The 72,089-nt window shown below is 35.0% G+C and overlaps 1 non-coding gene across 1 annotated transcript; it reads left to right on the top strand.

The window, feature by feature from the left end:
• Positions 1 to 53,076: 53,076 nt before the first annotated feature.
• LOC118757934 (U6 spliceosomal RNA) lies at positions 53,077 to 53,185 on the top strand. Its single transcript, XR_004995440.1, has one exon. It is a non-coding gene; the product is annotated as a U6 spliceosomal RNA (small nuclear RNA).
• The last annotated feature ends 18,904 nt before the right edge of the window (positions 53,186 to 72,089 follow it).

Here is a 72,089-nt window from a genome sequence, read left to right as displayed (position 1 = left end):
ATTGAAAGTTCTAAAATATCTTCCCTTTAAGACAAGACTTGTTAATGCTTAGACTATTTTCTGGAGATGTAGAGTTTCCAGGATGTATAAAGGAGCTGACTTTAGAGAAAACTTGATATTTAAGATGGAGAATGACTGTGTTTAAGAATTGAAGAGAAAAAAAAGTAGGTGTCTGTGAGAGGACATTCTCAGAGTAGAAAGAAGGTAGAGTGATTAACTTTGATAGAATAAGAAAGTTTCCCACACGCAGTGTAGGACAGATTAAGGTTAGCTTTTTATGGGACGATGAGGGAAGACCAAAGCATTTATACCTCATGACTGCTCTTTATTTTATGAAGTAGGAAGCAAAGTTACTTGCTGAGAGTAAGAAAAAGTTAGGCAAAGTTTGTGAGGAAAGGTGACTTATTTTTTAAGCAGGAGTAGTGTCTCAGGGAGTGGAATATAGGGAAGTATTTTATGCTTTCTTGATTGTCCCTGGAACAGAACGACCTAGAAACCACAGGTTTAATAGACACTTAAAGCTCAATTATATGAAACAAGTTACCTCTCTTGCCACATAGCTAATGTTTATAATCATTGTAAAAAGCAAGATTGCAAATGCTAAAATAAGCATTAACTGTAAGAATCTGATGTTGATATAAATATATTTGAACTTAAAAATATGTAGGTGTTATAGTGCATCCATTTGATATGAAAAACACTTGGATGTGGATTTCACTGAGGTTACTGATATGGTAAATGCACTTTGTGCATGAATAGAAAGGTCAAAGGGCCTGAAAATATCATATTTTCAAAGTTAAACACTGTCTTAAAGAGGAAACAGAAGAAATACATTATTTTTCCCAGAGACACATTAAATTTTCAAACAAATCAGTCAATCAATTGATCATTATTGGTTGCTGAAAATGTGAAATAGCTGTGCTCTGAATTTGAAAGAAAGGAATTTGTTTAAAGTTTATGTTTAATTGACATAATAATTATGTACATTTATGTGAATACTGTGTGATATTTAGATTCGTGTATCCTTTGTAGAATTATCAAATAATGCTAATTAGCACATTCATGACCTTAAATATATATATTTATGATGAAAACAAGAACAGAAGAGAGCTTTTTAAATGCTTGCTTATTTTCACAAAATATGTAATATCCAATGAAGATCAACCAAGAGTAGATTTCTAATGCTGTTTTAAGCTAAATAAAGTTAAAGTCACTATCTTTAATTAGTTTTTAATATTTGTCTAAATAATAATAGTTATTCTGAAATCTGGATGAAAGAAAAAATAGAACATAGCTCACATAGTTATTAATATGTTACACGTGACCTCATTTTTGTACATGCAAGAAGCTACTGTCTCAAATACGTGACTTTAATTAAGAATTAATAATGAATTCTATGTTCATTTCTAACTTTAGGAAACATTTAGGTAATACTTTTACTTATGTTACATATAAATCATATCCTCATATGTTTATGATATAGTTGAAATCTTAGCATGCAGACATTTTAATGTTTATGTTCCACTCTATAAACTCTTAGACAACGTTGATTCTGCCCATTATATATTCACAAATTAATTTTTTGCATTACATAGTAGAAACTCAAAATTGAATTATATTTGATAATGCTTTTATTTTTATGGTTTTTTGCTTTTAACGATTGTAGCAGAAAATCCAATGATGTGTAAATGGCTCTTGGAGTGTCCTTAATATGCCACAAACTAACCAAAATAACAACCCAGATCTAAATTCAGAAAAAATAGTCAAGCAAATTCCATCATGATTTTCTCAATTTCTTTCCAAGAAATAAGCAGTTCTTTTTTTACTTTTCATGATCATGCCTTTAAAAGTTCGTTGAGCTAGAAAGCATTGTTTACAAGTAGTCCACTGAAATAAAGTGTTTGTGTTCTTAGATAGCAAGTAAAAAAGATAACAGAGATTATTTTAATGTAAATTTCCAGGTCTGGCTTTTCACAATGACTGACTCCATTAGATAATTACTGGTAGCAGCAGCTCATCTTGGTTTGGGCTGTGTGGAACAGAAATAAAAAGCTTCATTTCATGGCACCCCTTCAAAAGCATTACTTAAGAGTCATGATCAAGTCCTAATTATTGTGGGGTGAGTACTGAATTTCAAATCAAGTCAGAGTCTTTGATGACAAAGAAGCCTGCATTTCATGCCTGTGAGTTAATGAAGATAAAAATTCAACATTTATATGTTGACAGGGACTACAAAAGCTTTGTGAAAAATAATAGTCTTACTCTTGTTCCATAACAGCACTGCTTTTGTTATAGAGCCCCACAGAAGTTCAGAAGATTGAAAAGAATTAATGAATGATGGCCTTATATTAGTGGTTCCAAATGGCAAAGACGTCCATTTCATTAGGGTAGCTTGTCATGTTTTCCAGACATTCTTTACCCAGAAAACAAAGTCATTATGTGTACTGTAGAGTGGAATAGTACATGCCTGCAAATCAGTCATGGGTTAGTGCTTCCTACATAAAGGATGCAGATCCTGAAATTGTTAATCGGGAGAAGCAGATTATTCCACTGAACCTACTTCAAGACTGGAAACACTGAAAGAGTTAAGGAAAAGCCTTATTGTGGGGCCTTATTACTCACACATAAATGGAGTTAAGTAGTTAAGATTTTGTTTTGATGGAAGAATTTTCCACTCAGTAAATATTTGTAAGTTGCCTATTATGAGATACTGATATATCCCTGCAAGCACTCCAGAATGTTTGTGGAATGTGGAATTAAAAGATGAATTTATTGAAGGACATATATAATAATAATAAAATAATAATAATAATAATGTTTGAAATCCATACACATAAGGAGTCATCAAAAAACTTACAGAAAATGTGTACCATGAAACACTTATAGGTAGATTTCCAAACTAAACTTATGTTCTTATCACATTATCACAATTGTTCCCTGTTTTTTAAATGTTCCTGTCTTTCCTAAAGGAAATATATATGCTGAGAATTCCTGATTCAAAAATTATTCAGTCTAGCAAGGAAGGCGCAATGTACAAATAATCATGTAAACAATATTTTATCCTACATAAGTGACAAATTTAAATGCTATGTTTATCAAAAATTTAATGGCAAAATGAAAGTGAATATTTGTTTAGCAGCAGAATGTCCTGGTGTGTCAGGGAGATCCTAATTTTAAAATTCTGCATACTACCAACACTCTACCATTCCCAGTATCATTATTATCCAACAAGACCCATATCTTTGAGTATATTATGCATTGAGCCTTAACCCAGTATGTCATTTCTTTGTTAAGATAACATGTCTTCCTCTTCATCTGTTTTCATTCTTTCTATTAAAATTTAGCTCTGAATATGTGTTTTTCTTTCTTTTTTTCTTATTATTTATTATTTTTAATTCATTAATTACATTGTATTATGTGACACAGTTTCATAGGTACTTGGGTTCTCCCCACCCCTCCCCAAACCCTCCCACCATGGTGGATTCCTCCACCTTGTTGCATAACCACAGCTCAAGTTCAGTTGAGATTCCCCCATTGCAAGCGTATACCAAACATAGAGTCCAGCATCTTATTGTCCAGTCAAGTTCAACGGCTTCTTATGTATACCCTCTCTGGTCTGAAGACAGAGCCAGCAGAGTCAATTGAAAGCTCCAACATACCATCAGCAAAAACTTACATCATTATGGAATTAATTGACATAGTAATGAGTAACCAATATGGTAAAAGTAAATGCGAGTTCCTAGCCACCTTCTGTGACCACCTCACTTACATTTCAATTTTAGTTTATACACAACATATAACATTCATAACATAACATGTTATACATAACATCATATCATCTTAAATTAAGGCAAACATGTGGTATTTAACCTTTTGGGATTGGCTTATTTCCCTTAGCATTATGGTTTCCAGTTTTGCCCATTTGGCCACAAAGAACTGCATTTTGTTTTTTTAATAGCTGAGTAGTATTCCACGGAGTAGATGAGCCATAGCTTTCTTATCCAATCCTCTGTTGATGGGCATTTTGGTTGCTTCCATGTTTTTGCAATTACTGATTGTGCTGCTATGAACATAGGAGTGCATGTTGGTTTCTCATAAAACAATTGTTCTGGATATATTCCTAGGAGTGCTATTGCTGGATCATATGGTATGTTGAATTTGAGTTGTTTGAATGTTCTCCATACTGATTGCCATAGAGGCTGTACCAGCCTGCAGCCCCACCAGCAGTGGAGTAGGGTTCCCTTTTCCCTGCAACCTCGCCAACAAGTGTTGTTGGTGCTTTTATTCATGTGGGCCAGTCTTACTGGCGTTAGGTGGTACCTCATTGATGTTTTAATTTGGATTTCCCTTATTGCCAGGGAACTTGAGCATTTTTTCATATGTTTATTTGCCACTTGGGTTTGTTCCTTTGTGAAGTGTTTGCCCATTTCCCGTGCCCATTTCTTGAGTGGCTTGTTTGTTTTGACATTTTGGTTGTTTTGTAGCTCTTTGTATATTCTTGAGATCAGCCCTCTATCACCTATGTCGTGTGTGAAGATCTTCTCCCATTCTGTGGGTTGCCTTTTTACTTTGTTGATTGTTTCTCTAGCTGTACAGAAGCTTCTTAGTTTGATGAGGTCCCAGTTGTTTATTTTGGTCTCGATTTCTACTGCTTTTGGTGAATATGTGTTTTTCAAGAAGCCATCCATAATTGTGTACACTATGTGCATATCTTTCCCCATATTTTCATCAACATTTAAATGTAAATCTCTTGCTGCATGGCTATTACTTATGGTTGCTCCTTTCCCTGCAATAAAGTGCCACAAAGAAGGAGTGTCTTATTGGGACTGGTATCCAATAATATCTATGAGGTATATTCAGAATTTCAGCTGTACCAGTAACTAATTGAATGGGGGATGAATGTTTATCCTGTAGAGAGAAAGCATGCATAGTGGAAGACTGAAGTTGCTACCTCTAGAGGAGGGCCTCAGATCTGTTACTGAAAAACTGTGCTCCTACTCAACCAAATTTGCAGGCACAGAGATAACCATATATATAATCAAATTTTGAGAAAAATTACGGGAACTAGGTGACCACAAATTGATATTACGTAAAAAGTTAGAAATCACAGACCATCACATTTTTTTCATGGCAAGGATTAGCAAGAAAAGATATTTTCCATTCTCACAAAAGAAATAGAGTAACATCAGATGAAAGTATTTTGAGAAGTTAAAAATGGTAAGCCAGGCACTGGAAGATGAAAAATTAAGTAGAATATTAGATTTCAAATAAAAGAAATGAATAAAATATTTTATTTTATTTGAAATAAAAGATACAGAAAATCAGGAAGATCTTTCATCTCCTAGTTCACTCTTCAAAACACTGCAACAGGTATGATGCTTCCCATGTGCGTAGCAGAAGTCCAGCCTGTTTATCTGTCACCTACTGCCTTCCAGGCTATGCATTACCAGGACGCTGGAATCAAGACATGAGCCAGGATTCAAATCTAGACATTGAGGTATGGGATGTAAGTGCCATAAAATGTGATTTAGTTGCTACCAAAATTTTCACTCCTTCAACTTGTTTTTGAGAATATAGGTGTCTTCAAAATAAGGAATAGTTTCCTGTCGCTGTCCGACAGCGATGGACTTGATGCACGGAGCTGATAATAACACGCGTGGACTTCTAACTGATGGTCAATAGCCGAAGTTTATTAATGGCGTCAGACTTTATACACTGAGGTTCATATGGGATAAGGAAGAAAGTATCTAGCTTATCAACAAAACCCATCAGCTATTTCTATACTCTTGTTTGGAACTCCTTTTGTTTTGTATATTCTACCCATTGTTCTCATTCACATGTTGTCCACTCAACTGTTCTCATACAAATGATATCCAGTTATACAGAAGGTATAACAAGTTCGCTTGTTATCATACAAATACTATCCAATCAATTGTAATCCTGTACTGGCTGACCTTGTAGGGTCACAATGTCCTCCTACAAGTTCCACTGTTCAGAGCCAAGAAAGCTATGCTGCAAGCCTGAAACCAAAAGCTGGGAGTCACACCTCTGCTGCTTGATGCCAGTCTTACCTATCATAAATAACACTCCCCAGGATTCCTTAGGCAACATCAAAAGACCTTTTCTATCACCTGTCACTAATGTAGTCTATCGAGGAGCAGCACACCCTCTTCCACCTGGTCCTGCAGATACAGAATCGAAGGCAGAAATATTTTCCTCAACCGTCATTACACCTTCTCTATCCCAACCATTATTGGCCCAAAAGGGTCTATAATCTCATCACTTTTGTAATGAACATTAAAAATTAATTTTTTGAAAAGAAAATAGTGGGCCCTGTGTGGTAGCCAGGTGGATGAAGTCCTCATCTCGCAGGCTTCAGTATCCCATTGGGCATCTCTTTGTATCCCAGATGCTCCACTTCCAATCCAGCTCCATATTTGTGGCCTAGGAAAGCAGTTGAGGACAGCCCAAAGCCTTTTGACCACCCTGCATCCACATGGGAGACTCAGAAGAGGCTCCTGTCTCCTCACTTCAGATTGGCTCAGTTCTGGCCATTGCCATGATTTGGGAAGTGAATCAGTTGATGAAAGAGCTTTCTCTGTGTCTCTCCTTTTCTGTAACTATGACTTTCCATTAAAAAATAAATCTTTAAAACAATAAAAAATAGTGACAATGGTTATATTTCCTATGAAGAAGACAAAGACGGAAATAGGGATTTTTTTCAGAAACAAATACAGATGATTGTGTGTTGTATTTTATACTGAAGAGAATTTTATGTCCAGAAAAAAGAAGTAATATAGTGTAGGGAAAATATATCATGCTTCTCCTGATTATCAAATATCAAATATTTTCTTAATCTCTAAAAAATCTCTAAAAAATATCACCAATATAATACTATGTGATCTGGACCTCAGCATGTATTTCTTTTCTTTCTTTGACACATTACATAGCTACTGTTTGAAAGTAGAAGCAACCTATGAATTGTAACTGGTTAAAATGGTTATATAAACTGTTTCTATTCACAGCAACACCATTTGTAACTTTGCTTGTTTAGGTTGATTTTTGTGGAATCAGTAAAGATGGATACATATCATTTAAGCATTTTGATAGAACTATGTCTGACAGGTAAATATAATCGTATCTAACAATAAAGAATTTAACTTAGTTGAAATTTTTCTAAGGAATTCTGAAGACAGGAATAGATGTAAAATACAATAATTACCACCCTAGAGTATTTTAAAGAATTATATTTTGAAAATTAGTGTCAAATATTTCGTAAGTTAGTCCTAGTTTTGCCCATATAACTTTTTCAGAACTAGCAGAATTAATCCATTAACTCTTTGCGACTAAATTTCTCATATGCATATTCTTTCCAATTGTGACTTTGATACCTCTCTATGGATACGTCCATTTGAATGAGTTCTTGGGAGGAAAAAAAGTGTACATAGGAGTATGGAGACCTCAAAATATCTAATATTTTCCATAAGGCATGTTTCCTTTATCTAATATTTTTTCCTTTGCAAACATATTTAAGCTTTGGTAAATTTAGAATCCATGCGTTTTTTTCTCAAATAAAAAAATGGCATTAATTTGGTAATGACATTTTTCTGTTAGTATCAGTTGCATCATCAGAAATCAGTCCACCAATTTTAAGTATTTTCTCTTCCATCAATGATTTATAGGGAGAACAAGGCATTCATAGCAAATACAACATGACAGACCACAACCCATTACCACTTATTGGCCTTAGTCCACCATGTTAAGTAGAGGCTATTGTCTCTACATTTTTTTTTCTTTATTTTTTTTTTTTTAGTCAGTCACTGATTTACCATAGTTTGCCCTTATCCCGTTCTCCCCAGGAGCCAGGAGGGCATCATCACAGCCATTTTATCCTTAAATTCCAAGCTTCCTGTCAACAGCCTTTCATACAATATGGATAATGTATTTCATCAGTTCCATCTACAGAAGGTTAATCTGAGTAGTTAGCCCTATCCTAACTGGGCATACCGGTAATATGACCAATTGAGTGCTTGAATTGATTTCATCAGATATTGAAATTGCAAAAGGCATAAGACTATTCACTTTCCATAAAAATTGCACTGTATTTAATATATTAAAATTGACACACATTGAAATGCGTCTTACTTTATAGATTTTCTTTTGTAAAGGTGCCAATGGTAACTTTGGATGCTTAATTGTGAGGAGGAGAGTGGGTGAAAAAGAATAGCATACATTTGGCAGGCATGTTGAGTGATTTTTCAGTTCATTAAGCCTTAGAATTTGAGCTGTTCTAAATAAGAAAAATGTGTTCATTTTCTTCAATATGTATAGCATAATTATTTCAAATTACTTACTTGACTATTGGTTTTATATTTTAAGATTATGAATGGTGAATGAGTTAATGTTTTTGAATTTCCTTTCTAACCTTAGTATTCCTGTCCCATCACTTTTGTCCTGTAGCTGTATGCATGCTGTGTGAGATCAATAAGAGAATGCTGTGAGTGTTTGCATGTTTTTGTGTGTGCTTACACAGAATGAAAATATTTCCTGTCCATTCCCGTAAAAATATGAGTAGCAAAAATACTTTCCAAGGGCTTTAAAAAAAATAAATGCATTCTATTTAAGACCTTAAAATCATATTTCTTTGATAATATAATTCCTTCCTTTCAGTAGTTATTTTATGAATATACATTTATTATAGAAAAAATGCTACTTTATATACTTGCAATTTTTGAGAAGTAATCAAAGCAGCATTATCATTTTTAAAATTAGTTGGTATCTTTATATATTTAGTGACTATTTTCTCTTTCTCGTCAGCCAATACCTGATGCTACACAATGGCCAGGTCACATAAATAGAGTAAAGCCAAAAAAAAAAAAAAAAAAGAATACAGTATCTTGCTAAGCTGTCTGAAAATATTGTTCCCCAGGGAATTGTTCAGTTTCATTTGCTTGTCTCCTTTTTTTTTTTTTTTCCTTCAGTGAAAAGCTTCCTGGTAACTGTCTTTCAGTTATTATCTTTCATTCCTGAGCTTCCCTTTATTTCAGTTTTCCCCAGATGAATTACTGACATCTGCATGCTACATCACACTGTAGGTCTGTGGAGATCAGCAAAACGTGGCTTGATGTTTTTCCCACTGAATCGCCAGTGTTCAATGTAACAGGTACTTAGCTAGTATTTACTCAAAGCATGGGCATGCAATCTACCTTACTTTTGTTTCCTGAAAGCACTTTGCAATTGCTAATCATTTTGTTGCATATGTAGCATGACTTGTTTCCCTTTTACTTCAGTATCTGAGGACAAAGTCTGTCCTTTCAATATTTTGTTGCAACTGTAGTATACAATATAGACATTTGTGTATTTTAAAAACTTCATGAAATGTTTTAATCCTCTCAATTCCTTGGGGTAGTGCTAGTGGTAGTTACTAAAAGTCAGTACATTTTTGCTTCAATGACTGTGAAAGGTTTTTCTTAAAATGAATATAAATAAAGGGAAGAACTTTCTCAAATTTACTGAAAGGAAATTACTCCCAATAAACTTTTAAATGTTGTATGTCTTTTTTTAAGAGAATCTCAAACCACATCTGTGGACTTTGGCTTTTTTCAGTTTTTGGGCAATTCTGAGATCTAAGGTTAAATCTTAAACACAACTATGTAATATGTGAAGGAACAACATAACTAATAAATAAACATATCCTTGTATTTTTATGGAGAAGTTATGGGGAAAATGGGCAGAAACATGTCTGTATGTTGATTTTTACTCTTAAAACAAACTGTCATCACACATTGATTCTTCTGGTTCCTAAGGGACCTTGGCATTCAGAGTGCAAAATTTGAAGGACACAGAGTGTTATGTGCTCTTTGTATTGACCCATTATCAATTTGCAAACATCCGGAAGCTCTCAGCGGGTAATTTTTTAAATGTCCTTATGAATAACGAATCAGTTCAGACTAATCTAATTCTCCCTGCGACACAGTGACAGACCCTATAGTTAAAAGGAAAGCAATAGATATAAGATCTTTATTATACTCAGGCTTTTAATTCACTCTCCTACGACATTAATTAGGGAGCAGCTAGGCAGAGTTGAGATCCTGCTATTACAGGATGGGTGTGCAACTGCTTGGAAGGTCACACCCAAGAGTGGTTATTCATCAGTCCACACTGCTATGAGGGATGCGGGTGGATACTGAGTGATGCTTCAGACTTTGTCCTCGACCCATTATTATATCTTTATCAGTGACTGGGATGATTAAGTAGTGCTCTTACTCCTTACGTTCATGGGTAATATCAAGTTGGGAGGGGTAACTGTCCTTGAAGAGTAACACAGAATACTTAAATGACCTTCTTAAGATGAGGGAGTGGCTAGTGAAAACAGGACCAAAAAAAAAAAAAAAATTCATAGTATCAAATGATACCAGGGGAAGCAAACAGATCCCAACAAATTGAAAATAGGAAACCATTAAGACTATATTTTTAGGTACCTATGATGATCGAGACCAGTTAAATCAGTTCACAAATTGGGTGATCTATTCCCGACGTTCTAAATGACTGGATTGCAAATAAACATGTAGAAAAATTTTCTTTCTAGTAGAATTTGGCACTCTCTGTTCCTGTAGGCTAAGCTGCTGATTGCTAGCCCAATTTTACTTGCTTACTTTACTTAATTTCTATTCTAATGACACTTTCACATTCATTTATGCTTCATTTAGAATACATGAGAGACTTCCTGGCAAATAAAACCCCAGCTCTTATTGATATCCATAGCCTATGTGTTTGAAACTTGAGCGCACATTTGTTTTCTTCTCTGTTTTAATCAAACTCACTACCTTTTTTTTTTTTTTTTAATTTTATTTTAAATTCATTAATTACATTGTATTATGTGACACAGTTTCATAGGTACTGGGATTCTCCCCACCCCTCCCCAAACCCTCCCACCATGGTGGATTCCTCCACCTTGTTGCATAACCACAGTTCAAGTTCAGTTGAGATTCCCCCATTGCAAGCATATACCAAACATAGAGTCCAGCATCTTATTGTCCAGATAAGTTCAACGGCTTCTTAGGTATACACTCTCTGGTCTGAAGACAGAGCCAGCAGACTATCATCCCGATCAATTAAAAGCTCCAACATACCATCAGCAAAAATTTACATCACCATGGAATTAATTGACATAGTAACGAGTAACCAATATGGTAAAAGTAAATGCGATTTCTTATCCACCTTCTGTGACCACCTCATTGACATTTCAATTTAGGTTTATACACAACATATAACATTCATAACATAACTTGTTATACATAACATCGTGTCATCTTAAATTAAGGCAAACATGTGGTATTTAACCTTTTGGGATTGGCTCATTTCCCTTAGCATTATGGTTTCCAGTTTGGCCCATTTGGCCACAAAGAACTGCATTTTGTTTTGTTTAATAGCTGAGTAGTATTCCATGGAGTAGATGAACCATAGCTTTCTTATCCAATCCTCTGTTGATGGGCATTTTGGTTGCTTCCATGTCTTTGCAATTACTGATTGTGCTGCTATGAGCATAGGAGTGCATGTTGGTTTCTCACTACCTTTTAATAAGACCTTCTCAGCTAATATCATATATTGTCCTATTTAATTTTATTTCTTCCAATTGTCATGTTTCGTGGTCAACGTTAGCTGTCTTATTGGGATTTATGGAATGGGTGATCTGACTGTTTGTTAAGTCTGACCATGGCGTTGTGCTTATGTCACTATGCTTCCCAAACTGCATGTTTCAACCTCTAACTTAGGTGGCATTTCAGATGCACACGCTTAGTTCCTCACTGTAGTCTTCTACAATTTTAAAGCTCAGCTTTTAAAAAATCAGAAGTTTTTCCTAAAAGCTAACATGTTAAAAACAACTTTTCTGTGGAAGGCAATGCTCCTGCTATAGAACTCTGGGTTTTTTAGTAAACAGAGATGTTCAATCAAAGTAAACATGATATAAGACAGAAAGCCTAGAATTGGCTTAGAATATTATTAGGTTTCACCTACCAAAAAAAAAAAAAAGACCAAGGTGGCTGATGTAATCAATGATTTTTTTGAAAAAAATAAAAGGATGAAAGAAAAATTGTGCTAAAGAATTGTACTGGTACTTCACAACAGTATGTTGGCAAGAAGAGTGAAATTGAGTAGAGATTAAGAATTCAGATGTCCTGGAAGTAAGAAAGGAAATGGAAAAGAAGTGTGCAGTTATATAAAAATATTTTAAGTCATTTTCAAAAGTATCACATTATTTTTTTTGCATTGAGAAGCATGCAATCATTGTTCTTCGTTTTCACTGCTATGCTAGGATAGACTCAAAACAGCTCTTGTTCAACAGAAACAAAAACAAAAAGAAAAATACAGATTGGTTTACATGAATCCAGGAATCAACAGTGAACATACACAAAACAAGAGTATTTAAGGGAATAAGAAGTATTTGGAACAAACAGTCTATTATTTACAATGTCTTATATTTTCCTTGTTGAATTTGAAAAAAAAATCCTTGTGCATGCTGTGATCCAGTTAGTTTCAGACTTCTGGCGCCAAGTTTTATTGTCATGTTATAACACCCTATATTGCTTCAAAGAGACAGATGCCTACTCATCTGCATGGAAATAATAGTGCATGAAAGATATGAGATAAAGTTTTAGTATAGAATTTTCAATGTATTGATGACTGAGATCCATAAGGATCTCTGATATCAACAGAATCAGGAATCACTGCCTGTGGGATTTTTTTGTGGCCCTCTCCACATTTTACTTCCAAATAACAATAATTTTATGTTCTTCTCTCATTAATTATTCTATAAATAAGGTTGAGTACATTGCAATTATTTCTCATATATCCAACTCCTCTCTTCCAGGGCAGGTTTTATTGTATCTTATCTACTTAATACTGAAAAAATACTTTGGATTACCATTTCTTAATGATACTTAGATTAATGCAAATATATGTCTCATTATACTTATTGTCATAAAGGTGGTCCAAGATAATAATTATTTACCATGTCCACTGTGGATAAGGTAAAAAATGGCTGCATTTTGGTAATGTAGAAGAATACTAACTGTGATGCTAAGCAAATGAAGCAGCTATTTTTTCCTTGTATATCATATTTGGAATTTTAAAAGTAACAGAGACATCTGTAATGATATGTAATATACACAAATGAAGATAAAAGTTCTTGGAAATATGTATTTTGAGTAATATATGCATGAGTCTCAAAAATATTTGCACCAAAATAAACCTTAAAAGAGAAATTATTTATTTATTTAAAGACATCAGAAAGATAAAGATCTGTCTTCTCATTCACTACTAAAGTAATTCTAGAGAAAGTGCTGGATCAACTTGAAGTCACAAGATAGGAACTCCAGAAGATCTCCCGCATGTGTAGCCTTGGACCAGTATTTGAGCCAATTTTCATTGCCTTCTCAGGCACATTATCAGGAAGCTGGATCAGAATTGGACCAACCAGTGGATCAAACCTGCTGCACAACTATGCCATCCCTCAGACTTAAGTATTTCCATTTTCCATAAACTTTTTGAAATATCTTATATATCTTATAAGGTATACCTATGTATACCTTATGTATACCTTATGTATACATTGGTAAATCTATTTGTATATGAGACAGAATTAATAGGTATATAAAACTAAAAGCTTCCAAATGATCTATGCAAATCATGGATGTTATACTGGCTACCAGTTACCAAGCTACTGGGTTCTGTACACAATGACAATTAGAAGAGAAATCCAAAACCGGAATCAAATACTGAATCAGATACAGAGCTAAGTACCATGTCTAGTTGACCTGACTTTGTATTTTCTGTAGCAAGATGTTCTTTGTGAAGAAAGCAGTGACTTGATTTATATGTTGGCACATGTTTCTTATCATGTGGTGAACTGGCATTTCAAATAATCCTGCAGAATAAAACTAATGCATTTAATTGCTGCAGAAGGATCTGTTCTTTATAAGAACTTTTTTTAATCACCTTCATGAAGTTGAGCCTGAAGCTAATTGCAGAGGAGGATGATCTGCTGACTTGCAACACCTCATGAGTACACCTAGCATTTGCGAACAACCTAGTTTGTGATTGTTAAATACTGGAAAATATATGAGATAGGGAACATCAAAAGAAATATGCAAAAACATATTTGGAATGTTTACAAACATAATTTAATGAGCTAACATCATAATACATGGGTAAATATCATATAAAATGTAACAGAATTGTGTGAGTTTGATACAAGAGTGAGAAAACAACTTGGGATGCTGGTACCACATGTTACAGCACCTTGGTTCAAATTTCAAAATTACTTCCAATCCCACTTGTTGCTAATGTGTACCCTGGTACAGCAAATGTTGTTTTAACTATCAGGGTTTCTGCCACTCATGGGAGGGACTGGGATTGAATTCCTGCCTCCTGATTTCAGCCTGGCCCTACCCTAACTGTTATAGTCATTTAAACAGTGGATAGAAGATCTCTATGTCTGTCTTTCAAAAATAAAACAAAACAAAAAATTCAAAAATTTTATATGACTTTTATCCCAAAAAGCTTAATATCACTTGAGTTTTCCCAGAATTAAAAAAAAGACACTATCGGGCCCGGCGGCGTGGTCTAGCGGCTAAAGTCCTCGCCTTGAAAGCCCCGGGATCCCATATGGGCGCCGGTTCTAATCCCGGCAGCTTCACTTCCCATCCAGCTCCCTGCTTGTGGCCTGGGAAAGCAGGAGATGACGGCCCAATGCTTTGGGACCCTGCACCCGCGTGGGAGACCTGGAAGAGGTTCCTGGTCCCGGCATCGGTTTGGCGCGTACCGGCCCGTTGTGGCTCACTTGGGGAGTGAAACATCGGATGGAAGATCTTCCTCTCTGTCTCTCCTCCTCTCTGTATATCCGGCTTTTCAGTAATAATAAAATCTTTAAAAAAAAAATGTTACTACCACAATGGTTACATGGTTGTAACCATTACATGGATGTAACAATGAAAACAAAAGACACTATCAAGTACTGAAGAACTCAGAGCATGAAGAACATGTCTATCACCAGAGTGAAAACTGACAACTATGCACAACTATTTTTGTATATTTTCTATGCTTTAAGACACTGTCTTATCAAATTCTATTGCTTTGAGTTCTTACACTGTCAAGAGTATTTAGTCTACCATATAATGCTATATTTTGCTGCCATTGAATATTAGACTTCATTCAGTTTCATTCTGTTTTCTTTCCTTCAAACGAGATAAAAAATATTTAAAAACAGGAATACGTTGTTAGATTTATTTGTGCTTTCTTGACAATAATGTTCTCAGAATTTAACGCAGCATTATATAATGTATAAATGTGTACTATGTAGTTAATTTTTTTCATAAATGAATTTGCAGGGCACTTATATAATAACCTAAGTGGCAAGGAAACTGGTGAAGGACGCAAGAATATTTTTATCAGTTTTCATTTTATCATTTTGTAGATATTTGGTATTTCTCCCCTCTTCCCTTCTTATTCTCTCCCCTTCACTATTTTTCCCCATATTATTACAACAGTATTATCCTTCAGCAATGGTCCCAAGTCCAACATTCCACTATTTAAGTGTGTCATGGTGTGCTAGATATAGGCAGTGGTAGGAAATGTACTATCCTGTTCTCAAGAAATATCTAACAATGGGAGTCCTTTTACTTGGGAGTAGAGATGCATACTGTAGCGTATCTTCACTTCACAGTATACGTGTCTCCATTATATGGCTGTCTACATAAATATGTGCACATTTCTGTTTTCCTGTATATGCATTGATCTTGTATTTTGCATGAAGGTTGCCTTTTATCAGAGGGAACATATGATGTTTTTCTTTGGGGAATGGTTTATTTCACTGAGCATGGTAGTCTCTAGTTGAAACTATTTTGTTGCAAATGGTAGAATTTCATTCTTTTTAATGGCAGAGTAGCATTCCATATTGAAACAACTTATATTTGAACCCATTTTCCACAGCACTTGTGTGTGTGTTTTCATGTTCCTGCTCCTGGTAATGGTAGATTAGTTGAGGCTCAGTAAAGTAAATTGTGTTAGAGGTCTAGAGTATGTCACTACTTTTTGTTTGGCATCATGAAAATAACTTATAAATTTATATTCATGGTTAAATTGTAAAGTAATTTTAATCAGAGAATTCGAGAGACTAAGCTAGCTGAAGTCCAGCCAGGTCTCCTGGTGACTTAGGCTAAGAAGCAGCCCTCAGTATCCACTGATTAAAATTTTTCCACAGTGACTGCAAACTGTTGTGGCACTTAAGTCAATCATTTAGGGGATTTTTTTTTTTACTGATTGAGCAATAGTTGTAAGATATTGTCACCTACTCATTATGAGACAATTGACCTGTAAAGTTCAAGTTTTATAACGTCTGTTTCTGGATTTGGGTTGACAACACAATTCTTTTTTGTAAGACACTATCTAGCCTGCATTGATGAAGATGCACAAACAATCAGATTCAATTTAGTGCATTTGAGAATCCCACGGTATTCAATTAGATTGTGAATAAAGGATAAGCCAGACTTCGTTTCTTTAAAAGCAATTACTTATCAAATATTCTACTGGATGTAATTATACTATTGATTGTTTCCACTAGCATATTATTAATAGTACTTTGGAGAAAGTGACTATTTCTAATTTTAACAAATAGAACCTTTAAAAAAAAACTTTGCTTTTTCAAGTAGAATTACCCAAGGGTCTGACAAATTTTGATGGGCTTTCAAATCTGCTTAGAATGATTTCAAATTGAGTCTCTTATGAAATACTGAAGATCACACTGACCCTTGACTCAACATACTTGAAAAACAAATGTTTTGGGGATCTTAAAATGTTAGTATACATTTATACTTTCTTATGCTTTTCAAAGTTCATACTTTGTGGAAACATAAAGGCTAGATATTCAATGAAATTATGGAATAAAAGAACGTAAGTGACTTTGCCAAGGTAACTCTGCTTTCTTCACACACCTTTTAAGTAGAATAGATGCAACTAAATTGTCTTCCTTGTGTCTGTGACCGCAAATATTTAAAAAATTACTTATAAAACCATAGAACCAAATTATAATATGAAGTTCATATTAGATAATTAGTGTTAAGTAGCATTTTTATCATGCTACCATTGAAATACATTGTTTCCAAGTACTTATGATTTGTAATGGAATCTTTGTTATTCCAAGAAATGTAAAACTTATCAGTAATTTGGATCTCAAACCAAAACTGCTCATGTTCACTGAATGATATCTATAGACTTTAATTCCCATTACTCACACAAAAATGAGACAGGATAACTGGTGAGACATATATATGAGAAATATGATGTTTCCAGGCTCAAAGGTGATTCTACTAATGGTCCCATCTTAATGGCATCATAAAGCTGCACCCATCATTTCTGGAGATATGTTCATTATCTGGCGTTAAAATGGCCAGCAAATCTGCATCTGAACTCTACGTTCTGAGTGCAACTAAACAGCAATCTAAAATCCTCTAGTAATGGAAAGCTTACTCTATTTCCATAATGGCATCCGTGACTACCAGGCAGACCTGCTTTCTCATTGCAGCAGAAGAACATTTCAGACCTCCAGCACAACATACTGAGAGTGTGTGTCTGTGACAATGTAGTATTGCATTGTGGACTACAATAGGCTTTCAGTCCGTCTTGTCCAGACAAATGACATAGTTGCTGTTTAATAATTTCTCTTTATGTATGGATGTTAACTGACATCAGCGTTCAACTATTTGTATTAAAATTATGTATTATCTTAACAAAAGGTATATATATATGATACTAATCAGAATATATCTTTAAATTTGAGGGAAAACACACTTATAGTTGGAAAACTTAGGAGACGTTGAGCTTAGGTCCTAAATTCAATTTACAGAAGGGAATAAAGGGTATCCAAAATACTGGATGCAGACTGCTTAAGTTTGAGATACAGGTCCACCACTTACCATATGTGCATTGTTGGCCTCTCACCTTTGCTTCTTGTACATTAGTGGCATCATCTCGAAAAAAAGAGTACCTACCTCTGAGTGTCATTGTACAAATTAAATTAGATTATACAGAAAAAAACTTGGAACATGATATTTTAAAAAGTGATAAATGATTTCATGCTGTTATTACTCCAATGATTTTCAGATTGAGCATGTGTAAAATGTGCAATATTACATCAAACAGTGGATGGACATCAGTTAACTTATCTCCAGTCTCTTGCCATATACTTTAGATTTTTTTGTAGCTATTTTAACAGCTTTAGGGTGATATTATTGTGGTTTCTTTTTTGTTTATGGGAAAGCCATATTTACAGAGAGGAGAAACAGATAAATCCCTTCCATTAATTGGTTCATTCCCCAACTGGCTGCAATGGATGGAGCTGAGTTTATCCTAAGCCAGGAGCCAGGAGCTTCTCCTGGATTTCCCACATGGGTAGGGTCCCAAGGCTTTGGGCCATTCTCTACTGCTTTCCATGGCCACAAGCAGGGAGGTAGATGGGAAGTGTAGTAGTTGGAACAAAAACCAGCATCCATATGGGATCCTGGTATGTGCAAGGCAAGGATTTAGCCACTGAGCCTTCATGCTGGTTCCTCACTGTAGTTTTGATTGCATTTTCCTGGTGAATAAATGCTGAACACATATGCTATTGGCTGTTGTACATTATTAAATAAATATAATAATTATTACATATTAGTGTATATACATCATATATTCACTGGTATTTTGTTGAGAAATTTTACATCTATAGTTCTATAGTCTATTCTTTGTTGTTGTTGTTGTCATTGTTGTCTCATTTTCTAGTTTAGGAAATAGTGTGATGCTGACTTCACAGAAGGAATTTAGGAGGAGTCCCTTAAATTGTTTTGAATAGTTAGATTAGCATTCAAATTAATTCGTTAAAAGTTTGGTGAAATTCAGTAGTAAGTCATCTGATCCTGACCTTTTTTTTTTTTTTTTGTCGGAGGGTCTTAATTATTTCAGTCTCTGTATTAGTTATTTGTTTTTTTAAATTTTCCATGTCATCATGATTCAATTTATGGAGCTAATATGTGTCCAGAAATCTATCCATTTCTTCCAAATTTTCCAGTTTTTTGGCTGAAAGCTTTTTTAAAAAAAGTTATTATTTATTTTTGTTGGAAAGTCAGATATACAGGGAGGAGGAGAGACAGAGAGGAAGATCTTCCATCTGATAATTCACTCCCCAAGTAGTCTCAAGGGTTGAAGCTGAGCTGATCTGAATCCAGGAGCCAGGAACTTCTTTCTGGTCTCCTATGCAGCTGCAGGGTCCCAAGACTTTGGGCTGTCTTTGACTGCTTTCCCAGCCACAAGCAGGGAGCTGGATTGGAACCTGCCAAAACAGGCATCCATATAGGATCCTGGAGCATGAAAGGCTGGACTTTAGCCACTAGGCTACTACACTAGGCCCTATTTTAATGTTTTATGGAATTTTTGTTGCTTTTTCTTATGAATGGTTTAGAATTAAATGATTATGTTTATGATATTATTAAAATTGTCTTCAATTTTTGACAGTTGTACAAAACCCTAAATTTGCTAGGTTTCTTATGGATCTCAGGTGCAAATTACTGGATTGATTATACTCTTTGATTCAAGGCCCTTTCTGCATATTGTCCTCTTCTATTTATCTACTTGTTTGTTAATTTGTTATAATATAATATGCACTTTTAAATGGGCTACTGCACACAGTGACACTGAAAATCACTTCTTCTCCCTATACACTCTGTAATCTCTCCTTTCTATCCCCTTTAGAAAGGTACCCTGGGAATCCTGAGTTTATTGTCCCCTGCCTTTCCTTCTCCATTGTCTCATCAATAAATTTATTCACTTCTAAATTGATTTGTTTTTAACATTTTATAAATATTTATGATTTTATGTAATATTTAGGGACTTTTCACTTTACATTTATTCTTTTTTTTCCAATCTAACTTATTCGTGTGATTTGAAATATATCTTCACAGTTTGAAATTTGTCTTTTTCTCTGTCCTTTTAATTTATGGTTTTGATTTCTAAAGGTTTTATTCTGAAATTAGGAAGTTATGCTCCAATAATATAGTCACAACCTCTGTATTTTATTTTTATAAAGCTTGTGAATTTCAATATCGAAATACAGTTTCCTATATCTTTAATATTTTAAAACATTATTGTTTACATTCATGATTTTCACCTAATTGAATATAAGATATTTTGTGAGGATTTTATCGAATTGTATATTTTCCATATGGTGCTACATAAGAAGGCTTATTCCCAGAGGAAATTTTTTATTCTAAAGGTTATCACAGTTTGGCAGTCTCCTGGAAGCCCTATGAAGCTGCACTTCTTTGGACTGTCAGTCCTCACAGACTGTCCTCTGAGATACCTGTCAAAAAGAAAAGCTACAACAGTTTAGTACCAGAGCCCTCTGACATGGTGATAACAGTTAGGAAAGATAAACGACTGACCAAAATGTTAGAAGAAAAAGGTAAAAAGTGTGTGCCCATAGTGGGCTTTGAAAATCTAAACCATTTTTCTAGGGGTGTAAAGAAAAGCCCAAAGCAGGTGCTAATCTTTCATTTTTCATTGACTTGAGGCTCTTCACAAGTAAACACAAAAGCTGTAGGCAGCCTTGTGTTGTCCAATGTACTAAAGACACATCCATGTTATTGGCAAAGGCAGTGGCATAGGCTGGGAGGCATGCTATGTTAAGACAATTAAGGAATGTGCTAGCTCATCATTTTTTGAATATTAACACCTAAACTTTAAAGAACTAATTAAGAAAAGTCATACTTACATTGGTATACCAAAACCAGTTATTGTGATTGAGAGTAATTTCTCTGAAAAATCTTACCTTCAATGGCCAGTTTTTAAATAATAACAAAAATACGTAAGATGTGTAAAAATCAGGACAGTACAGATATGTTATGAAAAGCAGTAGCAGTTGCAAACTGTAGAGATTACTCTATTTAGACCACAGCTTTTAAACTCCCAATATAGTAAATATGTTAAAAAAAAAACTTGAAGGAAACCATTTCTGATGGATTAGATGATATTACATATAGCTGTATCAATTAATTCAGAAAAAGCAAGAAGTAAAAAGGAATTCTTTCCTAATATTTAACTTTAATTGCAAAATAAGATAAAAATGAAATAGGACAAAAACATTGTACTGAAGAAGAAATCAGTGGACAGGAAGATGGCTTAATGGAGGCTTTTAGTCTGAGTGAAAGAAACAAAACAAAATTAATGGCTAACAAAATCATTGGATAACAAAAACAATGAAAATCAATGGATATCTTAAAGCATACCAATATAGCCATAATGCTATAGAAGGATATCAATAAAATTTAAAGAAATAACAGATAAAAAATTTTCAAATTTAATGCTAAAAAATAATTAGCCTACAAGTACTTCAGCAAAAACTCACTAAAAGTCAAATAAATACACATCTGGTCTATGATAATCAAACTCTCAAAAAATATCAAGGGGAGTTTGTAAATAGAAAATATGATGCCAGGTTTGTCCTGGTGGTGTGGCAAGCCAATCCCCTTTGCAGTACCAGCATTCCACAGGGGTGTTTGAGTCCTGGTTGTTTAGCTTATGACCTTGGAAAGCAGTGGTGGATGGCCTAAGCCCTTGGGACCCTGCACTTTCGTTGTAAGCATAGCAGAAGCTCCAGTTTCCTAACTTTGGACCTGCTCAATTCTGGACGCTGCAGCCATTCAGCTAGTCCACCTACAGAGAGAAGATCCTCTCTACTTCTCTCTCTGTAACTCTGCCTTTCAATTAAAAATGAATGTTTAGGAAACCTGCTCCAACTTGTTAAAGTTAAGGGATCCTTATTAAAATTACCAGATTTTATTTCATCTGATACTGTATTCAGATACTGTATTTCATCTGATACTGTATCCAGAGTAAAGAAACCCCCCCAAAATTAGGAAAATATTCTGGGTTAGAAAGGAATAAGTAATAATGGAGTTCCTAGATTCAGCTTGTTCCAGCCATGAACATTGCAACATTTTGAAGAGTGAACAACTGCATGGAAGTTAATATTCATTCATTCATTCATTCATTCTCTCTCTCTCTCTCTCTCTCTCCCCCCTTACCAAAAGAGAGAAATGATAATTTTAAAAATTAAAAAAGTTTACATAAGTGAGGAGGTATCTTATGTTTGTGCATTAGGAAAGCTATTATCTGGGCTTGTGTGGTGGCTCTACTTCCTATTCAGCTCCCTGATTATAATCTGGAAAAGCAGCTGTGGATGGCTCTAGTTTTCGGTCTTGTACCCATGTGAGAGGCCTGGAAGAAGTTCCTGGATTTAGATCAGCCCAGCTCAGGCCACTATGGTCATTTGATGGTCTCTCCTCTCTGTAAATATGCCTTTCAAATAAAAACCTTTATTTATTTATTTTTAAAAATTTATCATGATGCAGTTCCATAGGCACTGAGATTTTTCCCTCTCTCCCCTCCCAAGTCCCTTCTCTACCATTTTCCCCTTATAGTAAAACAGTAGTGTAGACTTTCAGAAACAGTTACAAGTCCGTCATTCTGCCGTTTAAGTATAAAAAATGGACTCCCAATGAAACTATTAAATACATCTTGACAGTAGGTTGCTGGACTTTCTACCATTCTCTATACCTACAATGTCAGGATACACTTACATAGCAGAAAGACGGACTTGTGGCTGTTGTTGAAGGACTATACTGTTACAATAGTATAGGGAAAATCAGTTGTGGGGTTAGGGAGGTAGGTAGGAAATTCCTGAGCCCATGGAATTGTATCATAAAAAATATGAAACATGAAAAAGACCTAATATTATTAGTTTGGCAGTATCTTCAAAATACTAAGTTCATTTTGGCTACCACAAAAACCATGCATAAATGCAAAGGATGCAGTACAGCTATAACAGTCATGTAAGAGCATTGCTGGAGGAATCATATCACATTCAAATCTTACTGCAATATTTAGTGATGAAGACAATAGCCTAAGAATAGCATATCAATTACTAGCACAACATTGTAAGAAAAAATTCATTCATTCATACATATATATATATATATAAATTCTTAAAACCATGTATTAAGCCACGATTTCTTATATTTGACATTTGACTGCATTAGTGACAAGGTAAAAAAGTAGAATTTGTATTTCATTGGATTTGTAAGATTTGCAATTCAAAGGACACTATCAAGAAAGTAAAAAGACAGTTACAGGATTGATAGCATAAACCTGTTTAAGCTATATGTGATATGAATCTTGTACATAAAATATTATTTAAAATTATTAAAGTGTTACAGTAAGAAGTCAACACAGACTAAAATTTGACAATTATTTGTCTGTAAAATGTATTAAATAAAGCAAACATGAAAACAGCCAATAAGCATATAAAAATGTATCGAAATTATTAGGAAATTGCACACTGAGACAACAATGTGGTGCGTCACACCCTCTGAGGTGACTAAAATCAGTAATAACACAAAAAATCATTGATGATTATTTGTAGAAACTGGGATCCTTATTAAGTATTACTGGTGAAAGTTTGTAGATGTGTAACCAGCTGGGACAGCAATTTGGTAGGTCCTCAAAAAAATCAATTATTGTTGTTGCCATTAACCCAAAAATTTCATTCCTATCTGTCTCTGTCTCTGTCTGTATCTCTCTCTATGTATGTATATATATATATATATATACACACACAGATACATACAAGAATATAGATAATATTATATAGAGAGAAAGGAATATATAATTATTATATATATATTATATATACATATACAATATATATGTGTAATGTGTTCTGTTCACAAATTCTAGTACTTGTACAAATGACCTACTTACTGGGGTAATTGTATCCAAAGTTGGATGTGCACAATTGGAATATATATATACTATTCTGTTCCTTTGGTCTTTTCATCTATATATACTTTGGAATATATATATATATTTTTTTTCTTTGCTGGAATAAACTATTTGCAAATGAACTCAATCCAAATCTATAGACATCAGTTTTATTAATTTGCATTTTATAAGACCTATCATATCACTTATTCATTTTAAAATAACATTTATTGGTTTACTTGAAAGGCAGAGTCACAGAAACAGGAAAGGGAAAGACAAAGATGCGGTACTTCTACGGGCTGACATCCTAAAAGTTAGAATATCTGGGGCTGGTCCAGGCTAAAGCCAGAAGACAGACACCCCATCTGCATCCCTCATGTGAGTGTCAGAGGTCCAAATATGTGGGACATCTTTTGCAGTTTTCCCAGGTACATTAACAGGAAACTGAATAAGAATTGGAACTACTGGGAGTTGAACATATGATTTGCCAGCATTACAAACAGCTGCTTAATCCACTACACAATTACAACAGCACAGATAGCAAATCCTTTGCACACAGTAAATTATTTAGGACAAGTATAAATGCAAAATGTTTTTCCAAGGCATTAAATACCCTATAAAATTTCTAAACATTTTAAAATTGTTATTATTGTTATTATTCATATTATTATTCCACAGGCATAGGGATTTCAGCTCCATACCCCTACTCTTCCCCCCCCACACACACTGATTACAAGTATATTATTACAGTACTATAGTCCTTCAACAACAGACACAAGTCCAACATTCTGCAATTTAAGTGTATCATGGCATTGTAGCTATATACAGTGGTAGGTAATCTAGTATACTATTGTCAAGGTACATGTAACAGTTTCATTGGAAGACCTCCTTTTATTTGGGAATGGAGATGCATACCGCAATATATCATCTTTTCCCGGTAAGCTAGTCTCCATTATAAAGTTAATTTATGAGATATTATATTATATTATATTATATTATATTATATTATATTATATTATATTACTTCTGTATCTATTGCACTTATATTTTGCATGAAGGTGACTTTATATCAGAGAGAATATATGACATTTATCCTTTTGTGATTGGCTTATTTCACTGAACACAATTGTCTCTAATCATGGCCAATTTGTTAAAATGGAGTTTCATACCTTTTAATGCAGAGTCGTATTCCTCAGAGTAGATGTACCATTGTTTTTTTATCTGTTCCTCTTTTGACAGGCATCTGGGTTGTTTCCATGCATTCTCTTTTGTGGATTGAGCTGCTACTAAATATAGGACCGTAGGTCACTTTTTCACATGCAGATTCCACTTCCGTTGGTTATAATCCCAAAAGTGGAATAGCTGGGTCATACAGCAGACCATTTTTCAGATATCTTAGCACTCTCTTTACTGAATTCTGTAGTCGTTACACTCACCTACATTCTGACTCACAATGAAGTTAGGGTACCTTTCCCCTCACATCCATACAGCAGGTATTGGTAGTAAATTTCTGGCTATAGACCAGTTTCACTGCAGTTAGATGGAACATCCAATGTGTTTTTTCTTTGTATTTCCCTAATAGATAGAGATCCTGAGCATGTTTTCATATGTGTATTAGCCATTTGAATTTGTTCTTTTGAATGTCTATTGATTTCCTACTCCCACTTCTTCACAGGGTCTGTTTTGTTTTGTTTTTGCTTTCATCAAGTTCCTGAAGCTCTTTATAAATTCTGAATATTAGCCCTCTGCTGTGTAGTGTGCAAAGATTTTCTCCCATTCTGTTGATTGCATCTTCACTTTGTTCATCATTTCCTTTGCTGTACAGAAGTGTCTTAGTTTGAAGAAGCCCCATTTGTATATTTTGGCTTTGTCTGTGGTTTTGGTGATTTTTCTAAGACTTTCCCAGTTCCTCCATCTTGGAGAGTGCTTCCTATGCTTACGTCTAATGATTTGGTGACTTCTGAGTACAGATTTGCACCCTTGGATTATTTAGTGCTGATTTTTGTATAAGGTGACAGATGGAGGTCTTGCTTGTTATTTTTGCAGGCTGCTATCCAGTTTTCACAACAGTATTTGTTGAAGAGACCAGACATTTTCCCTGGATTATTTTTATTCCTCTTGAAGATTAGTTGTCTGTACATGTGCAGGCTCACGTTTAGGGTTTTTATTCTGTTCCATTGGTCTTTTCATCTGTTTTTGTACCAGCACCAGACTATGCTGATTACTACTATACTCTTGAGGTCTGTAATTGTGATTACGTCAGGTTTATTTTTATTCTTCAGGATAGCTTTGCTATTCATGGTCTTTTGTGTTTCCAGATGAATATTTGTATCAACTTTCTATTTCTAAGAAGATTGTTGTTGGAATTTTGATTGGAATCACATTGAACCTAATATTTTCAATAATATGGTGATTGATGATGAATAATTAAAATTATTTTATTCATAGATGATATATTTTCTTATATAAAAGAAGAGAAAGACTTATTAAAGAGATTATTGGCACTCATAAGAGTATGAGACAAGGTTGTAGAATATAAAATTAATGAACATAAATTGAGAGCCCTATTATACACAAATAACTCCATGGCTTAGAAAGAACTTGTAAATACAGACCCGTTTAAAATAGCAATGAATATATTAAATACCTTGGAGGAAATCTAACCAAAGATGTGGAAGACTCCAATGATGAAAATTGCAAAACATTAAATTGAAGAAGATATTAAAAGATGAAGACATTTATCACATATCTGCATCATTACAATAAACTTGCAAGTCTTGAATTGCATCATCTTGGTGAAATACATTATTAATCAATCTTTGAGTCAAGAATCTTTATAAACACAAAAAAATGTTAGAAGAGAAATAACAGATAATATTAAATTAAATGACATTTGTGATAATTTGCTTCATCTCTATAGACTGAGACAAAAAATGGAAGAAATAAGAAGCTGTGAAGCAAAGATTTTTCATATCACCTGTTTTGACTATAAACTCATCAGTTAAATTTTCAGGTAGTTATTGCAAAATATTTATTTTAATAGTATCAAAAATAAACTAAAAAAGAACATTCAGAATGTGTTGATTTCAGTTCATTATTTGAAGTTCTTCATGTAATATCCATCAAATGCATCCGTAACGTTTATTTAGTACAAAGATAAATCTTCATTACTTTTCATTTATCATTTGAACACATAGCAATGCATTTGTATTTTAAGAAATTTTCACACAAGTTAGAAGGTGTTAAGTTTTTAGTGATATTAATGTATCATATTTTAGCCATCCATTTTCTACCATTTCATTCACAAACATTTTAAGCTTATAGTGGTATCATCTAATAATGTACATCTTTACATGAACACGATCAGAGTTGCTTTCTTAGGATAAATTCTCCCTAAAAGTAGTCCGTTACTTTTCCGGGAAATAAATTACTACTCCTCTAGTGAAGTATGGAGAAGGAGAGAGATAAGTAAGTAAATCACATTAGTTAAAACACTTAAAAGTAGTTGAAACTCCCCTCCACCATTTACTAAGAACAGGTCCATACAAAATATATGAGGCCTGTTCTAATATGCTTTGCTTTTGCTTTTATTTGTAAAATGAATTTATGTTTATCCCCTACCTATAAGTTCTGCTTACAAAAACTGTATATAAACAACTTAGCCCACAGCATAGCAAATATGTAGTTTTGGTGATGAAGGAAAGATGTTTGTGATGATGATTATGATAATGAATACAATAAGAAAAAGAAAAATTTAAGATTTTTTGAAGTTATAACCTATTTGAAGTTACATGTCCACTCTGAGTCTATGAGATGACATAGTTTATTGTCGAAGTTTGGCTTAACATAATACACTTACAGATGATTGTCTTTTGAGAAGGTGGATTTCAGTATCAAGAAATGTTACTACTCAGGAAAGTAATCAGCACAAACTCCTGTTGAATGATTTATGGTATCTAAAGTTTCCTCTTTACATATTTCCTATAGGTTGCTGCTTGTGACAGGTTTTGCTTGTTTGTTTATAAATGTAGTGAGGGTTGATTTTTCATATACTGATTATCCCTGGTAGTAAAATGTGAAAATAATAAGTGCTGAACCTTCTCCGTTGTCAAGCAAGACTGTTTGTTCTACCTTGGGAACAGAGAGAAAAAGTGTGTGTTCCCCCACATCAGCCAGTGGCAGGGTGATATATCCCTAGGTCCCAGCCCTTCATGCCTCAGGCACGCTCTACTCATTAGGCAGAAAACCTTGTGCACTATTTTTTTTTTACTTAGTCCATTGGGTAAAAGTTATTTGTAATGTTCTGGAATTCATTGAAATATGAAAGTTGCTCGACTGGAATGTAGCTAGCAGCTTAGGGTGATTACTACATTTTTCTTATTTGTTTATTATGTACTAATCAATATTTTTAATGTTTAATCATGGGATATTGAAAATATTTTATTTAACATTATAATGACGTGTGTTCATGTGAGAAGTCTGTAGGCACACTGAATGAACACTAGACTCGGAGGAAATGGTCAATTTATTTTTATTTTTGCATTCCATCATTCTATGATCCTAAGTCAACAATGGGTATTTTACCCTTTCCACATGCATACAGTAAGGAAGTTGAAGAGATGGTTTCCAAAATTTTTTTCTGGTTCTGGCAGATAAGGGATATAATTGTCAATAATTCTGATAGATGTCATTCTTTCTAATAGATGAAGAAGGTGAGATCAACAGAATTTCATGACATGTTCAGGTTATGTGCTGAGTAAATAATAAGACTAGTATCTGAATCTAAGGTTTGGCATTTCTGTTTACATTATGGAATAAAAGATAATGCCAGCAATAATGGAGAAGATGATTTTGAAAGGAGTAAGCTGGAAAATAAAATCACTGAAAGGCTATTTTAGTATATCAATAAGCAGTGATAAGTACTTGATATAAGGTAATAGCAGTGAGTAGGAAGCATATAGTATTTGTATGAATTATATATATGGAATGGAATGAATAATTATTCATTTGCTCTACATGGGGTGAAATTCAGAAAGAAACCTAGGATGGGTCTGAATATCTGATTTGATAAGAACCTTAATTCCATTATCTGTGGTAGAGAATGTAAATGATGAAGGATTAGAGGTAAACATGGATGCCTTAGGAACAGAACTTGTATCTAAAGATGCTTTATAAGAGATATATGATTATGTAACTCCAACATAATAAGTTTATCTTTGATTTCACTTTTCCATTTGCTACTTGAAGCACTTGTGTGTGTGTGTGTGTGTGTGTGTGAGAATGATGATGTGTGTGTGCATGTATGTTTGTGTGTAGGCTATGTGCAAATATATATATATATATATATATACATATCTGTTGAACTAGTCATCCATCTTTTCAGAGAGAGAGAAAAAAATGTGTTGTTTATAACATATTTAGAGTATATGGAAAATTTGGAAACACTCAAGCCCATAGATGTGGAAATAATAATAAACCAAGAAATGGTAAAAATGGAAAAGTGAAAGAGACAAGTATGAATATATCTTGTGAGCATGAGTATATGGAGAGTAGAAGAAAGATGTGAATCTAGGAAGGGAGAAGCTGTTACAGAAAAAAAAATAATGATGAAAGTTACATTGAAGTCATGACAGGAAAGAAATAAAATGTCAACATTGTCCCAGAGAGGTTGAATGAAATATGATGTTCAGATATGAAAACTACTAAAACAATGTGACTTCGGAGAAACAAATGTTGTGAATCAATTTGGATTGGAAAAAGTTTATAAGTGAAAGCGAGGTCATAAAACCATGGGCAGTTTTGTGCAATCTGACAGATTCATAATGTCACCAGCATGTGGACAAATGTCCTAATAATGATATCAGATTTACATGCCAACAATAATCACACTGGTGTCATTGTCACCATTTTTTTCCTTGAAGCTCTGTTGACACTGACAATATTTGTAAAATCTTTCCTTGGCCCGGAAATGATATAGGGTGACCTATACGTCAGATAGCAATGACTGATTCTGTTGGTCCAAAGATTGATCCATGAAGTTTAACTAAATTGACATTTCCCTTAAAAATCCATAGGCTGTATAAAATGGGTTTTTGCCTGCATAACCATATTAACTGCAGAATTAGCCTTAGCAAGTTTTGATATGAACATACAACTTTATTAGTATTACTAAAGACTTCTGGAGTTGATTCTTCTTTAGAATAGAAAATGCCTCATTAGCCACTGACACATAATAATTGCCATATACTCTATTTCAATCTAGATCTTGTTAGGGATGTCTCAGTACTGCAATAACCCTGTCAGTCAACCTGCCACACCGTTCTCATGTGGAAAAAGTTCTCTTAAAATCTCCAACAAATTATGGAAGACCAGTGTTCGGGCATTGTGTTTGTTGGCAGGCTTAACTGCTTAATTTGGAAAGTCATTTTAGCTTAACAACTTTCCTTCATTTTCGTATCTTTCAACTTCTTATGCTAGTATAGAAGTAATGTTGAGTAACAGTAACGCTAACTTGGATTACAATATTGACATGGCAACTTGTTTTTGGTGTCAGATTTGTTGTTAACTAGCTGTGTAAGCCAAGTTTCTAGATATTGGTACTACTCTTGGTAATAATTGGGGAGATCCAAGAGAAAGTCATTAAGGACTCTCACAGTTCTAAAACTCTTTAATATCTTAAAGTGCTTTTACATCTTCCCTCCTCTAAAGCTGAGTTCAGCTTTGCTTTCACAGAAAAAATATGTAGGTAGTATGATGTCTGTTGGAATCGACACTGTACTCACCTTGCTATACAAGAGATAAATGGCATCTGAGTAGCTTCTTTCACATATTTTATATGTAAAACAGCAGATGGCCAAGTGTGGGCAAAATCAAATAAGTGAACATGTCAAGGGAATGTCCTAGTGTGACTTTCAATTGTCTGGCACAGCTGTGAACCTAATGGCAAAATGTGGCAGAGAATGCCACACCTCACATCTTTGTGTGGGAAAACGTTTAAAACAATATTCTGCCAGGCAATGATTCCTGAAGACAGAGGGAGCCTGACTCCTGACTCTGTAAAGAAGTGTGAACTTCTCAAGGTGGCAGATAATCTCTATGAGAGCACAGAAATGTAAAGATAATATTATTGTCCTCAATATTTGCTACCTCTTAACAAAACCTGAAGTTGTTAGCAAGGGCATGCTCCTTGCATGGACAGAAGTGGTAACTGTCAGGCAGGCTTCGCTATCAACCCTACTGATTTTGGAGCATACAAGAAGGATGCATTTGGTAATGTGTTGTGTATACTCCCGAAATTCCTAGAACACACCTGCAGATAAGAGCATCAGTTCAATCTCTTTTGGCACGATCGTTTGGCACAATTATTTTCACCTGCTAACTCACTTTATAACTTAATATCTGCTATCAGCTATGTTTTTCTCTTCATGTTCCTTTCCCTTTCTACTCATGTAATTTTGTTGAAAAAGTGATATTTGCAGTTATATTTCTAAATTTTTCATAATTATTCAGATGTCATTATAACTATGCCAGCCTCCTACACATCCCCCACCCATTCTATACAACATTACAGTTAACATCTTATTATGTCACTTAATGTTCTCAACCAAGATATATATTAAATTTCTAGAGAGTATCTAGACAAAAAAGGTCCCATATATGCAACCCAAGAAACAGTGATTTTAGAAAGTCTGAGGCTTCAGTGTTTGCATAGTTTGAAACATCTAATGAACAGCAATAAAAATGTAGTGCCCATCTAAAAACTACTGGGAGGTTGAACATTTTGTTTTTAATTTCTTAAAAATATTGTTTATTTTGAAAGTCAGATGGAGAAAAGAGAGACATTTACCATATGTTGGTACATTCCCTAAATGCCCAAAATGGGTCTAGGCTGGAAGGTCAGACCTAGGGGTGGAAATGACAGCTGAGTCCACAAATGGACTCACACTTGAGCCACCATCTGCTGAGTCTTAGGGTATATTTAGAGGAAGCTGACACATAGAGCAGAGCCAAAAACTGAATACCGGCTCTCCAGTGTGGACATGCAAAACACTATCTTGACTGACAGACAAAACACTCATCCCAGTATCAATTATCTTGCTTTCTCCTTGTTTATTTATTGATTTGAAAGGATAAGTTGCAGAGAGAGAACAAAAGAGAGGCCTTCTTCCATCCGCTCACTTATTGCCCAAGGGGTGACAGCCACCAGGACTGCACCAGATTAAACCAGGAGCTGGAAACCCATCTGGGTTTCCTATATGGGAAACAAAAACCCAAGTAATTGGGTCATCTATTACTGGCTTGTGGGAATGTTAGTAGGAAGCTGGATTCAGAGTGTTACAGCTGTTGCTCAAACCTGCCCCCGATATGGGACGCCAGTATCACAAGTAGCCGTTTATTATGCTGCGCCTAACATCCACCCCCAATGTATTGTCATGTTCTGTTCGTCTACAGATTTTATGACATCTAAATAATCATTGTGTATTTTTAAACTAAAGTGCCAAGATCTCTCTTATTGTGTTATTACTTTAAGTGACACAGGGACTTGATAATCCTAGGGGCTTTAGATAAAAAAATAAAGTAACAACAACAAAAGGAATGTACATATTAGCAAGTCCCAAATTTGCATGTGCTGAGCAATCTACTACACATATTTTTGTTGTCTCATGTAACTATTCAAATTGCCCAGTCAAACAAATACCATTGTCTTCAACCATAAGAAAATCAAAACCCAGATCAGAATTATAAACCTAAGGTTATAGTAACCAATCTGATTCAAACTCTCTTCTGTGCCTGCTGCAGTAGCCTAGTGGCTAAGTCCTCACTGTGCACACACCAGGATCCCATATGGGAGCTGGTTCTAATTCTGGTGGCCCTGATTCCCATCCAGATCCCTGCTCCTGGCCTGGGAAAGCAGTCAAGAATGGCCCAAGGCCTTGGGACCCTGCAGCCACGTGGGAGACCCAGAAGAGGCCCCTGGCTTCTGTCTTTAGATAGGCTCAGCTCCAGCCATTGTGGCCACTTGGGGAGTCAATCATCAGAGGATAGATCTTCCTCTGTCTCTCCTCCTTTCTGTATATCTGACCTTCCAATAAAAATAAATAAACCTTTAAAAACAAACAAACAAAAATTTCCTCCTGCTTCCTCTAACTGCTCTCTTTTGTCACTGTTTCCAAGGTAAAACTCAGAAGTTAGAGAATGAGAGCCCATTATTTGACAATTGTAGCCTTGTTTCATCAGCTCAATAACCTCATTCTTCTTGTACATTATTTACCTGTAGCGTTCAAAGCTCTCTCTTGCAACCATTTTACATAATCTGAAAACTTGATTCTGGAATCCTTCTGCAATTCAGAAAGTGATATGGTTTAGAAAAGGCACACTTTCACCCTTGTTCTTCTGTTTCTAGAAGCAGAACAGCCCTCTTGAAATCTTGCCCTGACGTACTTTGTATTTGTAGGTCAAAACATTTTAAAGACATTTTTTAAAGAAAACGTTGAAGGAGGGATTATGTTAAACTTCCTGTTTCATGTAAGTTGATTGATGGGTACCAATTCTTCATATAAAAGTATATTTACTGTGCCTCAGGTTATTTATTGATTTCATTTTATTCAAATGTATTAATTTCATTCATGGTAATGAAATTAATACATTCATGCCAAAACAGAAATAAGCATATTAATCTCATAGTGTAGCCGACTGAAACCACAGGTTGTATATTTATCCAACAGCTGGCGTATTCCTAAGGTCTTACCAATAATGACTTAGGCACAAAACATTAATTTTGTCTTCCTACCAACTTCTTTACACTCATTAATGCAGCTTTTGGAAAGCAGCCACATATGATTCCAGTGCTTATCCATTTTTTTTTTTTCTGCCTGAAACTGGCTTTGGAATATCTTTGCAATGCAATCCACAGTGTCTTTTCCACTGTTGGATTTTGAACCTGATGTTGTGGACTTTGTTATTTTCTTTGTATAATGGATTTAAAAAAATCATTTTCTAATTTGTGATTATTGAGAGACATTACTGATATTTCTGTAAAAACAACTAAAAACTATTCCTAATTAGTGAATTGTGCAATTTTTTCTTGCATCCTGCATTGAAATAATATTTTTGTGCTAAATAATTCTATATCATTCAATTTAAAGTAGCTGCTGGCATTCCTATTCTGTTTAATTAGGCTTTCTGTTCATTTCTACATCATTAGTCCCATCTCTAATTTGTATAGCTTTATTTTCCTCTTTATTATTTGCTAAAGGAAATATCACTACCCTTTCTTTAAATTTTGAGAATAGTGTCTTGGCATTGTTCACATGTTTATTTATTTAATGAACTAAGCTCTAGTGATCTATCCAGTCACTGTCCAGGAAGTCCATATGCTGCAAAATTCTCTGCCGATGGCAGAGCAGGAGCATTGGCTCTAACTGGAGAGACAGGTTTCTTACTTTTTGTTGAATGGATTCTGTGATCATTATGTGGTGTCCTTCTTTACCTAATTTAGTACTTTCATGCCAAAATCTCTGTTAACTGGTAATCATGTCAAAATCTATACTATCTGGTGTAAGAATGGCTTCACAAATGATGTAGCCATTAAAAGATGTTCTCTTAACAGAGAAAAGGAAAAGCACCCACCAAAACCAAAGGCACATGTGGCGAACATCCCAATAAAACAACCAAAGAAGACTAAATCAAACTAAATTGCTAAAAAGACAGGACAAAATTACTACCAATATCAACTCCGAATACAAATGGATTAAACTCATCAATAAAGCATCATGGATTAGCAGTCTGGATCAAAAAACCAAAACCCATGTATCTGTTGTCTGTGGGAGACACATCTCACCAACAAAGAGGTGAAAACTGAAAGTGAAAGGATGACAAATTTCATAATCCTGTTCAAGATTCCAGCAAATTGCCTCACTGTCTTATTTGGCTATTTGGCTAGATAAGCTTTAATACATCATGCTCCTCTGCTAGAAGGGTCACCCCTCTTTTATTCCTAGCAAAATATCACAAGCCTTTTGGAGTATCTCCTCTTTGGTGAAATATAGATTGGTCGTCTGTGACTGAAGTGTATACTTTCAAGCTTCTGCTGAGCTTCATGCATGCTTTCATCTACAGTACTTACCATGACTCTTTTAATGGTCTCTTCAAGCCTGCTTTTTCGTTAGACACATGGCTCATGAAAGCAGGGGCCATGACTTTCCACTGGAATAAACCCAACACCAAAAACTGTTCCTTTCAAATCATAAGCATGCATTAAATGAATAAAAATAAAATGGAATGAGTTGAGAAAGAATATTAAATACCCCTTCCCATTGCCTAAATACACTTCTACATTGATGTTTAGCCTATAGAAATAAGGTAACACAAAAGAAAACAGCCATAAGCTGTGACACTACTGTGTGAATGTGTGTGTTTTTAGACTAAGAATATTAATAACTTATTTATTATTAAGTGTATATTTAATGACATGTAAATTGAGTGATGCATTTCAGTGGTAGTACAGTTCTTTCATCTAAATGGTCCTGTCTGAATAAGCAAAATCTTGTCTTATAATGTCTTGCAAAAATTGTTTAAGGAGAGTGTACATGTGAAAATTATTGGCACCACAATCTAATAAAATAAAAACAGGCAAAAGATGTCAGTATATGCTCTGTCTCCTAAATGTCAATATAATTAATATCTGTTAACTTGAAAATTAACCATCTTGGCAGTTAAAGATTCCTATTTTTAGTCAACTGACATTTGAACTTCCTTTTTGTGTATCTTTGTGTACAAAAATATTCTATTTCTTCTAATTTGAAGCTACCTAATTAATTTTATGCTTTAAACAAAGGTGAGTAGCCACAAGACACAAAATTAAAATAACTATGAATTGATAGAGTGAATACAGACACACCAAATAACATGTAAACCATAACTTCAAAGTAAGGGAATTTTGGTCCCAGTGTGGTAGTGTAGCAGCCCAAGTCCTCATCTTGCACGTGCCGGTATCCTATATGGACGCCAGTTCTAATATATGCATGTTTTTATGAATTTATATTTTCAATACAATTCAACGCCATAGTGAGTTTAAAAGTTTACTTCTCAACATAAAGAAAAATATTAAAAGAATCCTATAGGGGGCACTCAAGCACCATGAACTGAACATCTGCTTTTTTCCACATTTAGATTTTGTTTAGATGGAAAGGGAAAGACCCTTTAGATTTTCTTTAGATGGAAAGGGAGAGACCCTTAGACACATTTTCCTATTACCTTTGTTATAGATAACAAAAGTGAGTGAAAATACTTACTATTACAATTCTATTATTCCTCAAAGAAAGACAGTAAGGTATTAAAAGATGAGCTTTAGTGGCATATTATGCCTTGTTACTCTAAAAGCTTAAAGATATGACAGTGTGGACAGCTGAATTGCTCTTTAGTTTCCAAAATTCCAAAAAAGGTTTCTTCTACATTATATCTCAATGCAAGAGGTAATTATTCTCTCCTGAGATGCTTGGTTGGGTAAAACTACAAAAAGAGAAATCATGTCTCATTTTCTGTAAATTGTAAGGCAAAAATCATATTACAAAAATATTTAAATTGCTTTTTACATTTTTTTACAAGTGTGTTTAAATTTCTTTTGAAATGACAAGAGTATAGTGAAAACCTGTTGGAAAATGAAATTAAAAGATAATTGTATTTTGGTAAAAATAATTTTGAAATCATTCATAGTTTTCCCTTTTTTATAATACACATTTTGCATGAAGTTTTTGGAAGCTCCTAAAGAGGACTTATTCTATGATTTGTACAGTGACCTTGTAGCAAATTATGGTGACTCTTTATTTTATTTATTGTCCCATTTTTACATTTCATGTTACAAGTATATAGGCTCAGGAATTTGGGATATACTTCAATAGCAGGAAGATGGACTTGTGCTTGCTGCTGAAGGACTATACAATTGCAATAAAAAGGGGGAAAGCAATGGAGGGGGGGGCACTTGGGGATGGTGGAAGGGGAAATTCTTATGATGTATTTTTAAAGTGGGAAAGGGAATGTGAGTGCAAAACTAAAATGCCTGTGTGCTACATGACCTTTCAATTGAACTGAGCTTGATCACAAACATTATTTAAGTAAATACATAAGTGAAAGCCTGTGATAGTTCCTAGATAATATAAGAGCATGTTTTCTGAATATTGGTTGAGGAGAACATTTCATTTACGTTTAGAGACTAATCTTAAAGGAGGTGTTTTTTATTGTTTTTTAAAAAGATTTATTTTATATTTATTGAAAAGTCAGATATACTAAGAGGAGGAGAGACAAAGAGGAAGATCTTCCATCTGATGAATCACTCCTCAAGTGAGTGCAACGGCTGGTGCTAGGCTGATCCAAAGCCGGGAACCAGGAACCTCTTCCAGGTCTCCCACACGGGCGCAGGGTCCCAATGCATTGGACCGTCCTCAACTGCTTTCCCAGGCCACAAGCAGGGAGCTGGAGGGGAAGTGGAGCTGCTGGGATTAGAACCAGCACCCACATGAGATCCTGGTGCGTTCGAGGCGAGGACCTTATCTGCTAGGCCACCGCGCCAGGTCCGTGTTTCGTTTTTTAACTATGGTTCAGGTCATAGCTGTTTAAATATGAAGCTGGTTGTGCTCCTTACATGGTGATATGAATTCTTTTAAATATTTGCTAATTTCCCTTTTACTTTCCATTAATAATTTCCCATTGAAGCACTAGTGGTATCTGTGTTTTTTTATGGGCTCTTTTAACACAAAAGAATTAAGTCTTCTGATTTGAAACTAGGGACATGCAAGGGCTACTTGCTTCAATTCATTAGTTTGTCCATGACTGTCTTGAATACAAACGATCAATTAACTTCCAATACCACTTGTCACATCAACAACTTGAGCTACCTGTGTAAGAATGACTGCTACTATCAGTTCTTATTCCTGAAATGCATTCTTAGGAAATGAGTCATTAATACTGTTCCCTTTACACTGAAAGACATCTAAACGTTTGCTCTCATGAAGTTGGATGATATGTCAGCAATTCCTTACAACTTTTGAGAAGAGCATCGGGTTCCTGATACACTTTGACAGCATCAAACCAGAGAAGAAAAACAGGCTGTCATTCAGATTTCTCAGATTTAATACAACTGTTAATAAAGCCAAAGACACAGCATTTTCTGGAACTGTCTTGATTAGAAAGATTCTTCCTGTGGCTTCACAATTAAATTTATTAAGACATGTGTTCTATCATTAGTTTGGAAACTGTAAATATAAAGTGAGTAGTGGAGGAGGAAAATGAAACAAAACAACTGCTTCCGAGCTGAGTATGGGCAGGTGGTCAACACTGGTCACATCTCCCAGGCTCTCACTTTCTTTCACTTGCAACCTACATCTAGAAGAATAGACAGTTCTAGAAACTCAGGCCACTCCAGTCCTGAAATGCACTGTTTTTTTAATGCAAACAATTGAGTTTGTTACTTCTCATGATCTCTAGTTACTTGATGCATCTTTGTGAAGATTCCAAAATAAATTAATCTTTTTTTTAGCTAAAAAGTAAAGAGTAACATCAACTATTCTTTTACTGATAGTTTGTGGTTATGTATAGCTATTTTTTTCCCTTTTAAATGAATTACAATATTGCTTTCAAGTGAAGCTCAGCAACGAGCACTGAGACTATTTCTTATCATTTCCATTCATCATCTTTAGTTTTTAAAAAAGGAAATTTTATTAGAACAAATTATACTTGCTATTTATCTTTAAAAGTCATGCTCCTTTTGAAAGGAAATATGTCTGTTGTGAAGAAAACTACAAACTGAATAATCAAATATATCCTTGTTCATCCAGTTTCCAAACTGGACTCATCCTCATACCTTTCCTAGTGTGTGCTTATGAATTTCTGTATCTTAGCCTTCATTTTTTTGTTGTTGTTTTGGTTGCATAATGAGGTTTACAGGCTAATATGAATGTAACTCTTGGGAAAGTCTATTTACAATACAAAATGTAACAATGGGAAGTCAGGGCCCGGCCTAACAGATAAAGTGCTCACCTTGAACTCGCCAGGATCCCATATGGTTGCTGGTTCTAATCCCGGCTGACCTGCTTCCCATCCAGCTCCCTGCTTGTGGCCTGGGAAAGCAGTCGAGGGCGGACCAAAGCCTTGGGATACTGCACCCCCACCCCCGTGGGAGACCTGGAGGAAGTTCCTGGTTCCCAGCTTCAGATTGGCACAGCACCGGCCGTTGCACTTACTTGGAGAGTGAATCATTAGACGGAAGATCTTCCTCTCTGTCTCTCCTCTCTGTATATCTGACTTTGTAAAGAAAATAAATCTTAAAAAAAACAATGGGAAGTCATAAAAGCATGTAATGGTCTTTCAACTGCAATTTAACTTTTACAGGATTCATGCATTAAAAACACAGATTTTCACAAATCTTGATAAATAAAGCAAGGTCCAAATGTCACTGTTTTTCTTCTCACAAAGAGAGACTTGACATAAAATTAGGGCATTCTGTTCTGGGCTAAAAAGCTCTCTTTTACATTTAAGTTTTTATGGTGATTAAAAGTATTATTTTCATACTAGAAAAACCACTTTTGGAGGTCAAGAGATACTTCCTGTCTGAGAAAAGTGATTTTTATTTTTCATTTGAGAAATAAGATTTTGAAAAAGTTAGTTTTCAATTTTTTTTCCTTTTAAAAAAACTTTTGAAACAAAAATGTTGACCGTCAGTGCATGCCACTTAAACTAACACTTAGTATTTGCTCTGTGACAGGCACAGTGCATAAATGGAGCTTGTGACCATCTCCCAAGGCCATTCCCAAGGTACATTTTGAAGAAAGGCTAAATTTTCATTACCCCTCTCTCCCTCTTTCTTTCTTGATGACTCATTTTCTTTAGTATTTTTAAAGCTACTCTATAGAGGTCATTCCTGTTGAAAGAGTACAAAACAAATAAATATTTTCCCACAAACCCAAATATAACAAACCACAACAACTTAACCCTGTAAAGAAAAAAAAATCAAATAAATTTCATTGATTCAGCATAAGATGCTGTAATTCCAAAACACATTTTATATTTTGTCAGCAAGTAAACTTTATAAAAAAAGTGTATAGGATCTGATTAATGTAATTCTGGCATCTTCTCAGTTCTCTGCCAATTGCCTACCTATGGCTAAACTCTATCTTTGCCATTATGTGTTACTGTTTACCTCAGATATAAGGATGTGTTCCATGACAGAGGACAAGGGAATCGCAGATATAGGAAAGATGAACAAGTTCAAGTGGAAAAGTGAAAAGTCATTAATCAACTGTAGGGCAAAGTGTCTCAGGATACCTATTAAAGGAGAAATCCAATACACAAAAAAAAGATGGGATAAAACCAAACCAATTTTGGTTGGAAATTACAAACTGTTATAAATTATCTATAAGATTAATTTAAACAAAATATGGTTTGGATTTAAAGTATTAAATCATTAAATATAAAACATCAAATGCACAAAAGGAGTAGCAAATAGGTCTCGTTCAATAAAACAATAATCAAAATAAAAGTGGAAAAGACCTTCTAAAGTTATGTGTGTATCTTTTTCTTTTATGGCTCTGATTCTGTATGAACTCATAACATAAAAGATTCTTCACAGTCAGATAAATCTGTCATATTACCATTGGCAACATTTATGAATGTTCTAAGATTCTTTTTATTTTCAAATTTTTACCAAGTTCTAGATCCAACTAGATATGATATGGTTACTAAATGCTTGCTCCAATACTCAAGACATTTATATGTAGTCTGTCATTTCTTATCCAGATTCTCATTGTGATACAGGTCAAGGTGCTTTCTTTTTGTGGAAAGGTATTCTGCAAGTCAGGTGCAGCACATTTTTCTTGGGGATTCCAATAATGCTCTTTATGTGTCCTGCTAAGATTTTAGAAAACATGGTTCATTCAGGATCCGGAAAGTCAATTTATTAGCAGTGAAATACCATTTGGTTTAGATTTTGCCTTCTGCTCTTGTAGGGCTCATATGAATCCTCATAACTACATGTCGGTTCTGAATGCAGTTCTTGAAACATAATATGTAGATGCTTAGTAAATTAATAATGTTTTATGCTTTGAGTCAACAATTGTCTAAGATAGTAAAAAATAGAAAAAGTAACAATAGATCTGATTATATAATGTAGGAGTCAGGCAACTATTCAAAGGCATTTTTGACATTCATACAATGTAAAATCTCAAATTAGCCATTTCCCAGTCCTTAAATTTGGTTCAGCTTAACACATGTTAAGTTTGAATAAGTACCTTAAATGTTCCTTGAATGTGCCTGGAATGCTCCTTTCATATCTAACTATGTAAAACTTTCTAATTACAATTAACAAATAGAAATATGATGGTCAAAAAGGACATTCAAAGGTAATAAAAAAGTAAACAGGTTTTAAAAAAACCACAAGGATATATTCAGAAGTTCATTCTGACCACAAAATTGTGACCACCAGTCTGACAGGAACCATTTATTCTGTCTCTGCTGTTAGAGTTGGTAACCTGGAGTGTACCTGGATAATATAGATCAGGGTCTACAAGCACCAACAACAGCAAGACTTACATTTATAAATTAATTGAAACCCATGGGTCATTACCTCATGAGCAGAATGACAAGGATTTGTTGAGGTTTTGACATTTCTGTGTTATGCACATATGGACTGCAATAGCACTGATTATGTCATCTGATAACACACAAAAACAAAATAGGACAGGTATCTTGAGGCTAATTACCATGGAAGTTAATCCAGTAAAAATGATAATGTATGTGATAACAATTTCTAATCTTCCAAGTTCCCTTACCTACATTCACAAAGACTTTTCATTGTTAGTGTCAGAAGTTTATCAACAAGAATGAGAGAAAACCTAAAATAACTAAATCAATATTAAAAACATACGCATTTTCCACAAGTTATAATTACTTATCCAATATATATATCTTCATGAAAAGTATATTTTAATACATTTATAGATAATGACAGTGAAGTTGAAATGATATGAAATAAAGACAAACTTATGTTGATTGGAAATATTCTAATGGGAGGATTAATGTAACACCAAAATCTTATTGATTCCAACCAAATTCCCCTGTTCCAGTTGAAACAGTATACCATCAGGCTGAATACAACTTTGAAGGAAAGCAATCAAAAATGTGAAAACTATTTAAATATAGTTATCTGAGAAATGATGAGTCTAAAGAGTCTTTAAAAGCTTTGTGCAGAATGACTATAAAATAGCTAGTAAAATAAAGCGTAGTTATTTAAAAAAAAAAAATGGTAGCCCCTATCAGACAAAGCAAGAAAAAAAAGTTTTAATTTTAAAGTATTGATAATGTTTCTTTAACATTCCTCCTTTCATCTTCCCTCCTCCGTCCCCCACTGCAGCTCCTTTCCCTTCTCATCTTGTGTTTGCTGCTGCTTGGCAACTTTTCTGTGGGGAAAGCAGGGTGAGATCCCAGCAGCCTTTGAAGGATAGCTGCAGAAATCCCTAGCAACCTAAAGCTGGGCCAAAACTACTTCACATACTTCTTACGTGAGACAGACCAGCAGCCCCAGTTTGCTTGTACAAACTCCTCTTGCTAACTTCAGGTGTGTAGCACATGAGCAGCTATGATCAATGGTTAGTCCAACGATGCCAAATAATTAAATTACCAGAAGTGGAATCTGATGTTTGATCACATGCATGCAATGTATGACTTTAACTGAAAAGCTACTTTTATTGGGTTGTTAATATTCACGTATTGTTTAAGACCAGAAAGGAAGGATAATTGGGTTTACTTTGTTTCATTTACTTCACTTAGAGATTTCATAATTTCCTAAAGTTTGATGAATTAATTTATTTAACTTGTCAGTGTTAATAACTCTGATTAGTAAGAAAAAAATTACAGTGGGCCAAAGGAACAACACAACTTCAACAGTAACTCTAGCTGTTCTCTCTTCATTAACAACAAATTTTATTAATTTTCTCTTGAATTAAAGTATATGTTATGGGAAGAAATTTGTTTCATAGAAAATTATAATTTCTTATGTTTTTGCTTTTATCTACAATCCATTTCAAATGGATGACCATTCCAAATCTAGAAAGTGATTATTCAATTTTTATTTCAAATTTGAGATATAAATTTATCATTCTTATTGATGCTCATAAAAATGACTCCTTTAATGAACTAGTCATTTACAATAGAGAGTTGGCTGATAGAGCCATCTTTTACAATTGTTGTGGCATTAAAAATTATCATATAAAATTAGGATATTGGCTTTATTTTCTCTTCGCAATGAATGCATATTATCCAACATTTAATCTGTTTATTATATAGTGTGACTTTGTGGTGCCTATCAATGCCCTTGCTGTAATAGTTTGTCTTACTGATTTTTTTGAAGCATTTGCTATGTACATGTGTGTTCACTTGAGTACTGCTACATACATAAGCACAATTGTACAAAATTGCTGTGGAGTTTACCTACTATCTAGGACTTTATTAACAAGATACAGTAATCATTAAAAATAAAGCTTCAAGTTTTCATGTGTAGTTATACTTTATTGCAAATCATTGACGGTTGAAAGTGCATGTAAAAAGTCCCTTTCAGTAGTACTCTAGCCCATACTAATCAAGTTTCACGTTGACTACCATTATCTCATAGTACAATTTTAAAGTCATGTATCAATACTTTGATTGGTACTTTTGTTGGTAAGTGATTAAAAAGAATTCTGTTTTCGGTTACTCTGGTACAGTGTCTAGACAATTAGTCTTTTACTCAAAGAAGAAAGCTCACTAGGTCATCTAGTAGAGATCATGTGATTGTCACCATCAGTCACTGAATGGGCTCAATACTAGAAGATACTGCATATTTAGAATGCTGTATATTTGGAAGACTTAATTTCCTGAAAATTGACTCAACTGACAATGTTTCTTACTTTCTTCCTTTTCCAAAATGGCTGTGGAGCCCAGGGCTGCCATACACGATGCAAAAGATGAGTCACTGACTGAATTACAACATTAGCACTGAGATACACAGTAGGGATTTTTGGTGGGTCACAGTTCTTCAGTCTTGCTGTTGTGACTTGAGTCCATTGATGATAAGAAGGAAGAATCTAGGTGTTCTTACTATGGTTGTGTGTATGTCTCCCTTTATTGCCAAGACTTAAGTGGATACAAATTTCCTAATAGCAAACCTCCCATTTGCCTGCTGGATAATGCAGGAAAGACACCTACTTATTTGGTCCCAGTGAGCAAGCATTTCAGTGAATGTAGAGGTCTGTGGACCTTTAAGAAAGAAACATTTCTTAATTTGCACATCATTCAAAAACTTCCCTTACATATTCATTGTACTATACCACTCAACCCAAATTTGTATCAAGTAAAATATGGAAAATCTGTCTTCCTATGTAGTGCATTATATGATGGAACAAAAAATATATCTAGGAGAAATTACATATAGCAATTTTAAAAACAAGAGTGTAAACACTTATGTACCGGAACCATATTTTCTACATTAAATAGCATATTTTTAAGAGAAAGCAAACTTTTAAATCAAAAACATGGAAAATTGACCTTAAAGCCACATTTATAATCACAGAATAAGGATGAAAAGGTAAATTACACAGATTCTTGACATTATTACTCAGAATTGTGTCTGTGTTCCTTGATCCAATATAATTTTAATGGATTCTAAGGTGCATTCAGCAATGTTTCTGGATATTTTGCTCTCATAAATACAGAGCCCATATGCTGGCACTCGTTTCTAAATCACAGCCAGTCAACAGAATAAAGAGTTTAAAATGTCTTTCTTTGATTCTCAAATCTTCCTGTTCCTTTCTTGAAGTTTTTTGGTTTTTTTTCTTTCTTTCTCGTATCATTCATCTCATGTTTTAAAATACTTGATACAAGACCTTTTGCAATTACTGATGAATTTGGCCCTCAACTCCTGTGAGTTCTAACTCTATAGCCTTTTTGTCATGGATACTCATTTTAGGAACTTGGGCGATCATGTTGAAAACTTAGGTGATTACCCAACTTTTTCTTTAATCCACTGATTCATTTGCTTGCTGCTGATAATTCAGAAAAAGTTATGAAACTCAAAGCACCACCGTGCTGTGCAAAAAAGGAAAACCAAGAGCAAGCAACACAGAGATCACAGCACATCTCAATATCTTGTAAAAATGGCCCAAGCTACCCTGTAAAGAAAGAAATCAACTGTAAAATACAGGACGAAGTCCTCACTTCTCTGTTCCCCGCCTGGAGACCTCCTTTGCCTTTTCCGTTCACCTTCTCCTCCTATACAATGGGTAAGGACTTGGGGAAGCTGTTTTGCTTTTGTTTCTGCTGAGTCACTGAATTTTGCTCTTCTATCCCCAGGTGCTACTCAGCATAAAAGTTAAAACTGCATTGAGAAAACACTGCGATTATTTGTCCAGTGTTGGAGACCATTTGCCTGGCAGAAGCTTAGTGACTTCGCTTGTACTTGCTTTCCGGGAAGGAAGCTTCCAATCAAAGAGCAAAGGGAGCTAAGCGGCTCTCTTTGCCCAGGGAAGCCGCCCGGTGCTCCTGCTGATGGTTCCGAACTGGCGGTTCTGCACAGAGCATTCCAGGCGTCTGGCCACCTCAGCCTAAGGCAAACTTGCCCCCTTCTGCAAAGACTCAAATCGTTACAGAACCAGCTTGGAGTTACTTTCCCTTCAAGGAGACAGAAAAAAATGTGATGTGTGGCGTTCTACATTGGCGGTGGATTTTCCTGTTGTGTGAGATGCCTGTCACTAAGTAATAGATGTGATTTATGTGGATGGTGAAGGGGTGTGTGGCGGATTTGGTGATTAATCAGTGAATTCCCGTCCGCTGGCATCTCTCGCTGCCCCTCTTGTGTGATGTAAGATCAGACGTACCCTGCATTGAAAAGTCAAGACACACGAGCGCCTCGCTCGCGTTCACACTCTCTCCGTCTCCCTCCCGCACGCGCGCATCCGTGCACCTTCCTCATCCTGCTCCTGGCTGGAGAAGGCAGACTGGCTGGACTCATTGAGCGGAAGAATTTTCAGTGACATTTGTAAATGACGCTGCTTGATTCAGGTCTCCGAGCTGTCGCCGCCGCCACCACCACCACCACCACCACTGTCGCCACCGCCGCCGGCGCCGGGCCGAGGGTGCCTGCGAGCAGTCTCCAGCGCAGGCTTACTTACCGGGTGCCCACAATGTCCGAGTTCCTCCTCGCCTTCCTCACTCTCTCGGGATTACTGCCGATCGCCAGGGTGCTGACCATGGGAGCCCAGCGAGGTAAGGTGAACGCCTCCCCCTACCGTTTCCTCCCCTGTCTCCCGCGGCTTTCCAGCTAGTGTATGCTTGCAGATAAGTGAGTGTGAAACTTATGTCCTAGCAGTCCTGCTGCCCGGGACCGGTGGGCCACTGTGCACCCACTGTGGGAAGGGAGTTCAAGGTACCTGTGCGGATTTCTGAATCGGGCGCCTGGGTCTCTAGCAAGCCCTACAGCTTTTTCTTTGGCTGCTTCCCAGTCCGTGTTTTGCCCCCTCCGGGAGCATTTAGGCTTTACTGTGTGCGCTTCTGCCCGCGCACGCCAAGCGCTGCAGATGTTGGAATAGTCCTTTGCTTTTCCAAGAGACTTGCCTCTGGTTTGGGTTTTCCAAGCCCAGGGCTCTCAACATTAATAAGCGGGTCCGCCTTCGCCTTAGCTCGCGGATTAACTTCCTTACCTGCTGCACCCAGGGTCTTTGGAGAGGCGACAGCAGGGACTCCAGCCCAGTAACTCTGTACCTCCTTCCCAGGGAAGACTTGGGACAAATTCCGTGCCATCAGAGGACAGGTTTTTGGGGCAGTCCTTGGGACTTTACCCGCTTGAACTTGACTTTTTATTTCTTAATTATGAAATAATAACAAATCCGTGGCACCTTGAGGGGCTAACCCATAGTAAAGTGCCCCCCTCAAGCCTGTCGTTTTGCTTTTGCTATTTCTCCAAGTGGCTGATGAATTGTAGAAGTTTAGAGGGTAATGCGTGTGTGAAGTGGAGAAAGGTTGAAATGGGAATTTAATTAAACCAAGATTCTGTAAACTTTTGATCTGAAAAACCTGGAATCCATGTGTATGTGTGACACTATGACATCAGATGCCTGCATAAAGAACAAAAAAGTAGTATAAGAATATTTGGGGCACAAGGACTGGACTTGCAGTGGTTAACTGTTTCAAGCAAAACTAGAAGCACCATATATCTCAATTTTAAATGGTAAAATGAGCTCATAGGGACTGATATATTTCAGCCTTTTTGTATAATTGGGTGATGGGGGTGGGAATCTAAAAGGAGAAAGGAAAAATTATATATGTATGCAAATACCTAGCAGGTAAGCACAGTGTTGTATTGGGAGATTTAGTGACTTTCCATGGAGCAAATTATAAATTGAGTAAAATTATTGCTTCATAATAGGAAGGAAACTAAGGGTGGAGGGGTCAACTATACTGATTCTATTCAACATGCTGCTGGCAACCTCATTATAGTCTACATGGCATACATAACGTTTCCTTTAACAGTACATTAACAAGAGTTCCTTTACAAAAGCTGGCATCGGCTCCTGGTCACCTCTTAAGCATACCATTGCCACCTAGCCAGATAGCCTCTGGACTTGTTTAACTTGCCTTGAAGTTGGTATGGAATAGTTGATATCTGTATGGATAAGATGGGAGTACGTAAGCCCTAAGTTGAAATGTTGATGTCTTTGATCTTGAACAATCAGTTTTCAACCTTTCTTAGGAAGGATGTTTGAAGTTGAAGCAGAGCAGATGAACAGAATCAGGCTTTTCAGCCCAGTGTGCCAGCAAAATTTAATGTCAGTGACAGACCGCTGCTATTGGGCTTTTTCAGATCGAATCCTCAATCTCCAAAAATTTGACCTCATCTAGAGCTATGTCTTCCGTGCTTTTGTATGTATTTATGAAGGATAGGGCTGTTGCTGCCATTTCAAGAATGAATACCGGAAGAGAGTTTTATATATAATAAAAAGTTAAGCTTGTAGATTCTCAACTTTCCTCTGGAGATAGAAAATTAAATAACTAAGAGGATTATATTTGGTGCCAATTCAGTTCCAGGAGGGAGAGTGGCTTGTGAGATACAAGCTAAGCACATGGGACATGATTGTTAGTTATTCCTAAAACTGAAATAGTGTCATATTGTATCACCGTATCAACAGAAGAAGTATTATTTCACATAGCTTATGTAAAAGTAGTTGTAGACTATTCTTTACCACTACTATATTTATTTAAAACAAGTTTTTAAACTGCTGTAAAAGCTAAACTTGATAGATAGCTCTCAAAAGTGAAAAGGCTTCATTTGGAGAAAGAAAAACACACCAAAAAACAGCCAACAAATCGACTGAAAGTTTAAAAAGATGCTGCTGCATTGTTACAAATGTCCTCACTAAAATGAGAAACAGAAGATTCGGGAATACAAACTCAGAGAGGTCATCAAGATGTGAGACTTTAGACTTCGGTCGTCTTTGTAGAGTGGATAGATGAATTACACAGGTGCGTTTTCTAGAGCAAGACCTAGACAAACTCTGTGCCTAAATAAATAAATATATTAGAGTGAAATCATTTTTATGGTTTCCAGTCACTTGCTGGTTACTGAATAGCTTCCCAAACTATGTAGACTACATTAAAAAATGTTTGTATTACCCAGTAGTTCTGTGTTCTTTACTTTGCAAGTTTGGGTGCAAGTTCAAACATGTAATGAGGTAGGAAAATACTTGGAAACTAACCTGTGTATTACATCCATATGTATCCACATGTCCTATTATTCCATATTGCTTCTTAATTCACATTGTTTATGATAGTTAATGTTTCTATTACTGTTTTTCAGATTGTATCATGTAAAAAGGAGATTTCATCATGATTCTTAAGAGTTAAAGTAGATTTCTCAGATTCATTCAGAACCAACCAATTTGTCATATAACATGTCATATCATATCAAAGTGTTGCTTTGAAAAGGATTGAGACTTAAAAGGAAATATATTTTCAGCTGTCAATTTTTCTAAAACCAGAGAGATTGAGAGACCTAGAGGAAGTCTGTTTAAATTCTTGAGTCAGCTAAAATGTGGAGATGTATTTCCAAAGTATTAAGTTCCTGCTACTATAGTCATGTTAATGTGCTTGTGTAAAACCCATTTAAAAATGGCCTTCATGTGTATGACAGAGCTTAATCTATCTCCTTTAAATGAAGGCTGTGCTGTAATCTATATCTTTTTTAATTTAAGGAATAACATATCAAAGTTTTGTTTTCGAAAGATGTATAATATTGAATTCTCCCTCTTTCCCTGGTCTCTCTTTCTGTCTTTCTCATCCAAGCTCAAAAATGGGTACAGAGGAAAGGAGACATTGGAAAAATACTGAATAGGTTGTGTCAAGACAATAAGAAAGACTGTGAATTGCATAGTACTATAGAAAAGGACAAGGTATGGAGAGAATGCAGAAAGACAAATTCAGGGAAAGACTGGACCCCAGGCATAATTCTTAAAAAGAAATTAAACTATCTTCAAACAACAGAATAATTTATTAAAATAAGTGTCTCCTCTCATTTAGTAATGAGTATCATGAGAAACTATTTGAAGCATAAAAAATACTTTAATTTCCATCATTGTGACTCTAAATATCATTAAGCTCTTAAGAATTGAAACATGAGAGTGTTGTAGAAACCTGAAGGTGTTGTAGAAAAGGTGTGACTGATGATACTAGATTTATGAAGACACCAGTGAGGTGTTTTTTGTTTGTGTTTTAATTAAGTGGATGAGAAAGAAGTCTTCACAGAAAGAGTGGTGGATGACTAAGGATGTCTGTGTGCTCTTAGAACGCACTCCTTGCCATTCAACATGGAGAATCACAGAGATTTTCAGTGAGTGAGTGTTTTGGATCCAGGACATTAGTTTCTTGCTAGTTACCTTCTCAATTTCTTTCAAAGCCTTTGGCGTGCTGTGAAGATCAGCTCAGTTTAAATTCACCTGAACTCATGATGACTTGGTCCTTTACAAGGGTTGCTGTGTAGAGGAATCTCTGTATATGCCTGCATTATATTCACTAAAATGATTCACTGTTGTAATGTTTTTGCTCTTAATTTTTACAACTTATGTGAATCATATACCCCTGCCACCTTCCTTCAATTTATGACTGGTTACCAAAATTCTCTGTACTAAAGGTACCCATCGACCACTGATAGATTTATCTGTCTTTTACAACTGTCAAAACAAGTGTACAAAGGAAACGTTTGTCTGCATTCTGTAGAGACTCATTGGAAGAAATTATAATTATTAGTAGAAATTAAACATCATGTACCAACATGATGTCCTCAATCAAATCTGCTTATTTAAAAGTGGAACCCACCTGACAATTGCATCCATGTTTATATAAACTTTCTTAATGAGTGAATTGGAGGAAGCAACTTATAAAAATATGATCCCAGTTGAAAATCAGAGATGGCTTAATTAATGAAACATTAATTTTACAATTTTCAGGTAAAATATGTCTCTTTCTGTTATTATTGCTTCACCAAAAAGCAAAGCAAAGCAAAACACATAAAATTTTTCTGAGTCATTTTCCACTCTACAATTCTACATACCAATACCAAAAAATTCCACTTAACAAATGTCTTCTTATAATAGAATCTGACAGTGGATGAGATGCATATAAAGATGCATTTTTTTGTGAAATATCTGTTATTGTGGTAGACTCAATGTTTATATGTAAGCAGTGCTTTCAGTAGCAGGATTGAATCCTTGGTGGACACCAGGTGGTGCATTGGAGTATCAGTCATTGATATCTGTGGCTTCTGAGCCTAGTTTTGAGAGTGTAGACAATTTGAGGCAGTGGCGATGATTCAAGTTATTTGGTTATTTCCATCCTTTGTAGACCTGGATTGAGATTCCTGTCTTGGTTTCAGCTGTGGCCTAGTCCTAGCCACTGTGGGCATTTGTAGAGTGGACAATCTGGTGAGAAAGTGTTACATTTATTTGTCTTTCTCTTTTTTTCACAAATAAGTACATAAATAAAAATTGAGTGCCCTTACAGCATATTAACCAGAATATGTGCTTGGCCAAAATTTATTTGGAAATAGTCATGCTTAATCTAGGTACTTTAAAAGCATCTTAAATTTACTAAAGAAATTTGGTTCCTCATATTTAATAATAATGACATTTTTAAGAATAAGAACAAAGAATTAGTGCACCCTGCTGTACTGAGAAAGTAAACAGCAAAAGATACCGCTTTGCTTTTGGGTGATGGGAAGGCTAAATTAATCTAACGAACCAAAGAAAAAGCTGTCAAATCCTACATTTGATTCTCTTCTGTGGAGTTGCTCTGTATCTGTGTGTACTTTGCTAGTCTCAACTTTAAGTATGCAACTAATGACTTTCTAGAGACGAAAGCATGAAACTGTACTATACCAATCAGAACTCTGGCAATCCACAGGCCTTGGAAAGGGATATTTTGGGAGAAATTAGTTAAAACTTATTCTTTTGGGCCCAGAATAGTAGCCTAGTGGCTAAAGTCCTTGCCTTGCACATGCCAGGATCCTGTATGGGAGCTGGTTCTAATCCCAGTGGCCCCTCTTCCCATCCATCTCCCTGCTTGTGGCCTGGAAAAGCAGTCAAGAATGGCCAAAAGCCTTGGGACCCTGCACCCACGTGGGAGATCCTGAAGAAACTCCTGGCTCCTGGTTTCAGATTGGCTCTGCTCTGGCCTTTGTGTTTGCTTGGGGAGTGTATCAACGGACAGAAGATCTTCCTCGATCTCTCTTCCTCTCTGTGTATCTGACTTTCCAATAAAAATAAAAGAATTCTTTAAAAAAATAAAAATAAAAAAGTAAAAAATAAATTTAAAAAGACAAAAAAAACCTTAATCCCTAATTTTTAAAATATCTGTGATTTGAATAGTTAATACTAAGAAGACTCTAAAGTTATTAGAGTTTTTAAACATTAGGTTCTCATGTGTGCCAATAGTAAATTTTTCTCATTTTCTTTGGAAAGTACTATGCTGACAGCATTGTTGAGTGCAGTTCTGCCTCCTTGTTCTCCTGTTTGAGTAACATGTTCATCTCAACAAGTGTATCTGAAACCTCTGTATTGGTACCACAGGAGCGAAGCCTTCAGTAGATTCTGCCTAAGAACAGAATAACTAAGCTTGGATCTTCTAAGTGTATTTTCTATTAGATACCTTTCTTTTTTAAGCTTCTTTTGAAAATTTAGATGTGTATTTTATTTTCTTGGATAATTTGAAGACCCTGCCCCATCTCACACAAAGACGATAAGGCCAAGTTAGAAAATATGTATTATTTATTGCTCCATTCTAAATTTGGTAATATAAATTTTGTGATATTTTATGAGCTCTCTCTCTTTTTTTCTCTCCATCTCTCTCTTCTTCACTCTCCCCCATCCTGATACACACACACACACACCCTATATTGCTTTAGGCTCCCCTCACACACACGTATAGACATACCCCATATTGATTGAGGCTCACTCTATAGAAGCTTGATTATAGTTATTTTTTGTTGACAAGCAGATTTTACAGCAGGATAAGGGGAGACAGAGAAAGTCTTCCATCTGCTGGTTCACTCCTCAGATGGTCACAAAGGCCAGAGATGAGTTTTGCTGTAGCTGGGAGCCAGGAATTTTTTCCATGTCTCCTTTTATGGGTGCAGGGCTCCAAGGACTCAAGCAATCCTCCACTGTTTTTCCAGGCCAAACAGGGTTGTGGATTGAAAGTAGAGGGGCTAACTACAAATAAAGATATTCCCATTCCACCACAAAGATCATGCCAATAAATTTGTGTTTGCTTTTTTGTTTAATGATCAAGAAACTAGTAGTTACTCCTTAATTTTTGTAATTATTGAATCGCTGTGTTTATCCATCAAAATCATTGATAAAATCACTGTAATATGTGCTCAGCTTCATGACATTCAGCTTTTGTATCTTGTTGAACTAAAAAAAGTGTTCTCTATGATGTTTTAATGCTTTCCCACAGTTGTCACAAGGTAACCATATATGCTAGATCTATTTTTCATTCAACTAAGAGTATTTCCAGTAGTCCAAAAAGATATGATTATTATGGTATGATTCAATTAAAAGAAATCCAGTGGTCATTTTACATTGTGTAGATAAAAATAGAGATACTGTCAGAATAAGTTCACTCCTTTCTGTCATGATATGAAGAGGAACTTAAAGAATTCAGGTGCTCACTTTGGCAGTACATGTACTATAAAATTGGAGTGATACTGAGAGAATTAGCTTGGCCCCTGAGTGAAGATGACATACAAATTTGTCAAGCATTCCATATTTTTGGTTTACACTTACAATTTTCACTGCATAAAATAAATTATATTTCTAAACATTTGATGATGTTTGAAAATAAAACAGGTTTTTATAAGAAAGAAAAAACTGGCTCCAGTATGTAATCCCAGAACCGCAGGCAGAGGATTACTGTGCTGCATCGCTGCACCTCTGCCCCCTGTTTTAAACTTCTTGACTAAACTAATTAATGAACCCAATTAGTGACTACATGGGGATCAAAATTTTTAGGTTCTGGCTTTAAGTCCAGTAAAATAGTGAAGCTGGTCTTCAAGCAAATGCATGAAGTTGAAATTTATGGGCAAATAACAACAACAGCATATTTACTTGAAAGAATTATGCTATGTAGTTACAATCTACATTCTGTGAACAAAAGCATATGTGTCTTTCCATAATATATGTTATATTAGGCAAATATATTTTGTAGTAATTATGTATAAATATCATAGGATAGTGTAGGAGTATTTTAACTGCATTAGGCTATTTTTACAATATACATGAATATGTACTTTAAATTTGTGCTCAGACAATGATCATCTTATTGAAAATCATGCAAATTTGTTAATTTTATTAGGCCTAATTTTAACTGAAATTTTTGCCATTCTGTGAACTATTTTAAAAATGAAAGGACATTGCAAAATGGGATTTTAAATGAAGATTTCCTCTTAATAACTGATATGCAATGGAAATCATTTTAATGATAAAATACACAGCAAGACTGTGCTCTTAAATATGAGTAGTAATTTTATCATGCAGTCACATTAATGTATCTTTAGTATGAAATTCGATGTCTAAAGGTTACTTATTTAGTGGCATGAGTAAATAAATAGGTATGTCATTTTGTTGCTTTGATTTCTAATTAATTAAATTTATCAGTCTTATCAGGGCAAAGATAAATGCTCAGTTTTGTAATGATCTTGTTACTTACATAGTTCGTTAACTCTGCTCCTTCTAATTGTTGAATAAAATTAACATTGTTAAAATTTGAATTTCTTTTCAAATATTCCAATATGCCAGTATATAATAATTTTCAAAGATGCTGTTGACTTTAGAAAAAAGAAAATAAATTTCAATCAGTATATTCTTGCCAGGAAATCATTTGTTTGCCCTTGTTCCTAATCATGTATAGGACTGAATATAATCATAACTATATAAAGTTTTGACATGAACAATATTAAAGTCATGCCCTTTTGTAGAAGGCACATTGAGAAAGGACCTTTTCCTAAACAATGTTTTCTAACTTTAAATATGAGAAAAAAGAAGAAGAAAAAAGCTTCTTGAAGAAGATAGAGCACACTGTCTCCCTAAGACACCTGTGTTACATTTTATCTGCAATTCATTCTTATTAACAGTCAGACATCTCTTCCTGAGTTCTATGCACCTCATTGTCCTGACTGGTTTTGCCTTCAGACTAAAGACAGGTATTGTTGAAACACGACCTCATTTTAGTCAAAAGAATATGTTTCTTCTTTAGGCAACATCAAGGTACCGCGATTCGTCTCTTGTTTTATTCTTGCAATCAATAGGACATTCCTTCTTAACTTTTCCATATTGCTTTAACATCCTTCTTGAGTTCCATAACAGCCTAACTTTAGAAGTACACATATAAAACTCGGAATTTTTCTACCACTGAGCTTTTCTTTAATGACAATATGTCATCTCAGGTCTTTCTTCCCAAAAAGAGAAAAAGAAACCAAAAATGAGTGTGGAGGGGTACAGAAGAGAAATTAAATCTAATCGTGGTTGCTTTCAACTCTCCTAGGATATCTTAAGATGTTTTAAAAAAAAATATAGGAACAATACTGATAATAAAACTGTGTTTAGAATTGTGGTTTCTTTAGAAATTAGAATGTATGAGAAGGTGGCTGAAGAAGGCAAAAAAGAGAAAGTTTTGTTGCTTACTAGATTTATTAGTTTATATCCCCAGAAATCAAGTAAATAAAACAAACAGGGCTGTCAAAATTTTGCAGAACTATATCTGTGTATTCTATCGATTTACAAAAAAAATTGTTTTCTTTTAAGACATTGAGTACATTTTCCATAGCTTTTGATGATATATTGTTTTATTACAAAATGTTTTTTTAAATATGCTGTATAAGAATCTGTCACTATATACATCTCATGACTAAGTTCTGAACATTCAGTGATCACAAGATCGGCTCTTGCTGACTCTTTAAAAAATATATTTATTTCTCTTTGAAAAGCAAATTTTACAGAGAGGGAAGGAGAGATAAATAGAGAGAATGTCTTTCATCTGCTGGTTCACTCTCTGGGAAGCTGGATCAGAAGTGGAGCATCTAGACTATTAAGTAGCACCCACATGGTATCCTGGCACATGCAAGACTAGGACTTTGGCCATTAGATTAGTGCTCAGGGCCCGACTACTAAAATTCTTATGTCATCATGTGAAACCATAACAGATCTTGTCCCTGGCAACCACATTTTGGAAAAGGTCCTTAGAGGGTTGAGTCAAATTCACAGTTGAATATAACAACCTAAAAATCAGGTTCACTTGCTGAATCCTTGTATTGGTTCATTTTATTTTTTTAATTTTTTAAATTATTTATTAAGTAGAGAGAGATCAGCATTTGGGAAGAGAGAGTGTGTGTGTATGTGTCAGAAGTCTTCTGTCCCAGCTGGTGCTGGGACAGGTCAAAGCGAACAGCTTAGAACAGAGCTCATCTGAGTTCTTGCACTTCAGTAGCAGGGACTTGGTCATTGGAGTCCTTGTCTGCTGCTCCTCAAAACACACATTAGTAGGAGACTGGCATCAGAAGGACAGCTAGGTCTCCAACCAAAGGCTTCTCTTATTATATGTGAGCATTCCAACAGGCTTTCTTACTGTGCCAACCACCAAGCCCATTGTCATACTGTAAGCCAGAAGTTCATTAGCACCTTTTTCATGACTTCTAATACACAGAAATGCTCATCTACTTTGGGAAAATAAATTATGACTGCATATTGACAAACATTTAAAAATTGGTAAGATTGAGAATTAAGACATCCTCCATGCCCGTCATTGTGGGGATATATATCAGCTCTATCACAACTCTGACCCCATAATTTGCTTTTTAAAAGAGATAATGCTTGCTGTTAAAGAAGAACCAGAATAGATGGGTATGGTTAGACTGGCTAAAGTATCATCATAATTGTCTGGAAAACAGGGTGGCTGCTGCAACAAAGGGTAGTGATGTGCATGAAGATATAGAAGAGATTAACATCTGAAGTATAGGTAGATTTCCTTTAAGAATGAACACAATGGGTGGATATTATGACATTTCAGACTCTTCAGATGCATGCATCTCCTATCAGTGTGGTTAGAATCTAATCTGGCATCTACATCTTATCCAGTTTCCTGTTGATGATTTGGAAAGCAGCAGAGTTGACAAAAGTACTAGGGGTCTGCTACCAATAAGAAGTAAGAAGCACCTGGCTCTTGGCTTTGGCATGGCTCAGCCCCAGCAACATCTTTTTTTTTTCCATTTTTTTTTCCTTTAATTTTTACTGGAAAGTCAGATTTACAGAGAGAGAAGGAGAGACAAAGATATTCTGTCTGCTTGGACACAATGGCAGGAGCTGAGCTGACTCAAAGCCAGGAACCAGGAGGTTCTTCCAGGTCTCCCATGTGAGTGCAGGGTCCCAAGACTTTGGGCCATCCTGTACTGCTCTCTGAGGCCACACGCAGGGAACTGGATGGGAAATGGAGCAGCCTGGGGCACTAACTGTACCCGTATTGGATTGTGGCAGTTGCAAAGCAAGGATTTAGTTACTGAACTATCATGCTGGCCTCTTTCTTCATATTTTCAAAAAAGAAAAACTTTCAAAATAGAAGCAGAAATATTTACTGTATTAAAGCAGTAGTTATATTTTTATTATAATTATGATAATATTTGATATTTTCTCACATGTAACTATTGCAGGGGAGAGTTAATATATAGACAGACACAATCACATTATGTATGTTTATACATTATATATATATATCATTTAATTTAGGTTATTTTAAAATGTATGCATTCCATTTTGTAGCATCTCTCACTGGCTTGTATGAACACAGGCTTTGTGACATAAAGCAATATTCCTATATGATGGTCACCTGTGTACCATGTAATAAATATGTGCCTCCTTGTCACCTTTCCCTTATGTCTTAGAACCACTAATGTCATGTCATATTCCCTAATGACTCAAGTTTACTCCTACCACTGCTGTGAAATGTTTTTAACAAATTCTGACTCAGAGTGTTCCTTTGTGGTTTAGTTGAATAATACACTTAGCAATATTTAAGCATTTGAAAGTGTGGCAGCAATTATCTTAATGGTATTTCTACCTATATAAGCCAACATAACAGCAAAAAGAACAAGCAGTGGCCTACAAAGACTCATTTGTGTTTCATTTATTTACTTATTTACTTATTTTAAGCAATGTGGCATAGGTTTTTGGAAAAAGTTTCTTTTCAGGTATTCCCAAGTCCTTGACATGATTGAGAAGAATTTGTACTGACAGTCAAGTTCCTGCTTATGAATATTTGATTAGGGTAAAGGGAAAGAAAAAGTAAAAGAGCTCCTATTCACTATACTCATCTCACTCCCTGAAAATTCCAAGAAAGCTACAGAAAGCAAGAGAAAATGACAGCAAGGGCTGGGGAAGCTGCCAGATCAGGAGAGGCTACTAGTTTTTTGAGCTGATGAATATTATTTCTTTTCTTGTCAGTCTCTGGATAATTCTGTTTATCTACACATCCATTGAATAAATGTTCTAATCCCTAATATTTACCACCTTCAGGGTGGTTTGTAGGCTTGGAGGCAGAAACAATGGGATAAGTAAAACCAGGATGAGCAATAAACACTAATTAGCCATTGTACAGCTTTGGATTTTGTTTGTTTGTTTGTTTGTTTAAGTATGTCTGTGGCTACCGAGCAGTTTGACTCTATTCAGTTGTCTTTTCTTTTTGTTAGTTTGTTTGTGGTTTTTTTTTGAGCTAAAAGGAAAAGGAAAAAGAGAAAGAAAAAACATGATGTTATAAAATGTTATGGAAAATGCAAACTGTAAGTACCTAAACAGAGCAGGAAAACAAGGAAAGGAATGCATTGTTTAAAAAATGTGCTTTCATCATCAAACACGTTGTTATTCTAGGTCCTAAATTACTTGAGGATTGCTTTGGAATTTAATTCTTATTTTTTTTTCATTTCTTTAATCTTTTTCCTCTTGCAGTTCTTGCTACATTTCTTTCAAACATGAGAATATATGTCAAAAGTTTGTTTTAAAACTTGATATCCAATTCTGTCTTCAAGGCCCAATAGGTGATCACTTAGTTCTTAGAATATTTCAATTACTTTCTAGATTATATGTACCATTCAAAGTGTCCTGAAGTAATCAACCTTCTTAAACTCTACTTATATTGCTGTAAATTGAGCTATAACGAAGAAATACTTTATTTCATCCAGTGGAATTACCTTAAAAATGCGACATGATCATCACAAGTAACATATAAAGACATGACCTACTTTCTCACACTTCAAAAGTGTATCTTTATATTTAAAGGGAAGCACATGCTACAAGAATATTAAGTTAAAATAAAAAGACAACCAGGCCTAGACCTCAAAATTTTAGAAATGCCTAAATAAAATATTAACACAAAAGATCTTAACCCATTTGTTTGTTCTGCAAAAGTAGAAATAGCTTGCCTTCAGGTTTACTAGACATTTGCTACAGACATTCATAGTATCTAATTTGTGTGTGAATTGAAGTTCAGTCCATTTTTCATTTATGTTGTCAAAAACCCCTTTGATAACTTGGTTCCAAAATTTCAGTACTAAAATGAGCATTATGCCTTGAAATAAGTTAAATATGAAATATACACCAAAATTATATTAAATTTTAGAGCGACTGAACCAAATGACATTTGAGGCTGCAAGATTTTCCATTAATATTTAATTTGGAACTCACTGTAAATTTGTTTGCTGTGTACTTTAGAGGAAGGTTGCCAAAAGTTTGGAAATAAATTAATCTGAGTAATTGAAAACAGCAGGAAGGGGAAGGGTTACATGTATATTTGTATGAGGAATGATTTATGCTGCAAGCTAAAAGTAGGCTGATATCACACAGAGGTCTCGTTTGATTTTTCATGAGGAAAGAACTGTAGGAAAAAGTTCAAAATGGATATAAGGAGGTTATTTATATTTTGAGTAAAGCAAATAATAATAATAATGATGTGCTATATTATTATTATTATTATTATTATTACTAGTATTATTATTATTACTGACTACCTGCTCAGAAGAAAAGGCATTGGGACCGGAAATGCTGTTACGCTTTGAAACAGAATATAAATGTAACGAAGAGCCAAGGAAAATAAAGAATGTTGATTTGGATAATAGTTAAACTGATGTGACACCTGGGAAAAAATAAAAACAACTAGCAATAGCAAGAAAATCACTTAAGTAAAAAAATAAACTTTCAGAGACTGAAGCCACTTGAGTTCACCAAGATTTAGAGGTGAATGCCAAAAGATGTTAGTGAAGCTTCCTTTCCTGTGAAACACAACAGCAGTGTTTTCTCTTGCCACTTTGCTAACACAAGCCTGAGAGTCACTATGCAGGTGTGATTTAAGTGTAGTCTGGGATAATAATACTTTTTCCTTAAAAAGCAAGTAGTATAAAAAGAACCCTACCTAACGATCTTGCCTTTTCCTTTCCTTCTGCAGGCAAAGGCAAGTGATTGGCAGTGCTTTTTCTGTATCCTTTCTTTTCTTCTTCTTCTTTCTGATGTTCCTGGGAGAAATAACATTGTTGTGGCTTTTGAGATCTTCAGTTTCAGAGGAAAAAAATATATACTACTTAAATTTCTTTGTTCATCACATTAAGAAATGGCTTGCTGATGCATTTGACTAAACTTTATGAATTAAATCACAAGATCCAGGGCTAGTTTCTAAAACATTGTACCTTAAGCACCCAGAATGGCAGAAGCTGCTTTGGATAACATGTGTGTTGGAGACACCCACATTGTCTAAAAGGGCAGCCCATAATCTTTTTGAAAAGCTATGTTTTCCTGTGAATGTCAGCCCATGGTGGTGTCTAGGCAGTTAGAAAATTCCTGAGGGTGGGAATCTGGATTGTTATGCAAAAGTCCCTGCTTTATTTATCCTCTATGAAGATATAGCACAACAAACACATCTTGCACATATGTGCAAACACAAATAACACTGGAAGCAGCAGGAAGATGAGATAAGGAATTTAACATCAGGGAGATTGATAACTTTGACCAGCTGTGGATGCCCTCAGTTGCAGACATGGACAGAGGTTTGGACTAGGTCACAAAGCAAATGTGTTTTACTTGGTGCATTGCAGGCAAAAGATGGCCCTGGAGACCACAGCAAAGTTTCATGTTCCAAGCAAACTATTGTTGTAGGATATGTGCAGGGGAAGAAGGTACCAAAGATGAGTTTCATCAAGGTCCTGCATTTTCAGCCTTCATGACTTTCCCCCTGCTATACATATGAGAGTTGGAAGAGAGAGAGAGAGAGAGGAAAAAAAAAACCCACTTAATGAAGCCATAAATATCCATGTTCTTAGGACAGGCTGTGACTTATCATAGGAAGATCCCCAGAAACTCATCTAAGAAACAATGATCTGAATAACGCTATGGAATATGACGTGGAGATTTCAGTCAGCCTCCGAACTCCAGGGGCCTTATGAAAAACACTTTGTGCTAAGGAACAGCTGCATGTTTAAACAACATTGCTATCACACACACACACACACACACACACACACACACACACACACACACACACACATCATTAAATAAATTCTCATACTGAGACACAAATGGAATCACATGTAGGTCTGCGTTTCATATTCCTCTTCCTTGGAAAAGCTGTGACTCAACAAAGGCCAACTGCATGCGCTATTACCAAACACTCTCTCCAGATTTTATACTCATGTTTCAAATAAGAATTAGTATATCCTCATGGATCATTTAAATAATTATTTTAACAGAACATCTTAAAGCATAAAAAAATCATTCTAGACTTACAGAAAATGTGTGAAACTAGTCTAAAAGTCCCCATATACTTTTGCCCAATTCTCCTAACAAATTACAAAACAATGATCCAATAGCAGAACAAATTTTTAACATTGGTACAAGAAATATTATTGCTGGAACAGTAGCATTTAGTAAATTTAGCACTAGTACTGTAAATACTTTTGTTTGAATCACAGTTATTTTTTTCATTTTACCAATGTGTCTATTAATGACATTCCTGTATTTCAGAATATTAGGTGTACTCTCTTGCTTCATTAGATTGACATGTCTGTATATTTCTCTATTTTGTGACAGTCTACCATGCTACGAACTGGGCTCCTACGAGAACTGAGTGTAAGGAGGATGTTCCATATGTTGGGTTTACCTGGTATAGAGATTATGACATCTTATTTTGTGTGGCCATACTAGTATGTGTAACATACCAGGAAACGTGTGCCCATGTATCTTTTAATTGATGATTTTAGTCTTCATAGTTTTCGTGAGATAACGCCTTCCTCATTTTTCTACATTTATTGATTGGAATTGTTATCTAAAGAAATGTTTATTTCTTCCTATTTAATTGCTTATGCAAGCACAGACCCACTAATATTTGTTTCATTATTTGTTTTATAATTCAGCACTGTGACTTTATTTGTCAAGTTATTCTATCTTTGGCTATTGGGCAGTCACTTTGTTCTGCACTTTAGACAGACTTATCATTTTTTGAGCACTCTTAATTTCTAACACTGACAGATGCTCTAAAGTCATGCTGTATTTTCCCATCTGCACACACAGATCAACTGCTTCAACAGAGAATTCCACGGGATACTTAAACTTTAGAAATTTTTATTGAGTGCAATATTCTTAAAAATCATGAGATTATTTTGAGAATGATTCAATTTCAAAATAATTTCTCCACTTGTGTGTTTTAATGTTCCAAAAATGATTTTGCTTGGGTTGTACTCTAATTTCAGTAGCCTGTTTGCTGTGATGGTTGATCATTTGATGACTGTAACTCTGAGACTCCATACACACAGATAACATTTTTAAGGATGTTATTTTCCAACTTCCTATGGAAATTATAGAAATAGTTAATAAAATTTGTATTTACTGAACTTTTTTACCCAAGGAAACCTGCATTAGGAAGCTTTGTTTTAAAAATGACATCTTTGCCTTTGAAGAGTGCAGGTGTGCTGCAGACAATAAATATAATGGAACTGAAAACAAGTGATAAGAGAGATACTTGAAAAGGGTTTGGTCAGACTTGGTAGGTAAATGAGTGAACATGTGGTGACTGTATCTTGTCTTGTGATTTGGAAATAAACTGAATAATATCTACAAAAAATCATAAGTAAATTTGATGTTTTGGAGTAATCTGGGCTATCTGCTAATACTAGTGTGGATGGCTATATGGAAAAGAAGATTCTATAGCTGTGTTGCGACCAGCTTATGTTTCCCATTGCCATAGCTAGAAGTTATATGAAAGGTATAGCATTTGACCTACTTACCCTTTTGGCTTTATGTTTACACATCTAGTAATTGTTGTTACGGTTATACTGTCTGTAGTCCAGAATTCTCAGTGAACTTTCAAAACCCACATTGATGAAGTAAGCATAATTTCGTAGCAGAGTAAGTGTCTAAAAATTTTTAGAGGCATGGAAACGCCACTTTTCAATATATAAATTTATTTTTTGTTTGCCTTTTTAATGATCTTCCTCTGCATACCTTACTTTTTTTTTTTTTGATTGATCACTTCCAACTGCTTGTAAGTTTTGTTTGCTGTGAATTGTTTCCCCACCTTCTAAAAAGCCAAGTGCAACCTTAGTCTTTAAAAAATTTGATTCATTTTCATAGTTTGTATATATTGAATCTTGCTTAGGTACTGTATGAAAAGGTTGGCTTCTGGCAATAGATAAATGAAGGTAGGAAGGCACAGTTAGTTGAAAAGCAATTAGACACCTATACTGAATTTTTAAGAACTGAGTAGACTTTAGGAAATGATCCATCCAAAAGGCATTATAGCTTGCTGAGAAAAGCTGTGTCCTGGGAACCAGGAGAAATGGGCTCCTTTCCCAGCTCTGCATCTGACTCACTCTTTGTCCTTGGATAAGTCACCCTCTCTCTGTTGTCTACTTCCTGCCTGGTAAAAGAGCAGATTAAAATATAAAGACTCCTACCTTACCAAGATGTGCTGAAGCTTAGTTTTGTGACCCCTGATAGGATACTCTTTGTCCCATTATTTTTGGAACAACTGAATTGAATTTGAGTGTGTCTGGGTTAATTTTTACAATAAGAGTAAAGAATCAATACTAACTTCAAAAATAATTTAATTCTTTCATTTACATTGGATTTTAATTTTGACCCATATTGCTTTATATTCATGAACTCATTGGCTAGGAGAGGTACTTAATCCTGAAGTTTATAAAATAATAGTTGTTCAGTCTCATGTACCAGCTATATAGTCTTTATATTGAATCAGACAAACTCCAGTAGAATAGAAGATGGATCCTGAGAGAAGAGGTTTACACATGAGGAAAGTTTAAAGAACATTAAACTATTTTCATTCCAAATGCCATGTGAAAGTTTGAGTTTAGATTGAAGGAAAGTCAAACCAGGCTTGAAAACAAAAATGCCTGTTGTTCCATGATTGTTTCCCAAAACTGATTCTCTTCAATTTGCTTTATTTCTTTTCATCTTTATGGCTCATTTAACTTTCCCTAAGATTTCCACATTGCCTCTTAAATTTTGTAGATCACTTTTCCTTCTTCACTGTCAGGCAATCTTGGATTATGTATTTTTTTCAGTATTATGACTTGCTGTTCTGCTTTCCTATTAGTCAGTAGCCCCTACATACATTTTTCATATTCCTGTGACCTTTCAAGAAGACCCTGCTACTTGTAGAATGTCTGATATTTTGAAATTGTCTTAATTTCTCATTGCTTCATTTTCTTTGGTACTTTATCATGTGCACTTTCTGGAACCTGGATATTAGTTCAAAAGGCTGAATTGGATTCAAGCTGAACATTTCTGGAAATAATATTTCTTAGGCAATTTCATGTATCTTTACATTAATAACTAAAATATAATTTATCAGTATATGTAAGAATAGGATTAATATTGGAGATACAAAAAGAGTTGGAAATTCTTTGTAGCACTTTACTCCTGGCAATTCAATATTTCATTCTAAAAGAAAAACTTGCATTTAGCAATCTTGCCCTTGACAAATTCATTTATTCTATCAGGTTTTAATTCTCTTGTCTATAATAAAGGTATAACGAATCCTATCATATGTAACTCTTGCCAAGTTTTGAGAAAATAACTATGGGATATCTTGTTCATAGTAGACACACAATTTATGAAGTTTATTAGGAGCACTAGTGGTAATAACACCTCCTTTTGATCATATAATTATGTACAGTGAAAATGTTTAAGCCTGACTTAGTTCTACAGGTAGAAAATAAGTGATTTTGTTAAAATCTACATTGAATTAGACAGATTTTTTTTTTTGTTTGGTTGTTTTAACATATCGGCAAATAGTATTATTTAAGTGAAAGGCAATATTTTCATATCTATAAAAATGAATTAAATAATGAATAATCTAACAAAATTAAAATCTTATTAAAAATCTATGCTAAAATCTCAGATGTTTTTCCATTGTATGATAATCTTTTGCTTCCTCCTACTTGTAAGATAATGTAAGAAATTGATGTAAGGATTCAATAACCTACAATGGAGCTCTTTCCAATAGCTTATCAAACTATGTGTTAGGACTAATGCTAAGAGATAAAGTTTTGAAGTCAGTGTATTTGCATTTAAATCCAGATTATATCACTTGTTAAGTGTATAACATTTACCATGATTCATAATCTTTCTTAACCTCTGGATAATTCTTTCCAGAAAAGTATATCTGACTTTGTAATAAAAAATAAAATAAAATAAATAAAAATAAATAAATAAAAGCTTAAAGGACTAGTGTAAGCATAGAGCAGAGATAGGTAAGCCTCCAAATTCAAGTTATTGCTTAATATTAGGTTATTTTAGTAGTTCAGAGAAAAATAAACTAAAAGATAGGTTGGCTTTGCTACAAAGTTTAAAATCAATGATGAACTTTTTGAAGACCTCTTGCATATGCCAGACATTATTATAATCTTAGGACTGCAAACATACTTTGCTGATGCTGTAGTTTCGCCTATAGCAGGTTGTATGGGGAGAGATCAGGGTTGCTGCAATACTTGTGGAAAGCACAAAGAAACTAGATAGAGGAATGCAATGGAGAAGAGGCACTCAGGGCTCTACGACGTAAAGCCAACCTTGAATCTGGGGTTGAATTTGTGTAGTTGTGTCTTTTTCTAATTATCACAAAAGGGCTATTTACCAGCTGGTGCCCCAGTTGGGAATATTTTTAGCAGAATTGTAAGGAAAGGTTAGAGAACAGCAGGAGAACTCGCTTATATTATGTATACTTTCAGTGCAAGACATAGTCCTGTGTAGGGAGATATGAAACAGATGCTGCTATTTATAACACATGGAGTCCCAACACAGGCTTTAAAAAGTTGTGTCTAAGGTAAGTCATCCAGAAATCTATGAGTATAATTAATGAACTACTTTACAATGATAAAATGGTACTTGTTGAGGAATGCATTTCACCATAAATCCATATTCTCTCTCCTGAGTTTAGCCATTTCAAATGTAATTTATTTTTCTCTACATAGTTCAAAGTGGTATTTTCACTGCTTTAGAGCAGAGGATTTTTTTTATTAATTACTTTGCTTTATGTGACAGTTTCATAGGCTCTGGGAATGCCCCCACCTCTCTGCACGCCCCTCCCCCCTGGTGGATTCCTCCACCTTGATGCAGTATTACAGTTTAAATTCAATCAAGATTCTTTCTTTGCAAACATATACCAAGCATAGAGTCCAGCTACTTATTGTCCAGATGGGTTGAACAGTTTCTTGGGGAGACCATTTCTGGTCCGAAGTTAGAGCTGGTAGAATATCATCCCAGTCAATTAAGAGTCCCAATATAACATCAACAGCAATTTGCAACATTATGGAATTGACATGGTTTTGAGTAACCAGTATGTTAAAGAAAAAAAAAAGCAAGTTCTTAACCACAACCTATGACTAGCTCATTGACATTTCAATTTTAGTTTATATACAGGACCGGCTGCTATATACCTTAAAATGGCTATAAGGTACCATTCAGCTGTCTCGTGTCTATTTCATTTTAGTATTTAGCCATTTGTTGTGTTGAAGTATAATTTTGCTGATCTTGGCAGATTTTAGGATAATCTAGACTGGCTTGTAACTCTAACAAGATATTTGTCGACAATTAAGGTGCAGAACATTTTTTTGGGGGGGTGTGCAGGAAAATCCTCAACACCATGGTGAGGAGTGACTAATCTTTGTGTCCCACCCAGCGAGGCATGAGGTAATCCACGCCAGCTCTTTCCTGTCAGATTCCAATCTCTACTTTCTGTTGTTTGTCTATTTATTTTAGGTTTTTTTAGTTTATATGATTGTTTGTTTGCTATGAGGGGTTTTCGGAGCGATCCCGATGGTCATTGCGAGGGAGAGTGGGGGTCCAGAGGTGGAGCCAGGCTCGGACCAGAGAAAGCTCTCCTCCCTGGTCCCGAAGGACATTTATTGTTCTTCTGTTTCTGCGGACCGCTCAGGGCTTCTTGTCTTTCTGATGACGTTGGTTTCTGCGTGGTAGTGTTTGGACTTCTTCCATCCCCTGTGGAAGCTCCGGTTGAGGGTGGGTGACCTCAGAGTACTCAGCCTCCGAGGGCATCCAATTCCCTGTGGCCTCCTTGGCAGTTGGGATATAGTCCTTGTTGTTCGTATTAATAGTTTGTGGTGAAGGTCTGGGAGTCTTGATGGTTGGGATCCAAGCTTCCTCCTTACCACCTGCTCCACTCTGGAGTGCCCCCGAGAGCAGAGGATTTCTGACATTAATTATGAAGTGACTGGCACTGCAGGTGGTTTCCTTGCCTTTATACTGAGTGTTCTAGGGGAATATAGCACTGTTTTGAATATGAATGTAACCAGACAGAAATCCTAGTGATCTAGAACATTTTCTCATCTTGATAACACTGTGAAAAATGGCTCTTTGTGATGAATTTATAGAATAAAAACACAAGTTTGAGGATTTTTATTATTTGTTTTTACTCACAGAGGGCTTTTATCTTTGTCTTAAACAGATGGAAGGAAGAGGAACATATGTTATCTTTTATGCTCCACAAATACTATCATACTTTTTGAAAAATACAAATTATTTTATTTTTCCAGGAAGAATGATGTGCTTGTATAATACCAAGTAAATATTCGACATTTCTAAGTGATAAATTTAGATAAGGGATTTTTTTTTTACTGTTTTTAATGTTGTACATATTCTTCTATACAGCTTTTGAAAACAACAAAGCAGGCTATCTCATGTGACAGTTGATGCTGGCCCCTCCTGAAGCTATGCATTTCTCCTCACGTAGAAGTACTATGAGGAATGTTTAAGGCACACCTTATTTGTGGGAAGAGCCCCCCCTTTAAAAATCAATCAACATTCAAACAGATATTTCTGAGTAATTTTGCTCTTTTTAAAACACAAATTGTGAACACTTTTGCTTTCCTGTGCAGTGATAAAAAACAAGTCTTTCCAAGCCAAGTATGCACAATGCTACTCTGAAAAGGACATCATTTATTAGATTAAGCCAACATTTGGAGATTCTACCTGTGTAATATGGATATGACCAAAATTAATTTTTTTTTGAAATTGGAAAAAGATGATATCTTTAAGAAGCCTGATTTGTAACAACACTGAAATGGGAATGTCTAGTTGTACTGTTTTAATATTGCTTTTCTCCTTGAACACAAGTCTTGTTGCAATATTATAGAAATAGGAGAAAATGCCATTAAAACATTTCTGGGGTTTTAAAATGAATTAATATCATAACCACCAACTGTGAACAGGCTTTGGGGAGCCAACGGGGAGTCATACTTATCCCACATAATGGATGTGTGGTCACGAATCTCATTAAGCAGTAACAATCTTTGGGAAACTTGTTCCTTCCCCAAAGTCCACTTTGAATATACTTCTTCCATACTGTACCAAGATACATGCTGCTTAAAAAGTCAACATGATCCCTTTTCTTGGTCTTGCTAAACTCACGTTCCCATGTGAAAGGTTTCTGTCACCTGAAAAATTGAGATCATTGTTTCTCAACATTAATTGAAAAGAAAGACACTGCTTTAGGCTTGTGTTGAAGTGGGTGTGCAGTTTCTGTGACCACATTTCTGAGATAATGAGACACCTACCATTTGAAATACTTAGTTGTCTTTACCTATAGTCCTTCGGGGTATATAGGCAAAGGCTCTGACACCAATGACTTTGGTGAATAAAATTCTAAAGAGCTAATTTTAGCCATGGGCTGGAACCAAAAATAGAAATTAATTAGATCTCAGGTGTACAGAATGATGTAGCCATCCATGCAGGATCCTTTGTTCCTTCAAAAATGTTAGTTTACTCATGACACTTTTATTGGATAATCAGAAGTGATGGGAAAATGATATGGGAAAGTGTACTGAGAATAAAGGGCAAATTTGAAAAAGAAAAAAAAAATCCCTAGTCATTTGGCACTAAGTGAGCCAATGTTGAGTGTCTGTGTGTCCTCATGTGGCATTATCAGTCTTCAGTACTCTAATACTTTAAATCATTCAGATTCTCATAAAAGATGCATTTCAAATGAAAGCAGATATTGGAAAGTAGAGTAATACTGCCATGAAGTAATCATCCAAATGTCAAAGGTCCCAAATTGTGAATTCTCTTTTCACTCCTTGATGGATTTTCTTTTTCTATAAGAGAGAAATAATGGTAAATAATATGGGCCACCCATGTATTAGTGGGTTTTTAATCTTTAATTGAACATGTATTGTTAAATTATTTCAAAATTATATGCTTAAGAAGGAACATGAAAATACTGATAATAGGAATTTTTGTTTTCAGCTAATCTTAAGATTGGGAGTGCTCTTTTGCATGGAAAAAGTGCATTTTTTGAGAAAAATAATGTACAATAATAATAGATTTTTGGAATCATAGAAATAATTCCTTTTAGAAAACATGTATGGTTTATTGTTCATAGAGGCTGTCCTATAAATTGATTTTTGCATTACAAATATCTCGTGTTTTTAAAGATTTGTTTGAAAGAGCATCAGAGAGAAAGGAAGACAAACACTTGTACAACAGAGAGCTAAAGAGACAGAGACACAGAGAGAGACCGACCGAGAGAGAGCGAGCGAGAGAGAGCAATCTAGAATAAGAGAGACCAATTTTCCATCAATTGTTGCATGCCCTCAAATGGTAACATCAGCTGGATCTAAATGAGGGTGAATTTAGGGGATGGAGCTCCCTTGTAGATGTCTGAGCATGAAGTATTAAGCCCATCTTCCACTACCTTCACAGATAAATTAACAGGGAACCAGGTAGGAAGCACATCTCTTGGAAATTTGACACCGGTCTATGGGATTCTGGAGCTAAAGGTGGCTTCTGACCAGTTGTGTCACACTACTGAACCCAAATCATTTTTTTAAGTAGTAGAATGTAACAAATTATTTGGGAATATACTTAATATAAACACATATGACTTATGCATAGTGTGTTGAATGATGTGATATGAATTCTTATTCCAGTGTTCCTTGATTATATACTCATTTCTAAACCAGAAAAGTGTTGTAAAATACAAAATGTATTTTAAAGATCAATATTTATGCTGCTAAATCTATCAACATTTCTTTTTCATTTCTGATTGATCTTTTCCTAGAGCTAACCAAATTGGTGGAATGTATCCAATAAAGTACATTTATTTATATTTTAGGGCATATGTCTATTTTAATTAAGGCAAAAAAGATATAGCAGTTGAAACATGAGCTTATTTTACTTTTATGATGTATGCTTTTATGTTCCTTTTTCAATTGGCTCAATACTTTAAATAAATGAGAGATGACATGTCATCACATAAAATGTGATTGGTTTTAAAGAAAGCAGAATGCAATAATAGTTACACGGTATTGAATAGATATGGACATAGCATAATCATTGACTTAGACATTTTTCTGAAACATTCTGGTGGAGCATCATGCTAAACCACCGTCTGCAATGCCTATGTCCTGTATGGGCTTAAGTTGGAGTCCTGGCTGATCTACTTCTGATTCAATTCCCAAGTGATGTGCCTGGGAAACAGCGTAGGATGTCCCAAGTGCTTGGTCTGTTGCTTCCACAGGGAAAGCCAAGAAGAGGCTCCTGGCTCATGGTTTGGACCTAATCAAGCCCTAGGAATTGAGGGCCAGTTGGACCTTTTGTGGAGTGAACTTGCAGATAGAAATTGTTTCTCTTGTCTCCATTTTTCTCTCCTTTAGTATGCCTTAAAAATAAATAAAAATAAATCCTAAATATTTTTTTGGAATTGCTACCAGTTTTTTAAGCTCAGCATTTTTACCCCTGAATGTCAAGTAATGGAGCGATACAGAATGTGTGATGCAGGAGCAAAATGGAGTTTGCAATGGGCTATGGTTTAGTCCAGGTGAAAGAAAGGGAAATGTATTTAACATAATATATTTTGTATCTTAGTGGCATAGAACTTATCGTACAATGTGGACTGACCCTGATGACAAAGATTTGAGTTATATGTAAGCTTCACCTGATCTAGAATGTAGAGACTTGTAACTCTTAATATAGTATCAGGGAGCAAATGACTAAATTGCACTGAAATCAAGTTTCATATTTATAAAATGTAATCATTGACAACTTGGAATAGTAAGTTGCATCAAACTGAATAAAATAATAATCATTCTTTATCGTGTAGTACTTTGCAAAATTAAAGCTTAAGTATTCCACACTGGGCATGATCACAGTGATTTCACGCTTCTTAAAATGATGTTACTAAAAACATCCAAATTTGGAATTTATTGTTTCACTTTCATTATTTTTACTTCTCTAAATACCAAGGAAACTCAGCTTGATGACAACTTTTCATTTTAATAATATTTATTACAGAAATTCTGAATAGAATTGAACTTTGGAAAGAGTGTGAGACACACAGTAATGAAAAATGGTACTTCATGTGTTAAAGAAAAAACTTTTCACACATGCAGTGGACAATGTGTGTGGTCAACATAGAATTTCAGAGACTTAACGAATATGTATCCAAGGGACCTAGCAACTTATTGTTTCCATGTTTTTATGTGTTTTAGAAGAAATGAACATGAGTTCAGCTTTCATCATTTGCAAATCTAAGTACTTTTAGAGACAAAATTAAACAACATTTTGTCCAGTGTAGTGTAAGGTTCCCAGAACAATATACAACCTCAAGCAACATGTGAAATAGCATGTTAGTGCTTAAAACACATAGTCATTTTAAAAATCAAAATATAAACACGAAATATGAATCATTACTATGAAGTAGCATTAATTGCAAAACAGAATAGACTTTTGATTTGTTGAAAGCAGATATGCAGCTGCAATGTTAATTTTATTTCAGAGATCAGGCACGAGGTTTTTGGCAGATATTTTTTAACCAAGCATGTATGAGTTGTCTCCAAACCTGAAGTAACTACTAGGTCATCCATCAATAATACTTTGGAAAATGACTTTTCAAAACTTAGCTGAGTTTTTTTTATTTTCAAAACTCTAAATTTTGCAAAATATACAGCCCTGTAACAGTATTTTAAAGATTGAAACTCATGATGTTAGCTGTGACTGCTTCTGCTTCATACGAATATCAAAATAACGCTGCAATTGTCTCATTGTCAGATCCAAAAGTACAAATTTATGAAACTTGGCTAACTAAAGAGCACTAGAAGGTGCAGTGCATTGGCGTCCTGCTGT

The sequence above is a fragment of the Ochotona princeps genome, chromosome 5 (genome assembly GCF_030435755.1).
Source record: "Ochotona princeps isolate mOchPri1 chromosome 5, mOchPri1.hap1, whole genome shotgun sequence".
Classification (NCBI taxonomy): domain Eukaryota; kingdom Metazoa; phylum Chordata; class Mammalia; order Lagomorpha; family Ochotonidae; genus Ochotona; species Ochotona princeps.
Note: the sequence above shows the minus strand (reverse complement) of the source record. Positions and strands in the feature narration are given on the sequence as shown.